Here is a 72,089-nt window from a genome sequence, read left to right on the forward strand (position 1 = left end):
AGCAACTTCTCCCAACCCTCCAGGAGCAGTTTGGTGATGAGCAATGCCTTCTCCAGCATGATGGAGCACCTGCCATAAAGCAAAGGGGAGAACTAAATTGCTCAGGGAACAAAACAGAGAGATTTCGGGTCCATGGCCTGGAAACTCCCCGGATCTTATCCCATTGAGAACTTGTGGTCAATCATCAGGAGACGGGGGACAAACAAAAACCAACACATTGTGACAAAATGCAGCAGTGATTGTGCAGGAATGGACGGCTATCAGTCAGAAGGTGAGTGAGATCTGCCAGGGAGAATTGCAAGGTCCTGAAGAACAAGGGTCAACACTGCAAATATTGGGGCTCATTTACTAAGGGTCCGAATCGCGCATTTTCGTCAGGTTTCCCAAATTTTTTCGATTTGCACTGAATTGCCCCGGGATTTTGGCGTATCGCCGGCTTCCACACGACAAAAATCGGGGGGCGATTTAATTTAACTTAAACGAGGAAGTCATTGCCGAGACAGACGTATTTTGGAGAGTTCGGCAAATCCCATATTTGGGAGGGGTTAAAAAAAATTGGCAGGAACGTTGGGAGAAGTGTATGTTTCCAAAAGTGGACTATGTTGAAAACTAAAAAAAAAAAATATCCTGTTATATTGTCAGGTTTCCCGAATTTTTCGAATTGCCCCGGGATTTTGGCGCTCGTGATCGGATTGTGGCGTATCGCAATGGCTTTCACACGACCTTAATCGGGGGGAGTGGCCATCGGAAAACCCGTCGGATTCGGAAAAAACGCAGAATTTCTAAAAAAAAATTGTGTCGCAAGAATTGCACTCGCATACACCGAGACCGAGAAGGTGAACTCCGGCGGACTTCAGCGTAGCAGCGACACCTGGTGGACATCCTGCGCACGACTTTAGTGAACGTGCCGCTGGATCGCGACTGGACCAGGTAAGTAAATCTGCGCCATTGACTCGCTGCAGTAACTCCTTCTAACTGTCCATAAAAGCTTTTGTTTCTCATTATATGATTGCACTTGTATCTCTGTATGTGATAAAACATCTGACAAACCAGAGGGCAACACATCATGTGATATTTGTGTCATTCTCAAAACTTTTGACCATGACTTTATATATGAGGGCGGTTCAATAAGTACCTGTGTTTGACAACAGAGGGCATTCTTGAGGGAAGTTGGTGTTACCATTGTGTGTTGCCATCTCTCAAATGACGGTAAAACAAGTTGCAGACTGATTGATTGGTTAGTTTGGATTTGGCAGCCATTTGAGTGAGACGTGTTCCGTGATTCTCGCTAAGATGGAAAAAGCGCAGTATCGTTCGGTAATTTGCTTTTTGTTTTTGGATGGGTAAAATGCGAGGAGATACCGTTGATGAAACCTGGATTCATCATTACACACCAGAAACATTCAGAACAATTTATTTCTCCCAGTGAATCTGCTCCAAAGAAGGCGAAGACTTTTTGGGATGCGAACGGCGTCATCCTCACGGATTTTTTAGAAAAAAGAAGAACGATCACTAGACAATACTACAGTGAGTTTGAGACGCGGCCGCATTTGAAAAAGAAGGTGCTGTTTCACCACGATAACGCACCAGCACATGCATCCGAAGTTGTCGCCGCCAAACCGCATTAATTGCGTTATGAATTGCTGCCGCACCCCCTTATTCACCCGATTTGGTTCCCTACGACTTTTTCTTGTTCCCTTACATGAAGAAATGGCTCACGGGAAAAATTTTTACTTATACGAGGAAGTCATTCCCGAGACAGAGATGTATTTTGGAGAGTTCGACAAATCCTATATTTGGCAGGGGTTAAAAAAAATTGGCAGGAATGTTGGGAGAAGTGTATCTTTCCAAAAGGCGACTATGTTGAAAAATAAAAAAAAATTTTGGGAAAAAATGGTGTCTTCATTTCTAACACGGGTACTTATTGAACCGCCCTCGCATGCGCGTGTGTGTATGTATATACACTCACCGGCCACTTTATTAGGTACACCTGTCCAACTGCTCGTTAACACTTAATTTCTAATCAGCCAATCACATGGCGGCAACTCAGTGCATTTAGGCATGTAGACATGGTCAAGACAATCTCCTGCAGTTCAAACCGAGCATCAGTATGGGGAAGAAAGGTGATTTGTGGCCTGTGAACGTGGCATGGTTGTTGGTGCCAGAAGGGCTGGTCTGAGTATTTCAGAAACTGCTGATCTACTGGGATTTTCACGCACAACCATCTCTAGGGTTTACAGAGAATGGTCCGAAAAAGAAAAAACATCCACTGAGCGGCAGTTCTGTGGGCGGAAATGCCTTGTTGATGCCAGAGGTCAGAGGAGAATGGGCAGACTGGTTCGAGCTGATAGAAAGGCAACAGTGACTCAAATCGCCACCCGTTACAACCAAGGTAGGCAGAAGAGCATCTCTGAACGCACAGTACGTCCAACTTTGAGGCAGATGGGCTACAGCAGCAGAAGACCACACCGGGTGCCACTCCTTTCAGCTAAGAACAGGAAACTGAGGCTACAATTTGCACAAGCTCATCGAAATTGGACAGTAGAAGATTGGAAAAACGTTGCCTGGTCTGATGAGTCTCGATTTCTGCTGCGACATTCGGATGGTAGGGTCAGAATTTGGCGTCAACAACATGAAAGCATGGATCCATCCTGCCTTGTATCAGCGGCTCAGGCTGGTGGTGGTGGTGTCATGGTGTGGGGAATATTTTCTTGGCACTCTTTGGGCCCCTTGGTACAACGCCACAGCCTACCTGAGTATTGTTGCTGCCCATGTCCATCCCTTTATGAGCACAATGTACCCTGTAACATCTGATGGCTACTTTCAGCAGGATAATGCGCCATGTCATAAAGCTGGAATCATCTCAGACTGGTTTCTTGAACATGACAATGAGGTCACTGGACACAAATGGCCTCCACAGTCACCAGATCTCAATCCAATAGAGCATCTTTGGGATGTGGTGGAACGGGAGATTCGCATCATGGATGTGCAGCCGACAAATCTGCGGCAACTGTGTGATGCCATCATGTCACTATGGAGCAAAATCTCTGAGGAGCTTCCAGCACCTCGTGTATCTATGCCACGAAGAATTGAGGCAGTTCTGAAGGCAAAAGGGGGTCCAACCCGTTACTAGCATGGTGTACCTAATAAAGTGGCCGGTGAGTGTAATATATTATCCTATTATATTGTCTCTGTTCACACTGTGCAGACTCCAGGTAATATCCTCCTCTATTATCTGATATATACCGTATTTTTCAGACTATAAGGCGCACAAAAAAATCCTTTGATTTTCTTGCCTCACACATAAGCATCTGATACTCATTGCCTATAGTAACCAATCACTGCTCAGAGCTCATATTAATGATCTGTGGCAGAACAGCAACCAATCATAGACAATAGCTCCTATATATGGTGGGTAATAAGTGGAATTTGGAAAGCGTGGGGTGAAAAAACTTATTATATGACATTCCCTGAGTCACATGGAGCGGCTGTGCAAAATTTGGTGATCCTAAACCCAGATTCCTTTAGCGGACGGACACACACTCACATACACACACATACACCTTTATATACTAGAAGATGATCTGTCTGCCCTTCCTTCTACAGTATATGAGTATCTATCCTGTACAGGAATGTCACCTGTGCAGTTCTATCCGGTATTCGGGTATTTTACTTTTCTCGCTTCCTGGTAGATCTTATTTCTCTCCACACTATGCGGGCTGCAGGTAATATCCCCCTCTCTTATCTGCTGTATATATATGTATATATATATATATATGTCCTGTCACATGTTATATGGTCTCTGTCCACACTGTGCAGCCTCCAGGTAATATCCCCCTCTCTTATCTGCTGTATATATATGTATATATATAATATGTCCTGTCACATGTTATATGGTCTCTGTCCACACTGTGCGGCCCCCAGGTAATATCCCCCTCTCTTATCTGCTGTATATGTATGTATGTATATATATATGTCCTGTCACATGTTATATGGTCTCTGTATACACTGTGCTGCCCCCAGGTAATATCCCCCTCTCTTATCTGCTGTATATATATATGTCCTGTCACATGTTATATGGTCTCTGTCTACACTGTGCGGCCTCCAGGTAATATCCCCCTCTCTTATCTGCTGTATATATATATATATATATGTCCTGTCACATGTTATATGGTCTCTGTATACACTGTGCAGCCTCCAGGTAATATCCCCCTCTCTTATCTGCTGTATATATATATATGTCCTGTCACATGTTATATGGTCTCTGTATACACTGTGCAGCCTCCAGGTAATATCCCCCTCTCTTATCTGCTGTATATATATATATATATATATGTCCTGTCACATGTTATATGGTCTCTGTATACACTGTGCAGCCTCCAGGTAATATCCCCCTCTCATCTGCTGTGTATATATATATATATGTCCTGTCACATGTTATATGGTCTCTGTATACACTGTGCAGCCTCCAGGTAATATCCCCCTCTCTTATCTGCTGTATATATATATATATATATATATATATATATATATGTCCTGTCACATGTTATATGGTCTCTGTATACACTGTGCAGCCCCCAGGTAATATCCCCCTCTCTTATCTGCTGTATATATATATATATATATATGTCCTGTCACATGTTATATGGTCTCTGTCTACACTGTGGACATATGTATAAGGATTTGCTAATACTGCTAAGAAATAGTGTGATTAGCCTGTTGCCCCTGCTATATTGCCTCAGAAACCCCAGAGATACAAACAGGGGTTGTTTTGTAAATACAGTCTGCAGTAGTGATGGGAATTACATCTCTTCTTAGTGAGCTGGCTCATTAGGCTCCGCCCACTAAGAAGAGCTGGCTCTTTTGCCTCTTGAACAGGCTCCCCATACAACCCACTTTTAACCTGATATTATCGGGTCAAAGGGGATGTGGCGAGCTGTTTAGGGGAGGGGTTTAGTGAGCCATCAGTTCACAAAGCTGTTCACGTGAACGGCTCGGCTCTTTGTGCTAGTTCGTTTTCGTATGACCTATGACCATAGCTCCAAACATTTTTGGAAGGGAAAGAAGGATAAAATGGCAGCACGCGTAGTGATCCTCCTAAGCCACACCCCCAATCTCGCCCTGGCCATGCCCCAAATTTTTACCATAACATCATAATAATAGTCATCGTCTCAATAATAATAATAAATACATTTTTGCCCAGCCTGGGATTTAAACCCACAACCTCACAGCTCCATCTGCCATAGAGATACAGAGCCTCTACCCACTAGGCCAGTGGTGGCGAACCTATGGCACGGGTGCCAGAGGTGGCACTCAGAGCCCTTTCTGTGGGCACCCAGGCCTTCACCCCAACACAGAGTTTGCCAGATACGACTCAAGGCTTTCTCTTGTGGTCCAATACAGCCCAGGACGTGGCATGCTAGCGTTATTTTAAAGTGACATCCTTCACTGCCAGGACTACAGGAGGAGCAGAAAGGTGTGGATAGAGATGGATTGTCATTGGAGCTCCTGCTCTGGGTCCTCTGGATCTTCCTCTTCAGGGGACCCTGGAGGGAAACTACAAACCAAATTTCTCCATCTTTCTATTGTTTTGGTGAACTCAGGACACCAATACGAGTACAACCTGTGATACAGCAGGGATCAATAAGTTACTGCTTAAATTGGCATGTTGGCACTTTGCAACATACAAGTGAGATTTGGTTTTAGCTTGGGCACTCTGTCTCCAAAAGGTTTGCCATCACTGCACTAGGCTATGGGCTTAGTGGTTGCCTATATGTGGATTTTATGTAACTAAGAGCTGTTATCTGCTACTGTTACGCTGTGACATAGATTGCACTGGTATATAGAGAGGGATCTTCTCAGAGATCATTATTGTAACAGGGGCCCCTGCAACTGGATCATATCTTGTGTTGTCTGAAGGTATTGTGCATAGGACTCTCTCACTATATACCCTGGTATGTGCAAAAAATGGTTTTTAACCCCTTAACACTCGGTGTGTGTGTGAAGAGGGCTCATTGGGTGAGCGCTCTTAATACAGAGGTGGGGTTTGCTGTATATTGCCTCTTACCTCTTCCGATGCGCTGGCGGCAGCGTTTAAAAGACGATGGCACGTGGAATTGCAGTATATGGTAGGAACGATCGGACAATCTAGGGTAAATGTATCCTAGAGGGTCTAAAAAAAATAGTAAAAAAAAAAATTCAAAAAAGTTTCAAACATAATTAAAAAAAGGAAAAAACAAAAGATCAAATCACCCCCTTTCCCTAGAACTGATATAAAACGTAATAAGCAGTAAAAATAACAGACACAATAGGTAATGCCTGATCTCTCCAAATATAAAACTACTTATTCGTACACATTTGTTTAAAGGAAACCTACCATTTCAAATGGTAGGTTTAAGCTGTAAACACTGAGCACCAGCTCAGGGTGAGCTGGTGCCGGTGCTTAGTTTCGTTAGTGTTAAAACCGCGGTATCGCGGTTTTAACACTTTTTAAACTTTATAGCATAAACTGCTTCGGCGCTGCGTGCGCACGATCGTGCGCGCGCCTACATAGGAAATGCCGCAGGCGCGCGCAGCGCCGAAGCGGCTTCTGCCTATAAAGTTTAAAAAGTGTTAAAACCGCGATACCGCGGTTTTAACACTAACAAAACTAAGCACCGGCACCAGCTCACCCTGAGCTGGTGCTCGGTGTTTACAGCTTAAACCTACCATTTGAAATGGTAGGTTTCCTTTAACTTTTGAAAATGTATTAAAATGCAATAAAACCTATATATATAAATTTAGTATCACCGCGATCGTACCGAACTAAAATATAAAGCAGAGGGGTTATTTGGAGTGCACGGTGACAGTCATAAAAACGGAGCCCCCAAGAACGTGATGCAAACGCGTTTTTTCAAAATCAGCTTTGAGGAGGTTTTAGTTGCAGTTTTGTCATTTAAACAGGTGAAAGACATGAACTGAACGGGTGAATTTGATTTTGAAGGGTAAACCTGCTCCACAAATGTCATTCACTCGTTCAGTTCATGTCTTTCACCGGTTTAATTGACAAAACTGCACATAAAGCCTCCTCAAAGCTGATTGTGAGGCCCCTTTCACACTTGCGTTTTTCATGCGCGTTTTCTGCGCGTGCTTTTGACGCGCAGAACTTGCATTGCACTCTGACCCATTGTAACCAATGGGTCTTTTCAGACTTGCATTTTTTTCACGCACACACGCGCGTTTTTTTTGCGTGAAAAACGCATTGAAATTGCATTGAAAATCCAATTGTCACAGAGACCAAAAAAAGTTCTGGCTGGGGGTTACAATGATAAAATATACAGTTCCGACTTACATACAAACTCCGCTTAAGAACAAACCTACAGACCCTATCTGGTATGTAACCCGGGGACTGCCTGTATATATTGGTGGAGCTTTGGAGAATACTAGTTCTCTTCGTCAGACATGATGTTATGCATGAAACTGAAAATTCACAGCATTTTATACACCCGGCAGTGATCATCAAAGGATATTAAAAAAACTAAAACAACAGATTGATAAAAACAGGGAGATCTTATTTACAACAGGATGGCAATAAAAACATTAAAAATCTATGAGTCGAGACACATGAGCCCTGGTATTACTAGCAACTCGAAGGGTGCGGTCACACGGTGCATTTTGTTTGCATTTAACACGTGCGTTTTCAAACAGCTGAAGAAGAGCTGCGCCTTATTAGATTGTTGTCAACATTGCGTTTACAAAAAGCATACATTGATGCCACACGTGGCGCTTTTGGTCCGTTATTTTATCAGGCCTTTTTCGGTGCCATTTACAAAAGCATGCGTTTTTGCTAGTTTTTCCCAATTATCTTAATAGATAAACAGGTTGTACCATGTTTACCATGCGTTTGGCTAGTTTTGAAATAGTTTTTCTAAATTTATGAAAGTGGAAGCAGCTGTGAAAGTGTCGTCACTGGTGCTTACACTTCCACTTTCCATGAAGAAAAATGTTGTAAAACCATCCAAACACACGGTAACACGTAAAAACAGTGCGAAATGTGTCATTTTCTGGGGGAATGAGCTGACATTTTCATGAATATCATTTTGATAACCTTTTGATTAGTCTGGCTATTATCCCACATCATGTCACTAGGTTTCTTGTAAGTCATAGTTGATCTAGAGGGAGCTGCCTGTAAGGAAGCCAAGAGGCAATGTTTTCTTATCTCACCTTGGAAAATGTATTTGCAGATAGTAATGGGAAAATACATGCAACACATAGAAAAGGGAATGTCTCCTCATGTGGATGAAATGTTACAAAATTAAAAAAAATTGGTCAAAATATATAAATATTTAAAGTTTTTTTTTTTTTAAATAAATATAAGATAACTGTCTGCCCTAAGGGAATCACATGTAGTTAATAGGAGGACACAGGTAGAGGAAGGAACTATAGAACTTTTCCCCCTCCTAAAGTGATCTATGGAGGAAACCGCAGCTGATGAATTTCTAAGAAAGACTAAAAATTGGTCACTGCTGACAACAAGCCTCATCCACATCCCTCTGTGTATAGAGAAGGTGTCAGGGTGTGGGGGAGGGGAGATGTTCTGTCATGTAATGGGGTAAATGTTTCTTCCACATGTAATGAAGGTTTTGTGTCTTGCAGGATTTATTATCTATTGAGGATCAGAGATGAATATTATATCTCCCAGTGATGGTAAGATTCTCCCGCTGTCTTCCTCCGGCTCTTCTACTTCTTACACTATTACTGATATGATATCACTGCTGTTCTCACATCCGGCTGCAATTACATGTTCTGAGATTTATGCTTTATGTTACAATGACCATCAAGGTAACTAAGAGGCAATGTTTTCCTTATCTCATCCTGGAAAACATATTCCCATATCTCCCAGAACTTCTTCCTGCAGCATCAATGGCAGCAAGTCTCCTTATGGAGAGCTCTTACCTCCTGACCCTACATGTATCCAGAGTATTACCTCCATACTGTGTCCTTATAGTGGTATCTGTGTATTGTGTATATGATATGTGTGTGTTATGTACATTACATGTATACAGGGGCAGTGATGAGGATAATACCTCCATACTGTGTCCTTATAGTGGTATCTGTGTATTGTGTATATGATATGTGTGTTATGTACATTACATGTATACAGGGGGCAGTGATGGGGGATATTACCTCCATACTGTGTCCTTATAGTGGTATCTGTGTATTGTGTATATGATATGTGTGTGTTATGTACATTACATGTATACAGGGGCAGTGATGAGGATATTACCTCCATACTGTGTCCTTATAGTGGTATCTGTGTATTGTGTATATGATATGTGTGTTATGTACATTACATGTATACAGGGGGCAGTGATGGGGGATATTACCTCCATATTGTGCCCTTATAGTGGTATCTGTGTATTGTGTATATGATATGTGTGTGTTATGTACATTACATGTATACAGGAGGCAGTGATGGGGATATTACCTCCATACTGTGTCCTTATAGTGGTATCTGTGTATTGTGTATATGATATGTGTTATGTACATTACATGTATACAGGGGGCAGTGATGGGGATATTACCTCCATACTGTGTCCTTATAGTGGTATCTGTGTATTGTGTATATGATATGTGTGTGTTATGTACATTACATGTATACAGGGGGCAGTGATGAGGATATTACCTCCATACTGTGTCCTTATAGTGGTATCTGTGTATTGTGTATATGATATGTGTGTTATGTACATTACATGTATACAGGGGCAGTGATGAGGATATTACCTCCATACTGTGTCCTTATAGTGGTATCTGTGTATTGTGTTATGTACATTACATGTATACAGGAGGCAGTGATGGGGATATTACCTCCATACTGTGTCCTTATAGTGGTATCTGTGTATTGTGTATATGATATGTGTGTTATGTACATTACATGTATACAGGAGGCAGTGATGGGATATTACCTCCATACTGTGTCCTTATAGTGGTATCTGTGTATTGTGTATATGATATAACTGTGTGTTATGTACATTACATGTATACAGGAGGCAGTGATGGGGATATTACCTCCATACTGTGTCCTTATAGTGGTATCTGTGTATTGTGTATATGATATGTGTGTTATGTACATTACATGTGTACAGGGGCAGTGATGGGGATATTACCTCCATACTGTGTCCTTATAGTGGTATCTGTGTATTGTGTATATGATATGTGTGTTATGTACATTACATGTATACAGGGGGCAGTGATGGGGATATTACCTCCATACTGTGTCCTTATAGTGGTATCTGTGTATTGTGTATATGATATGTGTGTTATGTACATTACATGTATACAGGAGGCAGTGATGGGGATATTACCTCCATACTGTGTCCTTATAGTGGTATCTGTGTATTGTGTATATGATATGTGTGTGCTATGTACATTACATGTATACAGGGGGCAGTGATGGGGATATTACCTCCATACTGTGTCCTTATAGTGGTATCTGTGTATTGTGTATATGATATGACTGTGTGTTATGTACATTACATGTATACAGGGGGCAGTGATGGGGATATTACCTCCATACTGTGTCCTTATAGTGGTATCTGTGTATTGTGTATATGATATGTGTGTTATGTACATTACATGTATACAGGAGGCAGTGATGAGGATATTACCTCCATACTGTGTCCTTATAGTGGTATCTGTGTATTGTGTATATGATATGTGTGTGTTATGTACATTACATGTATACAGGGGGCAGTGATGGGGATATTACCTCCATACTGTGTCCTTATAGTGGTATCTGTGTATTGTGTATATGATATGTGTGTGTTATGTACATTACATGTATACAGGGGGCAGTGATGGGGATATTACCTCCATACTGTGTCCTTATAGTGGTATCTGTGTATTGTGTATATGATATGACTGTGTGTTATGTACATTACATGTATACAGGAGGCAGTGATGGGGATATTACCTCCATACTGTGTCCTTATAGTGGTATCTGTGTATTGTGTATATGATATGACTGTGTGTTATGTACATTACATGTATACAGGAGGCAGTGATGGGGATATTACCTCCATACTGTGTCCTTATAGTGGTATCTGTGTATTGTGTATATGATATGTGTGTTATGTACATTACATGTATACAGGGGGCAGAGATGGGGATATTACCTCCATACTGTGTCCTTATAGTGGTATCTGTGTATTGTGTATATGATATGTGTGTTATGTACATTACATGTATACAGGAGGCAGTGATGGGGGATATTACCTCCATACTGTGTCCTTATAGTGGTATCTGTGTATTGTGTATATGATATGTGTGTTATGTACATTACATGTATACAGGGGGCAGTGATGGGGATATTACCTCCATACTGTGTCCTTATAGTGATATTTGTGTATTGTGTATATGATATGTGTGTTATGTACATTACATGTATACAGGAGGCAGTGATGGGGGATATTACCTCCATACTGTGTCCTTATAGTGGTATCTGTGTATTGTGTATATGATATGTGTGTTATGTACATTACATGTATACAGGGGGCAGTGATGGGGATATTACCTCCATACTGTGTCCTTATAGTGGTATCTGTGTATTGTGTATATGATATGTGTGTTATGTACATTACATGTATACAGGGGGCAGTGATGGGGATATTACCTCCATACTGTGTCCTTATAGTGGTATCTGTGTATTGTGTATATGATATGTGTGTGTTATGTACATTACATGTATACAGGAGGCAGTGATGGGGATATTACCTCCATACTGTGTCCTTATAGTGGTATCTGTGTATTGTGTATATGATATGTGTGTGTTATGTACATTACATGTATACAGGGGGCAGTGATGGGGATATTACCTCCATACTGTGTCCTTATAGTGGTATCTGTGTATTGTGTATATGATATGTGTGTTATGTACATTACATGTATACAGGGGGCAGTGATGAGGATATTACCTCCATACTGTGTCCTTATAGTGGTATCTGTGTATTGTGTATATGACTGTGTGTTATGTACATTACATGTATACAGGAGGCAGTGATGGGGATATTACCTCCATACTGTGTCCTTATAGTGGTATCTGTGTATTGTGTATATGATATGACTGTGTGTTATGTACATTACATGTATACAGGAGGCAGTGATGGGGATATTACCTCCATACTGTGTCCTTATAGTGGTATCTGTGTATTGTGTATATGATATGTGTGTTATGTACATTACATGTATACAGGGGGCAGAGATGGGGATATTACCTCCATACTGTGTCCTTATAGTGGTATCTGTGTATTGTGTATATGATATGTGTGTTATGTACATTACATGTATACAGGAGGCAGTGATGGGGGATATTACCTCCATACTGTGTCCTTATAGTGGTATCTGTGTATTGTGTATATGATATGTGTGTTATGTACATTACATGTATACAGGGGGCAGTGATGGGGATATTACCTCCATACTGTGTCCTTATAGTGATATTTGTGTATTGTGTATATGATATGTGTGTTATGTACATTACATGTATACAGGAGGCAGTGATGGGGGATATTACCTCCATACTGTGTCCTTATAGTGGTATCTGTGTATTGTGTATATGATATGTGTGTTATGTACATTACATGTATACAGGAGGCAGTGATGGGGATATTACCTCCATACTGTGTCCTTATAGTGGTATCTGTGTATTGTGTATATGATATGTGTGTTATGTACATTACATGTATACAGGGGGCAGTGATGGGGATATTACCTCCATACTGTGTCCTTATAGTGATATCTGTGTATTGTGTATATGATATGTGTGTGTTATGTACATTACATGTATACAGGGGCAGTGATGAGGATATTACCTCCATACTGTGTCCTTATAGTGGTATCTGTGTATTGTGTATATGATATGTGTGTGTTATGTACATTACATGTATACAGGAGGCAGTGATGGGGATATTACCTCCATACTGTGCCCTTATAGTGGTATCTGTGTATTGTGTATATGGTATGTGTGTGTTATGTACATTACATGTATACAGGGGGCAGTGATGGGGATAGTACCTCCATACTGTGTCCTTATAGTGGTATCTGTGTATTGTGTATATGCTATGTGTGTTATGTACATTACATGTATACAGGGGCAGTGATGGGGGATATTACCTCCATACTGTGTCCTTATAGTGGTATCTGTGTATTGTGTATATGATATGTGTGTTATGTACATTACATGTATACAGGGGGCAGTGATGGGGATATTACCTCCATACTGTGTCCTTATAGTGGTATCTGTGTATTGTGTATATGATATGTGTGTGTTATGTACATTACATGTATACAGGGGGCAGTGATGGGTATATTACCTCCATACTGTGTCCTTATAGTGGTATCTGTGTATTGTGTATATGATATGTGTGTTATGTACATTACATGTATACAGGGGGCAGTGATGAGGATATTACCTCCATACTGTGTCCTTATAGTGGTATCTGTGTATTGTGTATATGATATGTGTGTTATGTACATTACATGTATACAGGGGGCAGTGATGGGGATATTACCTCCATACTGTGTCCTTATAGTGGTATCTGTGTATTGTGTATATGATTTGTGTGTGTTATGTACATTACATGTATACAGGGGGCAGTGATGAGGATATTACCTCCATACTGTGTCCTTATAGTGGTATCTGTGTATTGTGTATATGCTATGACTGTGTGTTATGTACATTACATGTATACAGGTGGCAGTGATGGGGATATTACCTCCATACTGTGTCCTTATAGTGGTATCTGTGTATTGTGTATATGCTATGACTGTGTGTTATGTACATTACATGTATACAGGTGGCAGTGATGGGGATATTACCTCCATACTGTGTCCTTATAGTGGTATCTGTGTATTGTGTATATGATATGTGTGTTATGTACATTACATGTATACAGGGGGCAGTGATGGGGATATTACCTCCATACTGTGTCCTTATAGTGGTATCTGTGTATTGTGTATATGATATGTGTGTTATGTACATTACATGTATACAGGGGGCAGTGATGGGGATATTACCTCCATACTGTGTCCTTATAGTGGTATCTGTGTATTGTGTATATGATATGTGTGTGTTATGTACATTACATGTATACAGGAGGCAGTGATGGGGATATTACCTCCATACTGTGCCCTTATAGTGGTATCTGTGTATTGTGTATATGGTATGTGTGTGTTATGTACATTACATGTATACAGGGGGCAGTGATGGGGATATTACCTCCATACTGTGTCCTTATAGTGGTATCTGTGTATTGTGTATATGATATGTGTGTTATGTACATTACATGTATACAGGGGGCAGTGATGGGGATATTACCTCCATACTGTGTCCTTATAGTGGTATCTGTGTATTGTGTATATGATATGTGTGTGTTATGTACATTACATGTATACAGGGGGCAGTGATGGGTATATTACCTCCATACTGTGTCCTTATAGTGGTATCTGTGTATTGTGTATATGATATGTGTGTTATGTACATTACATGTATACAGGGGGCAGTGATGAGGATATTACCTCCATACTGTGTCCTTATAGTGGTATCTGTGTATTGTGTATATGATATGTGTGTTATGTACATTACATGTATACAGGAGGCAGTGATGGGGATATTACCTCCATACTGTGTCCTTATAGTGGTATCTGTGTATTGTGTATATGATATGTGTGTTATGTACATTACATGTATACAGGCGGCAGTGATGGGGATATTACCTCCATACTGTGTCCTTATAGTGGTATCTGTGTATTGTGTATATGCTATGACTGTGTGTTATGTACATTACATGTATACAGGTGGCAGTGATGGGGATATTACCTCCATACTGTGTCCTTATAGTGGTATCTGTGTATTGTGTATATGATATGTGTGTTATGTACATTACATGTATACAGGGGGCAGTGATGAGGATATTACCTCCATACTGTGTCCTTATAGTGATATCTGTGTATTGTGTATATGATATGTGTGTTATGTACATTACATGTATACAGGAGGCAGTGATGGGGATATTACCTCCATACTGTGTCCTTATAGTGGTATCTGTGTATTGTGTATATGATATGTGTGTTATGTACATTACATGTATACAGGAGGCAGTGATGGGGATATTACCTCCATACTGTGTCCTTATAGTGGTATCTGTGTATTGTGTATATGATATGTGTGTTATGTACATTACATGTATACAGGAGGCAGTGATGGGGATATTACCTCCATACTGTGTCCTTATAGTGGTATCTGTGTATTGTGTATATGATATGTGTGTTATGTACATTACATGTATACAGGAGGCAGTGATGGGGATATTACCTCCATACTGTGTCCTTATAGTGGTATCTGTGTATTGTGTATATGATATGTGTGTTATGTACATTACATGTATACAGGGGGCAGTGATGAGGATATTACCTCCATACTGTGTCCTTATAGTGGTATCTGTGTATTGTGTATATGATATGTGTGTTATGTACATTACATGTATACAGGGGGCAGTGATGAGGATATTACCTCCATACTGTGTCCTTATAGTGGTATCTGTGTATTGTGTATATGACTGTGTGTTATGTACATTACATGTATACAGGGGGCAGTGATGAGGATATTACCTCCATACTGTGTCCTTATAGTGGTATCTGTGTATTGTGTATATGATATGTGTGTTATGTACATTACATGTATACAGGAGGCAGTGATGAGGATATTATCTCCATACTGTGTCCTTATAGTGGTATCTGTGTATTGTGTATATGATATGTGTGTTATGTACATTACATGTATACAGGAGGCAGTGATGGGGATATTACCTCCATACTGTGTCCTTATAGTGGTATCTGTGTATTGTGTATATGATATGTGTGTTATGTACATTACATGTATACAGGGGGCAGTGATGGGGGATATTACCTCCATACTGTGTCCTTATAGTGGTATCTGTGTATTGTGTATATGATATGTGTGTTATGTACATTACATGTATACAGGAGGCAGTGATGGGGATATTACCTCCATACTGTGACCTTATAGTGGTATCTGTGTATTGTGTATATGACTGTGTGTTATGTACATTACATGTATACAGGAGGCAGTGATGGGGATATTACCTCCATACTGTGTCCTTATAGTGGTATCTGTGTATTGTGTATATGATATGTGTGTTATGTACATTACATGTATACAGGGGGCAGTGATGGGGATATTACCTCCATACTGTGTCCTTATAGTGGTATCTGTGTATTGTGTATATGATATGTGTGTTATGTACATTACATGTATACAGGAGGCAGTGATGGGGATATTACCTCCATACTGTGTCCTTATAGTGGTATCTGTGTATTGTGTATATGATATGTGTGTTATGTACATTACATGTATACAGGAGGCAGTGATGGGGGATATTACCTCCATACTGTGTCCTTATAGTGATATCTGTGTATTGTGTATATGATATATGTGTGTTATGTACATTACATGTATACAGGGGCAGTGATGGGGATATTACCTCCATACTGTGTCCTTATAGTGGTATCTGTGTATTGTGTATATGATATGTGTGTTATGTACATTACATGTATACAGGGGGCAGTGATGGGGATATTACCTCCATACTGTGTCCTTATAGTGGTATCTGTGTATTGTGTATATGATATGTGTGTGTTATGTACATTACATGTATACAGGAGGCAGTGATGGGGATATTACCTCCATACTGTGTCCTTATAGTGGTATCTGTGTATTGTGTATATGATATGTGTGTTATGTACATTACATGTATACAGGAGGCAGTGATGGGGATATTACCTCCATACTGTGTCCTTATAGTGGTATCTGTGTATTGTGTATATGATATGTGTGTTATGTACATTACATGTATACAGGAGGCAGTGATGGGGGATATTACCTCCATACTGTGTCCTTATAGTGATATCTGTGTATTGTGTATATGATATATGTGTGTTATGTACATTACATGTATACAGGGGCAGTGATGGGGATATTACCTCCATACTGTGTCCTTATAGTGGTATCTGTGTATTGTGTATATGATATGACTGTGTGTTATGTACATTACATGTATACAGGGGGCAGTGATGGGGATATTACCTCCATACTGTGTCCTTATAGTGGTATCTGTGTATTGTGTATATGATATGTGTGTTATGTACATTACATGTATACAGGCGGCAGTGATGGGGATATTACCTCCATACTGTGTCCTTATAGTGGTGTCTGTGTATTGTGTATATGATATGTGTGTTATGTACATTACATGTATACAGGAGGCAGTGATGGGGGATATTACCTCCATACTGTGTCCTTATAGTGGTATCTGTGTATTGTGTATATGATATGTGTGTTATGTACATTACATGTATACAGGGGGCAGTGATGGGGGATATTACCTCCATACTGTGTCCTTATAGTGGTATCTGTGTATTGTGTATATGATATGTGTGTGTTATGTACATTACATGTATACAGGGGGCAGTGATGAGGATATTACCTCCATACTGTGTCCTTATAGTGGTATCTGTGTATTGTGTATATGATATGTGTGTGTTATGTACATTACATGTATACAGGAGGCAGTGATGGGGATATTACCTCCATACTGTGTCCTTATAGTGGTATCTGTGTATTGTGTATATGATATGTGTGTTATGTACATTACATGTATACAGGGGGCAGTGATGGGGATATTACCTCCATACTGTGTCCTTATAGTGGTATCTGTGTATTGTGTATATGATATGTGTGTTATGTACATTACATGTATACAGGGGGCAGTGATGAGGGATATTACCTCCATACTGTGTCCTTATAGTGGTATCTGTGTATTGTGTATATGATATGTGTGTTATGTACATTACATGTATACAGGAGGCAGTGATGAGGATATTACCTCCATACTGTGTCCTTATAGTGGTATCTGTGTATTGTGTATATGATATGACTGTGTGTTATGTACATTACAGGTATACAGGATGCAGTGATGGGGATATTACCTCCATACTGTGTCCTTATAGTGGTATCTGTGTATTGTGTATATGATATGTGTGTTATGTACATTACATGTATACAGGAGGCAGTGATGGGGATATTACCTCCATACTGTGTCCTTATAGTGGTATCTGTGTATTGTGTATATGATATGACTGTGTGTTATGTACATTACATGTATACAGGAGGCAGTGATGGGGGATATTACCTCCATACTGTGTCCTTATAGTGGTATCTGTGTATTGTGTATATGATATGTGTGTTATGTACATTACATGTATACAGGGGGCAGTGATGGGGGATATTACCTCCATACTGTGTCCTTATAGTGGTATCTGTGTATTGTGTATATGACTGTGTGTTATGTACATTACATGTATACAGGAGGCAGTGATGGGGATATTACCTCCATACTGTGTCCTTATAGTGGTATCTGTGTATTGTGTATATGATATGTGTGTTATGTACATTACATGTATACAGGGGGCAGTGATGGGGATATTACCTCCATACTGTGTCCTTGTAGTGGTATCTGTGTATTGTGTATATGATATAACTGTGTGTTATGTACATTACATGTATACAGGGGGCAGTGATGGGGATATTACCTCCATACTGTGTCCTTATAGTGGTATCTGTGTATTGTGTATATGATATGTGTGTTATGTACATTACATGTATACAGGGGGCAGTGATGGGGATATTACCTCCATACTGTGTCCTTATAGTGGTATCTGTGTATTGTGTATATGATATGTGTGTTATGTACATTACATGTATACAGGAGGCAGTGATGGGGATATTAACTCCATACTGTGCCCTTATAGTGGTATCTGTGTATTGTGTATATGATATGTGTGTTATGTACATTACATGTATACAGGGGCAGTGATGAGGATATTACCTCCATACTGTGTCCTTATAGTGGTATCTGTGTATTGTGTATATGATATGTGTGTTATGTACATTACATGTATACAGGGGGCAGTGATGGGGATATTACCTCCATACTGTGTCCTTATAGTGGTATCTGTGTATTGTGTATATGATATGACTGTGTGTTATGTACATTACATGTATACAGGGAGCAGTGATGAGGATATTACCTCCATACTGTGTCCTTATAGTGGTATCTGTGTATTGTGTATATGATATGTGTGTTATGTACATTACATGTATACAGGGGGCCGTGATGGGGATATTACCTCCATACTGTGTCCTTATAGTGGTATCTGTGTATTGTGTATATGATATGTGTGTGTTATGTACATTACATGTATACAGGAGGCAGTGATGAGGATATTACCTCCATACTGTGTCCTTATAGTGGTATCTGTGTATTGTGTATATGATATGTGTGTGTTATGTACATTACATGTATACAGGGGGCAGTGATGGGGATATTACCTCCATACTGTGTCCTTATAGTGGTATCTGTGTATTGTGTATATGATATGTGTGTTATGTACATTACATGTATACAGGAGGCAGTGATGGGGATATTACCTCCATACTGTGTCCTTATAGTGGTATCTGTGTATTGTGTATATGATATGTGTTATGTACATTACATGTATACAGGAGGCAGTGATGAGGATATTACCTCCATACTGTGTCCTTATAGTGGTATCTGTGTATTGTGTATATGATATGTGTGTTATGTACATTACATGTATACAGGAGGCAGTGATGGGGATATTACCTCCATACTGTGTCCTTATAGTGGTATCTGTGTATTGTGTATATGATATGTGTGTTTTGTACATTACATGTATATAGGGGGCAGTGATGGGGATATTACCTCCATACTGTGTCCTTATAGTGGTATCTGTGTATTGTGTATATGATATGTGTGTTATGTACATTACATGTATACAGGAGGCAGTGATGGGGATATTACCTCCATACTGTGTCCTTATAGTGGTATCTGTGTATTGTGTATATGATATGTGTGTTATGTACATTACATGTATACAGGGGGCAGTGATGGGGATATTACCTCCATACTGTGTCCTTATAGTGGTATCTGTGTATTGTGTATATGATATGTGTGTGTTATGTACATTACATGTATACAGGAGGCAGTGATGAGGATATTACCTCCATACTGTGTCCTTATAGTGGTATCTGTGTATTGTGTATATGATATGTGTGTTATGTACATTACATGTATACAGGGGGCAGTGATGGGGATATTACCTCCATACTGTGTCCTTATAGTGGTATCTGTGTATTGTGTATATGATATGTGTGTTATGTACATTACATGTATACAGGGGGCAGTGATGGGGATATTACCTCCATACTGTGTCCTTATAGTGGTATCTGTGTATTGTGTATATGATATGTGTGTTATGTACATTACATGTATACAGGGGGCAGTGATGGGGATATTACCTCCATACTGTGTCCTTATAGTGGTATCTGTGTATTGTGTATATGATATGTGTGTTATGTACATTACATGTATACAGGGGCAGTGATGGGGATATTACCTCCATACTGTGTCCTTATAGTGGTATCTGTGTATTGTGTATATGATATGTGTGTTATGTACATTACATGTATACAGGAGGCAGTGATGGGGGATATTACCTCCATACTGTGTCCTTATAGTGGTATCTGTGTATTGTGTATATGATATGTGTGTTATGTACATTACATGTATACAGGGGGCAGTGATGGGGATATTACCTCCATACTGTGTCCTTATAGTGGTATCTGTGTATTGTGTATATGATATGTGTGTTATGTACATTACATGTATACAGGGGCAGTGATGGGGATATTACCTCCATACTGTGTCCTTATAGTGGTATCTGTGTATTGTGTATATGATATGTGTGTTATGTACATTACATGTATACAGGAGGCAGTGATGGGGGATATTACCTCCATACTGTGTCCTTATAGTGGTATCTGTGTATTGTGTATATGATATGTGTGTTATGTACATTACATGTATACAGGGGGCAGAGATGGGGATATTACCTCCATACTGTGTCCTTATAGTGGTATCTGTGTATTGTGTATATGATATGTGTGTTATGTACATTACATGTATACAGGAGGCAGTGATGGGGATATTACCTCCATACTGTGTCCTTGTAGTGGTATCTGTGTATTGTGTATATGATATGTGTGTTATGTACATTACATGTATACAGGGGCAGTGATGGGGATATTACCTCCATACTGTGTCCTTATAGTGGTATCTGTGTATTGTGTATATGATATGTGTGTTATGTACATTACATGTATACAGGAGGCAGTGATGGGGGATATTACCTCCATACTGTGTCCTTATAGTGGTATCTGTGTATTGTGTATATGATATGTGTGTTATGTACATTACATGTATACAGGGGGCAGAGATGGGGATATTACCTCCATACTGTGTCCTTATAGTGGTATCTGTGTATTGTGTATATGATATGTGTGTTATGTACATTACATGTATACAGGAGGCAGTGATGGGGATATTACCTCCATACTGTGTCCTTGTAGTGGTATCTGTGTATTGTGTATATGATATTACGGCTCATACTATACTATACCAGTGTCTTTCCTGGCCTGTGCCGGGTTCCCCTGGCAGCACAATGACATTTCTGTACTGATATCCACTGCTGACCGTCCTCTGCATGTCCTGGAAGATTTCATCCTTGTGTCTCCCTCATATTCAGATGATGAGACCCAGAAGTTTTACCAGCAGCTTTGTCACTATCCACATCATGTCCTGAGGATGACGTATGAATATTTCCACGAGGATCTGATCTACATTGTGGAGAACTGGAGGAATCAATCACTTCTACATGAGCTGATCTCCCGAAATATCCCAGATCTGGAGGTGAGAGAACATGATGTGCCAGTGTTATATACAGGTGTCCCCTGTGTTATCAGGTGTTATATACAGGTATCCCCTGTGTTATCAGGTGTTATGTACAGGTGTCCCCTGTGTTATGTACAGGTGTCCCCTGTGTTATGTACAGGTGTCCCCTGTGTTATGTACAGGTGTCCCCTGTGTTATGTACAGGTGTCCCCTGTGTTGTGTACAGGTGCCCCCTGTGTTGTGTACAGGTGCCCCCTGTGTTGTGTACAGGTGCCCCCTGTGTTGTGTACAGGTGCCCCCTGTGTTGTGTACAGGTGCCCCCTGTGTTGTGTACAGGTGCCCCCTGTGTTGTGTACAGGTGCCCCCTGTGTTATCAGGGATGAATCTCCGGGTTATCAGAGTAAGGCCACGTGTACAGCGCCTCTCGCCCTTCCCATCCCTGCACAGTCATGGTAGCAGGACACACAATGTTCTCGCCGCACTGTGACCGCACAATAGACCTCAGTGGGGGCCGTGACCTCGCTGCCATTTTTGCGGGAAGCTCACAACCTTCTTTTACAGGCCTATGGCTTATATAGCAGATTATATTGTGTAAGTATTATAAGTGTAGCTATCCCGTCTTGCCCCACACATACATAAGGGGGTCATTACATTCTGGTAAATATTATGATTGTTACTTGTGGATTCAGGATTTTCTCCCCAACTATTCCATATATTCCTCTCCTCTGGACCAGCACATTATAGAGAAGACATTAAAGGGAACCTACCACCACATATCTACTTATAAAGGTAGATCGGGCGGTAGGTGGATCTATAGGACGTGAGGATAGACCTTTTAAGGGCTAATACTCAAGTCCCCACAATCTTTTGATAACTTTTATTTCGCTAATATGTAAATTTTCTAAAGAGGCTACTGTGGTGTGGAGTAGCCGGAGCTGAGGCTACACGGCGCGGCTACTACACGCCCCAGTAGCCTCTTTTATCCACCTACCAGATAACTTCGGCGCGTAGCTCCTCATAGCTGCACGCCCTCGCCTGCGAGCCCTGCCGTCTGCGCATGCAGGCCTGCGGCTGCGCAGTCATTGGAGCCACTGCGCATGCGCAGACGGTAGTCTTCGCAGACGAGGGCGTGCAGCTATGAGGAGCTGCGCGCCGAAGTTATCTGGTAGGTGGATAAACGAGGCTACTGGGGCGTGTAGTAGCCGCGCCGTGTAGCCTCAGCTCCGACTACTCCACACCACAGTAGCTTCTTTAGAAAATTTACATATTAGCGAAATAAAAGTTATCAAAAGATTGTGGGGATGTGACGATTAGCCTTTAAAAGTTCTATCCTCACGTCCTTTCAATGCACCTACCACCCGATCTACCGTTATAGGTAGATATTTGGTGGTAGGTTCCCTTTAAATATCTGTGTATATTAACCCTTAGTATTGTCTCCTTGTATAATGTCCCTTTTGTCTGACCTTTCTTGTGATCTTTCTAGAAATACATGAGTCTAGAACATGATGGAAACACCTTGGCACGGACTTTACTCCAGGATATTTTCCGGAGAGGAAGAGAAGCTGTGATAACGTTGTGGGTCAGTCTTCATGCATTACGGAAGGATCATGGTTCCCCGGTCCTGGACGCTGTACTGGAGGAGCTCGGCCACAGAGGTAACATTGTGTATGACATGTGTCACTCATCATATCCGGGGCTCATCATGTACAATGACCTCAGTAATACAGATCTCTGCACTGGATCAGTCATTCTCCGCAGTGTATAAATGTACAGATGGAGAAACGTGTAATATACAAAGGACTAACACTCTTATCTCACAGAGCAATAACGTTATAGAGACTTTGTGCAGCTGCTTTTTTATCTGTAAATGATTGTCCTGGGACGGGAAGAATATAATCAGATTGTGGATCTTAAATTTCTTTCACCAGATGTGATCACATATTAACCATTTACTCTCTGCAGAGAAAACACATCTTTTAATAATTATAAACTGGTGAATAGTTCTGAGAATGCATCAAATGGTCACACAGCAGTGTCAGCTGTGATCATACCCCAAATAGTGACAAGCGTGTGGAGATAGTTTGTAGCAGTGTCCAGCCCTGATATGAAACAGAGGACCAGGAAATAGATGGATAGATCTAATTGTCTCTCTTACGTTGTCCTGCTTCCTCCTCTTGGCTGGTGTTGTCCTCTCACGTTGTCCTGCTTCCTCCTCTTGGCTGGTGTTGTCCTCTCGCGTTGCCCTGCTTCCTCCTCTTGGCTGTTGTTGTCCTCTCACGTTGCTCTGCTTCCTCCTCTTGGCTGGTGTTGTCCTCTCACGTTGCTCTGCTTCCTCCTCTTGGCTGGTGTTGTCCTCTCACGTTGTCCTGCTTCCTCCTCTTGGCTGGTGTTGTCCTCTCACGTTGCTCTGCTTCCTCCTCTTGGCTGGTGTTGTCCTCTCACGTTGTCCTGCTTCCTCCTCTTGGCTGGTGTTGTCCTCTCACGTTGCTCTGCTTCCTCCTCTTGGCTGGTGTTGTCCTCTCACGTTGCCCTGCTTCCTCCTCTTGGCTGGTGTCGTCCTCTCACGTTGTCCTGCTTCCTCCTCTTGGCTGTTGTTGTCCTCTCGCGTTGCCCTGCTTCCTCCTCTTAGCTGTTGTTGTCCTCTCACGTTGTCCTGCTTCCTCCTCTTGGCTGGTGTTGTCCTCTCACGTTGTCCTGCTTCCTCCTCTTGGCTGGTGTTGTCCTCTCACGTTGCTCTGCTTCCTCCTCTTGGCTGGTGTTGTCCTCTCACGTTGCCCTGCTTCCTCCTCTTGGCTGGTGTCGTCCTCTCACGTTGTCCTGCTTCCTCCTCTTGGCTGGTGTCGTCCTCTCACGTTGTCCTGCTTCCTCCTCTTGGCTGTTGTTGTCCTCTCACGTTGCCCTGCTTCCTCCTCTTAGCTGTTGTTGTCCTCTCACGTGACCTTGCTTCCTCCTCTTGGCTGGTGTTGTCCTCGCACGTTGTTCTGCTTCCTCCTCTTGGCTGTTGTCTCTCTCACGTTGTCCTGCTTCCTCCTCTTGGCTGTTGTTGTCCTCTCACGTTGCCCTGCTTCCTCCTCTTAGCTGTTGTTGTCCTCTCACGTTGCCCTGCTTCCTCCTCTTAGCTGTTGTTGTCTCTCTCACGTTGTCCTGCTTCCTCCTCTTGGCTGGTGTTGTCCTCTCATGTTGCTCTGCTTCCTCCTCTTGGCTGTTGTTGTCCTCTCACGTTGCCCTGCTTCCTCCTCTTGGCTGGTGTTGTCCTCTCACGTTGTCCTGCTTCCTCCTCTTGGCTGTTGTTGTCCTCTCACGTTGTCCTGCTTCCTCCTCTTGGCTGTTGTTGTCCTCTCACGTTGTCCTGCTTCCTCCTCTTGGCTGTTGTTGTCCTCTCATGTTGCCCTGCTTCCTCCTCTTGGCTGGTGTTGTCCTCTCACGTTGTCCTGCTTCCTCCTCTTGGCTGTTGTTGTCCTCTCACGTTGCCCTGCTTCCTCCTCTTGGCTGTTGTTGTCCTCTCACGTTGCCCTGCTTCCTCCTCTTGGCTGTTGTTGTCCTCTCACGTTGCCCTGCTTCCTCCTCTTGGCTGTTGTTGTCCTCTCACGTTGCCCTGCTTCCTCCTCTTGGCTGTTGTCTCTCTCACGTTGCCCTGCTTCCTCCTCTTGGCTGTTGTTGTCTCTCACATTCCCCTGCTTCCTCCTCTTGGCTGTTGTTGTCCTCTCACGTTGCCCTGCTTCCTCCTCTTGGCTGGTGTTGTCCTCTCACGTTGTCCTGCTTCCTCCTCTTGGCTGGTGTTGTCCTCTCACGTTGCCCTGCTTCCTCCTCTTGGCTGGTGTTGTCCTCTCGCGTTGTCTTGCTTCCTCCTCTTGGCTGTTGTTGTCCTCTCACGTTGTCCTGCTTCCTCCTCTTGGCTGGTGTTGTCCTCTCACGTTGCCCTGCTTCCTCCTCTTGGCTGGTGTTGTCCTCTCACGTTGCCCTGCTTCCTCCTCTTGGCTGGTGTTGTCCTCTCACGTTGTCCTGCTTTCTCTTCTTGGCTGGTGTTGTCCTCTCACGTTGTCCTGCTTCCTCCTCTTGGCGGTTGTCGTCCTCTCACGTTGTCCTGCTTCCTCCTCTTGGCTGTTGTTTTCCTCTCACGTTGCCCTGCTTCCTCCTCTTGGCTGTTGTTGTCCTCTCACGTTGCCCTGCTTCCTCCTCTTGGCTGGTGTTGTCCTCTCACGTTGTCCTGCTTTCTCTTCTTGGCTGGTGTTGTCCTCTCACGTTGCCCTGCTTCCTCCTCTTGGCGGTTGTCGTCCTCTCACGTTGTCCTGCTTCCTCCTCTTGGCTGTTGTTTTCCTCTCACGTTGCCCTGCTTCCTCCTCTTGGCGGTTGTCGTCCTCTCACGTTGTCCTGCTTCCTCCTCTTGGCTGTTGTTTTCCTCTCACGTTGCCCTGCTTCCTCCTCTTGGCTGGTGTCGTCCTCTCACGTTGTCCTGCTTCCTCCTCTTGGCTGGTGTTGTCCTCTCACGTTGCCCTGCTTCCTCCTCTTGGCTGGTGTTGTCCTCTCACGTTGCCCTGCTTCCTCCTCTTGGCGGTTGTCGTCCTCTCACGTTGTCCTGCTTCCTCCTCTTGGCTGTTGTTTTCCTCTCACGTTGTCCTGCTTCCTCCTCTTGGCTGTTGTTGTCCTCTCACGTTGTCCTGCTTCCTCCTCTTGGCTGTTGTTGTCCTCTCACGTTGTCCTGCTTCCTCCTCTTGGCGGTTGTCGTCCTCTCACGTTGTCCTGCTTCCTCCTCTTGGCTGTTGTTGTCCTCTAGGTCAGTGATTTTCAACCTTTTTTGAGCCGCGGCACACTTTTTATACTTAGAAAATCCTGGGGCACACCACCAACCAAAATAGCACAAAATGACACTAAAACAGTCATATTATACATATAGTTATTAATATAGATTACTCAGTGTGAAACCTGGGCCTGTTTCGATGTATATATATACATACATATATATACATACATATATTAATAAATAAATAATAGGAAAAAAAACACATGAGTCCCCCCCTATTTTCTGCAAGCAGCTAGATACAATACAGCAGCTACAGCCTGGCATTACTGTGGTGGAATAGATCACATTTTTTGGCCTTTTCCAGCCCAATAATACCAGCCTGTGGCCGCCCCAGTACCCAACCATCCCTTGATGGTTTGGTACTGGATTGTACCCGGCTCTTCCCGGCACCCCTGGTGGCAATGGGTACCGGGGTAATGGATAAGGGGCTTAGCCTTTACGCCTAACACTAAGCCCCGTCCTTAGTAATAAGCTCCGTCTATTAGACAGCGCCATTACTAACATGACATTGCAACTCGTCTAAAAAAAACACACAGTTTTGGGAAAAATATTTTTATTTGAAATAAAAACTCCCCAGACAAACCCTGGTTAACCATTTTATTTCAAAGTGAAAATCCACAAGTCAACGTCGTAGTCCACTGCATGAACGACTCTAGGAGACATAATGGGGAAAAAATCATTCATCTACCAAAAAAATATATGCAAAGAGAGAACGACATAAAGCAAGCAAATGGGAGTTTTATGGACGACTCTCTATTATCTATATTACATCTTTCTAATTTTATCTTATTACAGAGTATCTGAGTTTGTGAAAAAAAAATGGTAAGTTATTTATTTTAATAACATAATTTTAAAAAAGACAGACAACCATTGACATTTTTTTAAATCTATATTTTTCATAGGCAACACAAAATTCTATTTCAACATCCGAAGAAACGGGAGAGTTATACACTAATCAACTATCTTCAAACAATGCTAACAGCCAGGTAATATTACATCTATTTTTATGTAAAATTCTATTTTTAATCTGTAACTCTTTCAACTTGTAATATCTGTCTCTCATTATTTTACAGTCTCTACCGTCAGACCTTATGTTCAGTGTTACTGCTGGTGATAATTCTGACATTATATTTGAGACAAATTATGATATCATTGGTTGTTATATAGAAGATGAGAATTTTAATCTTGAGGTTAGTACAGAAGTTGTATTAGTAAATATGGTTGATTTTTCTATTTTTTATCACTCAATTTTTGTCAAATAAGTAACATATATACTCGAGTATAAGACAACCAGAGTATAAGCCGACACCACTAATTTTACCACAAAAAACTGTGAAAACCTATTGACTCGAGTATAAGCCGAGGGTGGGAAATGCATTGGTCACAACCTCCCCAGTATATATCCAGCAAGCCCCCAGTAGTATACAGCCTGCCCCAGCCCAGCACTTAAAAAGAAAATAATTATATACTCACCCCCCCGGCGGCCCTGATGCGCAGCATGGCTCCCCGATGTCAGCACGGCTCCTCTTCTGTCTACCATGCCTGTCCTATTTTTTCTGTAACAGCCTGCAGGGGTACGGCCATATTCTCTCCCGGCTGGCAAGGAGAAAACATGGCCACGCTGTACAGGCGCGGAAGACAGAGGAGGAGCCGCGCTGCGCATAGGGGCCGCCGGAGGATGAGTAGATAATTATTTTTTTTAAGTGCTGGGCTCAGCACATTTTTGGTGTTGAAAAACTTGTATATACTCCAAGGGTTACCACCAAAACCACCGCTATTATTATCCAATAGCTCTTATCTCTGTGTGAATGAGCTGTAGACGTAATAAGGCATGGATCAAAAACATTCATCATCGTGTGTACTAAGATTTCTTCAATCAATTACAATTTTTTTTTCTTGATTTTAATATTGATTTTATTCAAATCTTTTAGGCTCTGTTTTTAGAGTCTCCTTCTACAATTAATGAAGTGGTTGGGATTCATGAAGTGTACCAACAAAATATGGAGACCGAACAAACGGGTAATAACTCAACAGTTGAATTGGATCAGGAGGTAAGTTATAACAGGGCCTTTAAATTCAATTCAGCAATTAGAATATCAACTAAAAAAATTGTATTTGTTCTAGATGCAAGATTTAATTGCTGAATTAGATCTTCAGTTGTCATCAAGATCATCAACCTTGCAGTGTTTCCCTGATAACCCCCGCATAAGTGAGAATCTTCGATATGTAGTTTTTCATGAAGAAGAAGAAGAAAACAGGATAGGATCTATTTCATGGTGTACTTGTACACACTGGGGCAAATTTACTTACCCGGTCCATTCGCGTTCCAGCGGCGGCTTCTCCGCTCTGGATTCGGGTCCGGCCGGGATTTAATAAGGTAGTTCTTCCGCCGTCCACCAGGTGGCGCTGCTGCGCTGAAAGTAAACTCATCGCGCCGGAATGCACCGAGCTGGACCAGGTGAAGGTAAGCGGTCCTTATGCGACACATTTTCGGTTTTTAAATGCGGCGGTTTTTCCGAATACGTCGGGTTTTCGTTCGGCCACGCCCCCCGATTTCCGTCGCGCGCATGCCAGCGCCGATGCGCCACAATCCGATCGCGTGCGCCAAAATCCCGGGGCAATTTAAGTACAAGCGGCGCAAAACGGAAATATTCGGGTAACACGTCGGGAAAACGCGAATCGGGCCCTTAATAAATGACCCCCACTGTGTTCCTATGCCCACTAACATTGAATCCATATGTTGCTTTGAGATTCAAAATGTCAAGCCGTACCTGCAGTCATCGACTTGCATAATTGAACATGATTTGTTCAATATCTACTGCCGGAGACAAGACACTGGGTCAATTAATGTACGGCTTGCAGGACAATTTCTTCGTCCACCACCACGCAAAATTGTAAACCGGTATTGAAATTAAATATTCTGAAAAATCATAATCACAATAAATGTGATCCATTATCTTAAATGAAATTGTTAAAAAATGTCTACAAAATTTAGAGAAAATCTTACATAAGGTATTACTTGATACCAAAAATTGTGATTGTAAATTTTAAATATGGTTTTTATTTTTTACTACTTCTAAAATTAATTTTCTGTTTATTTAAACATTGTCATATGTATTCGGAAAACAGCCTACCGTGCTTTCACTACATGGATTCATGGATTTCTCGGAGTCGGGAACAGGCGACCAATACCATCCTGTGTCGTGAATTCTGTTAGAAGTACATATCCTGATCCAGACAACGAATACGTTGGTTTCAAACCCTGCGACGATGATGCAGCAGAATTTTTTGCTCTTGAATAATTTTTTAAAAGTTATTTAGTTACTATAAATTATGTTAATTTATAAAATTTTCTTTTTTGTTTGCTATATTACATTGACAAAATTGAGTAAGGCTCCTTTTGCACTACAGATTGAAATTATCAGTTAATAATCCCATTGACATCAATGCAAAGTTTATTTATTCCAAGAAAGCGGTTTTCCCACGAGGGCAAGTTAGGCCCTATCTACAGGATATGGCCTAACTTGCTGCTCACTGTGGGTCTCAGTGCTGAGACCTACACAGATCATGACAATGAGGTGTCCAACTGATCCCTCGCCGGTCCTCTGACTAAAATGGGAGCATATGTAATGACTGTTCCGCTCCATTTATCTCTATGGAAGTGACGGAGATGGCTGAGTAACAAGTTCTCGTGATCTGCAGGGGACCCACACTGATCAACAAGTTAGGCCCTATCCCGAGGATAGAGCATAACGTGTCTTCGTGGGAAAACCCTTTAATTTATTTATAGCCAGGCATCAGTGACGGTTACTTAAATTTTACAATGATGTCAATGTGATTTTTAAATGATTTTTCAATAAAGCCACTTATGGCTATTGATCTTTTTTCCTGTGTCACACATCAACATGGAATATTGATCTGTTTATAAGATGTAAACAAAGTGTTATTGTTTATTATAAAAAAATGGAAAAAATGTTTATATTTTTTATTTATGGTTTTATGTTTCAGATTTACATTGTTTGAAGTAAACTTGGAATATTTAAAAAAAAATTGTTTGTTTTATTAGACTATCAGTTTTACAGGGAACATTCTCCAAAATGGTGAAGAGATATATTATAACACTGAGGTTTAACTTCACTTTAGTTTGAAGTGTGATAAAAACAAGTAAAACAAATCATACAACCAAGCTTTGTGAAAATTTTAATGTTCTTGAACTTATTATAAACAAAAAAATTCTTGCAAAATAACATTTTTTTTTAAATTTCAACAATGTCTACAACTTTTTTTATTTACCTCACTGTTAAACATGTTATGTAGTGTAAAACTGACGTGTTTAACACACTCATAAGGTATGAACTAGTAACCCAAATATTAGCTAAGGTTAGCCAAGAAAGGTTCTGATGAGCATCTGAATCTAATCAGTCTATGTCGTTGGATTTCCTCCTTGTTTGGGCGCTCTTTATTAGCTAAATTCGGCGGCAAAGTGGGAGCCCTGGAGGTCCAATCCGTGTTTAATTCCCCTCGAGCCAGTTGTAATACGTTTATTGATAAGTCCTCAAGGTAATCCACACTGACCTTTTCGTACACATCACGTATAAACCACCGAGATTTCCCCTTAGGTATTACAAGTGTTGTTCTTTTGGTGCCGATTTTTTGAGAAGTTTTTTTCTCAAATTGAACAACAGCTTGAGGCCTACCAACATTGTTGTTGTGTGTTAAAGCTGCTAATTTTGTGCGTGCCTCCATCGAGTCTATTCCAAAATGTATTCTTTTTGATCTGTACTTTAATGCAAGACTGTGAAAGTTTTCAAGTCTTCCTGTGTGGCAGTTATGTACGAGATTTGGAAGTTCTTTGATCAATTGTTCATTTTTTACAATCCTTTCCAAATTTTTGTATGGTGGGAATCCTTGCTTCAACCAAAACAAATCATGGTCCTCAGGATTCAATGGTGCATGACCACACTTTGAATAAAGATTTCCTTCCCATTCATGTATATTCACAACATGGTTTAGGACAGACGACCATTTTTCCTGCAAAAGATTTGGATTTCTTTCACAATTCTGTACACACCACCAAAAATGTAAGATGATCTTATCAACCCAAGGCACGAGTTCTTTACAAAGTCTTAATTTGCTGGCAGAAGTAATTTTTTTTTTCAGCGACTTGGCATAGTGCCAGATATCGAACTGATGATTTATTGTTTCATAATCTTCTTTTAATTTCTTTCTAATTCCGACATGTCTATCAGATGCAAAGATACGTATCTTGAAGCCTTTTTCTATTAGTCGATTAATGCAAATCTCAAAGCCGAATTTCTCCATTGCTACTGAAGAATTGCACTGTGAACGTTGCACTACTTCGAAATCTAAAATTTTACCTGTGATTGTGTCAAGAATTGTGTACACACAGTATTTGGCACTGTGTCCAGGGCTGTCACACTGCCCATCTCCTGCAACACACAGACCTTTTTTACTTATTTTGTCTTGATTTATCTTTTGATTTTCTTTCCATGCATAATCAATAACAGGAAATAAAAACTTAGTTTGGTATCTGTAGTAGGACGTCTGAGATATTCCAACCAATCCAAAAATCTCAAATAGTTCTGCAACCTTTTGAAAGTTCAGTCCACTAAATAGTATCGAGGCTGCGAGTAGAAGGTTCCCAGAGGCATAGTTTTTAATTTTTGGCTGGGATTCTAAAATGTGAAATTTGTGTCCTCCAAAACATTGACCGGTAACTCTGAAAAAGGATCCTTGAAATGTTTTTTTTATAGTTTTTACTCTGTTTTTGCAATTTGGATCAAATTGACAATGTACCTTCATTAGCACATTGTCCAAGCAACTTTCAAAAATAATAAGCTTGCGATCGTTTACTATTTCCCTTTCACTTGAGAATGTAACCGTGGGAGGTGGATTTTCAGGAAAAAGTGTGAGGTAGTCAAATAACTCTGAAGAATCCATACTCGGTTTTTCAGGAACAAAACTTGTTTCTTTATGATTCAATGTTATTGCAGAAAACGAAGACTCTGCTGTCGGGCATTCAGGTTGTTTTTCTGCATCACAATCAATTGGTGAAAGCGGTCCTATACCTTCCATTGAAAAAGCATGGCTTTCTAAGTCTTCTGTCTCAATATGGGCTTTTTTTTTCAATGGTGAGGTGAACTCTGTAATGGAATATAATATTTGTCTCGATTTGCTCGACATGGGGGTGGAGGCCATTGGATTTGCTGAGTACATGTCTGTGGAAGATATAGCACTGCCCATTGCAGTGGGCAATAATTCATCACGTACAAAAACCAATTCTGAATTTAGCAAAGTGTAGTCAGTTTGTGTACCAACACTATGCATCTGTTTGTCTAAGACACATTCTTGAACCCCAGGTTCTTCTAATGAAGTGGATGGAACTGCATTTGCCTTTGTTCTAGTCAACTCTAAAGGTCTTTTTCTATTTCGTTTTCTGTCCTTCTTTAGACTTTCCGCAATCACCGATTCTCCTTCTGGAACTCGCGGAAACAGGGTTGGAAGGGCATCCTTTTTCAGGACTCGACCGGTTGATGTGACTAAATAACAGTCTTTTTCAAAGTGCAATGAGCACAGTGCATATTTATTTTGCTTACTTCCATGACATATTTTGTCAGCCATACTCTCTACATTTTGAAAAATTTGGCCTGTTTGTAGAAGCCACAATTTAACTCTTTCACGATCACTTGGAAATTTATGTATCATGATATTTTCACTTGAAGCCTTTTTCCCAGACTTGTTAAGGCAGTGGTTCACAAGGCAAGACGGCATATTTTCTTAGAAAGACAGTATTGTATTCTAAAAAAGAGATTTGATAAACTAATTATTAGAGATGAGCGAACACTAAAATGCTCGGGTACTCGTTATTCGAGACGAACTTTTCCCGATGCTCGAGTGCTCGTCTCGAATAACGAACCCCATTGAAGTCAATGGGAGACTCGAGCATTTTTCAAGGGGACCAAGGCTCTGCACAGGGAAGCTTGGCCAAACACCTGGGAACCTCAGAAAAGGATGGAAACACCACGGAAATGGACAGGAAACAGCAGGGGCAGCATGCATGGATGCCTCTGAGGCTGCCTAATCGCACCATTATGCCAAAATTATGGGCAACAGCATGGCCATGACAGAGTGACAGAATGAAGCTAGATAGCATCTAAAACATGCAATAATTGACCCTGACACTATAGGGGACGGCATGCAGAGGCAGCGGCAGCAGGCTAGAGAGTGTCATGGCGACATACCCTAAATGGACTCAGGCTTCAAACCAATGGGTGGCAGAGAGGAACCAAAGGAGGTGAGCAAGAAGTGCTCAAATAATATCGGTACATGATAAAAGTTTGCCAGTATATTTTGTGGATTACACAGCAGGGTGGCGACAAAGTTAACATGGAAGCCATGAAAACAACCCAAAATTCTGCCTGACACAGCTCGTTTGATAAGGGGACCATGTATGGAGGCAGTGAACTAGTAGTAGATTAAAGGTGCTGCAGTTAAAACTATGTTAGTTGGATCTTGGCATGGAGCTGGCGCTCCGCTGCCAGGCGAGCTTTCGCCAATCCAAGCCCCTGTCTCTAGGCTACTCCCCAAACAGCACTTCTAAGAACCTTTTGTATAAGATCAAGTGTAGTAGCGTTCTTATAAGTTTAGGATATGCCGGGTGAGGGGAATGTAAACAGATGCGCAAGAAGCGCATGATGCGCATGGAGCTGGCGCTCCGCTGCCAGGCGAGCTTTCGCAAATCCAAGCCCCTGTCTCTAGGCTACTCCCCAAACAGCACTTTTGTATAAGATCAAGTGTAGTAGCGTTCTTATAAGTTTAGGATATGGCGGGTGAGGGGAATGTAAACAGATGCGCAAGAAGCGCTGAAATAATATCCCTAAATGGTAAAAGTTTGCCAGTATATTTTGTGGATAACACAGCAGGGTGGCGACAAAGTTAACAACTTTGATGTGGAATCCATGAAAACAACCCAAATTTCTGCCTGACACACCTCGTTTGATAAAGGGACGATGTATGGAGGCAGCTATATGGACGACTTTTGGAGGTAGGAATGGAGACAACGTGTGGAGGCTGCTATGGAGACAATTTAATTTGGATAGTGCCTGTATGTGGCAGTCCCAAACATTTTTCAAACCAGAGGAGCAGGTAGGTGGCCCTCCAGTAAAATGGGATAGATTGAGTGCCTGTATGTGGCAGTCCCAAAAATTGTTCAAACCAGAGGAGCAGGTAGGTGGCCCTCCAGTAAAATGGGATAGATTGAGTGCCTGTATGTGGCAGTCCCAAAAATGTTTCAAACCAGAGGAGCAGGTAGGTGGCCCTCCAGTAAAATGGGATAGATTGAGTGCCTGTATGTGGCAGTCCCAAAAATGTTTCAAACCAGAGGAGCAGGTAGGTGGCCCTCCAGTAAAATGGAATAGATTGAGTGCCTGTATGTGGCAGTCCCAAAAATTGTTCAAACCAGAGGAGCAGGTAGGTGGCCCTCCAGTAAAATGGGATAGATTGAGTGCCTGTATGTGGCAGTCCCAAAAATGTTTCAAACCAGAGGAGCAGGTAGGTGGCCCTCCAGTAAAATGGAATAGATTGAGTGCCTGTATGTGGCAGTCCCAAAAATTCTTCAAACCAGAGGAGCAGGTAGGTGGCCCTCCAGTAAAATGGAATAGATTGAGTGCCTGTATGTGGCAGTCCCAAAAATTGTTCAAACCAGAGGAGCAGGTAGGTGGCCCTGCAGTAAAATGGAATAGATTGAGTGCCTGTATGTGGCAGTCCCAAAAATGTTTCAAACCAGAGGAGCAGGTAGGTGGCCCTCCAGTAAAATGGGATAGATTGAGTGCCTGTATGTGGCAGTCCCAAAAATGTTTCAAACCAGAGGAGCAGGTAGGTGGCCCTCCAGTAAAATGGGATAGATTGAGTGCCTGTATGTGGCAGTCCCAAAAATGTTTCAAACCAGAGGAGCAGGTAGGTGGCCCTCCAGTAAAATGGAATAGATTGAGTGCCTGTATGTGGCAGTCCCAAAAATTGTTCAAACCAGAGGAGCAGGTAGGTGGCCCTCCAGTAAAATGGGATAGATTGAGTGCCTGTATGTGGCAGTCCCAAAAATGTTTCAAACCAGAGGAGCAGGTAGGTGGCCCTCCAGTAAAATGGAATAGATTGAGTGCCTGTATGTGGCAGTCCCAAAAATTCTTCAAACCAGAGGAGCAGGTAGGTGGCCCTCCAGTAAAATGGAATAGATTGAGTGCCTGTATGTGGCAGTCCCAAAAATTGTTCAAACCAGAGGACCGGGTAGGTGGCCCTCCAGAAAAATGGAATAGATTGAGTGCCTGTATGTGGCACTCACAAAAATTGTTTCAAACAGAGGACCGGGTAGGTGGCCCTCCAGAAAAATTAAATGCATGAAGTATAGCAAGAGCCAGTGGGCCCTGTCAAAAAATAGCCATTTTCCTCTGCTTTACTGTACAAAGAGGAGGAGAAGGAGGAAAATGAGGAGGAGGAGGAGGAGTGGATCAATTATTCAGGTTGAGCTTCCTTCACCTGGTGGAGATTGGAAATTCTGAGAAATCCAGCCTTTATTCATTTTAATAAGCGTCAGCCTGTCAGCGCTGTCAGTCGACAGGCGTGTACGCTTATCGGTGATGATGCCACCAGCTGCACTGAAAACCCGCTCGGACAAGACGCTAGCGGCAGGGCAGGCAAGAACCTCCAAGGCGTACAGCGCCAGTTCGTGCCACATGTCCAGCTTTGAAACCCAGTAGTTGTAGGGAGCTGTGTGATCATTTAGGACGATGGTATGGTCAGCTACGTACTCCCTCACCATCTTTCTGTAAAGATCAGCCCTACTCTGCCGAGACTGGGGACAGGTGACAGTGTCTTGCTGGGGTGACATAAAGCTGGCAAAAGCCTTGTAAAGCGTACCCTTGCCAGTGCTGGACAAGCTGCCTGCTCGCCTACTCTCCCTCGCTACTTGTCCCGCAGAACTACGCACTCTGCCGCTAGCGCTGTCAGAAGGGAAATACTGTTTCAGCTTGTGCACCAGGGCCTGCTGGTATTCATGCATTCTCACACTCCTTTCCTCTGCAGGGATGAGAGTGGCAAGATTTTGCTTGTACCGTGGGTCCAGGAGAGTGAACACCCAGTAATCGGTGCTGGAATAAATTCTTTGAACGCGAGGGTCACGGGATAGGCAGCCTAGCATGAAATCTGCCATATGCGCCAGAGTACCAACGCGTAAGAATTCACTCCCCTCACTGGCCTGACTGTCCATTTCCTCCTCCTCCAACTCCTCCAACTCCTCTTCTTCTGCCCATACACGCTGAACAGTGAAGGACTCAACAATGGTCCCCTCTTGTGTCTCGCCAACATTCTCCTCCTCTTCCTCCTCATCCTCCTCCACCTCCACCTCCTCCGATATGCGCTGAGAAACAGACCTCAGGGTGCTTTGGCTATCAACAAGGGAATATTCTTCCCCCGTCTCTTGTGACGAGCGCAAAGCTTCCGACTTCATGCTGACCAGAGAGTTTTTCAACAGGCCAAGCAGCGGGATGGTGAGGCTGATGATGGCGGCATCGCCACTGACCATCTGTGTTGACTCCTCAAAGTTACTCAGCACCTGACAGATATCAGACATCCACGTCCACTCCTCATTGTAGACTTGAGGAAGCTGACTGACCTGACTACCAGTTCTGGTGGAAGTTGACATCTGGCAGTCTACAATCGCTCTGCGCTGCTGGTAAACTCTGGATAACATGGTCAGTGTTGAATTCCACCTCGTGGGCACGTCGCACAACAGTCGGTGAGCGGGCAGTTGGAGGCGGCGCTGCGCTGCCCTGAGAGTGGCAGCATCTGGGCTGGACTTCCTGAAATGCGCACAGATGCGGCGCACCTTCGTGAGCAAATCAGACAGATTGGGGTATGTCTTGAGGAAACGCTGCACTATCAGATTTAACACATGGGCCAGGCATGGCACATGTGTCAGTCTGCCGAGTTGCAGAGCCGCCACCAGGTTACGGCCGTTGTCACACACAACCATTCCCGGCTTGAGGTTCAGCGGTGCCAGCCACAGATCAGTCTGCGCCGTGATGCCCTGTAATAGCTCTTGGGCGGTGTGCCTTTTGTCGCCTAGGCTCAGCAGTTTGAGCACCGCCTGCTGTCGCTTAGCGACGGCACTGCTGCTGTGCCTAGAGCTACCGACTGATGGCGCCGTGCCCACGGATGGTAGTTCGGAGGAGGAGGTGGAGGAGGGGTGGGAGGAGGAGGAGGCATAGTAGGCCTGAAACACCTGGACCGAGGTAGGCCCCGCAATCCTCGGCGTCGGCAGTATATGAGCAGCCCCAGGGTCAGTCTCGGTCCCAGCCTCCACCAAGTTAACCCAATGTGCCGTCAGCGATATATAGTGGCCCTGCCCGGCAGCACTCGTCCACGTGTCCGTGGTCAGGTGGACCTTGTCAGAAACGGCGTTGGTCAGGGCACGGATGATGTTGTCTGACACGTGCTGGTGCAGGGCTGGGACGGCACATCGGGAAAAGTAGTGGCGGCTGGGGACCGAATACCGAGGGGCGGCCGCCGCCATGAGGTTGCGAAAGGCCTCGGTCTCTACTAGCCTATAGGGCAGCATCTCCAGGCTAAGCAATCTGGAGATGTGCACATTAAGGGCTTGGGCGTGCGGGTGGGTTGCACTATATTTGCGTTTCCGCTCCAGCGTCTGGGGTATGGAGAGCTGAACGCTGGTGGATGCTGTGGAGGATCGTGGAGGCGACGATGGGGTTTTTGGGCCAGGGTCCTGGGCAGGGGGCTGACTAGCAGCTGACACAGGGGAAGGAGCAGTGGTGTGCACGGCCGGAGGTGAACGGGCTTGTTGCCACTGAGTGGGGTGCTTAGCATTCATATGCCTGCGCATACTGGTGGTAGTTAAGCTAGTAGTGGTGGAACCCCTGCTGAGCCTGGTTTGGCAAATGTTGCACACCACAGTCCGTCGGTCATCCGGTGTTTCCTTAAAGAACCTCCACACTTCTGAAGATCTAGCCCTCGCCGCAAGAGCCCTCACCACGGGAGCTTCACTAGTTGACAGTGGCGCTGATGCACCAGCTCTGGCCCTGCCTCTCCGTCTGGCCCCACCACTGCCTCTTCCAACCTGTTCAGGTCGAGGACTCTCCTCCGTCTCAGAAGCACTGTGTTCACCCGGCCTCTCAACCCAGCTTGGGTCTGTCACCTCATCATCCTCCGATCCCTCAGTCTGCTCCCCCCTCGGACTTCCTGCCCTGACAACAACTTCCCCACTGTCTGACAACCGTGTCTCCTCATCGTCGGACACCTCTTTACACACTTCCACTACGTCAAGAAGGTCATCATCACCCACAGACTGTGACTGGTGGAAAACCTGGGCATCGGAAAATTGCTCAGCAGCAACCGGACAAGTGGTTTGTGACTGTGGGAAGGGTCCAGAAAACAGTTCCTCAGAGTATGCCGGTTCAAATGGCAAATTTTCCTGGGAGGGGGCAGACTGGGGGGGAGGAGGCTGAGGTGCAGGAGCTGGAGGAGTGGGGATTTCGGTGACATGGGTGGACTGCGTGGAAGACTGACTGGTGGTGGACAAATTGCTCGAAGCATTGTCAGCAATCCACGACATCACCTGTTCGCACTGTTCTGGCCTCAACAGTGCTCTACCACGAGTCCCAGTAACTTCAGACATGAACCTAGGGAGTGTAGCTCTGCGGCGTTCCCCTGCTCCCTCATCAGCAGGTGGTGTCTCACCCCGCCCAGGACCACGGCCTCTGACCCCTGCAGTAGTTGGACGCCCACGTCCCCGCCCTCGTCCTCTACCCCTAGCCCTGGGGTTAAACATTTTTAAAATGAGAGTTATAACTTTTTTTTTTTTTTTACTTTTTTTTTTTTTTTTGTGTGTTTTTTTTGTGTTTTTTGTTTTTTTTTGTGTTTTTTGTTTTTTTTTGAGTTTTTAGAACCAAACAATCCTATCCTATTGCTATGGCTATTTTCTAGCCAAGTATCAAAGGAAGCACACTACTATGCCAGATGAGATGACACTGAGTTATTGCCTAATAGAAATCCAACCCCTACTGAATTTTGCCACTTCAGCCTTTGCTATGGATATGTGCGCCACTAAGCGCAGAACACAGCGGTCGCAAGTCTCACTACAAATTGCTCAGAATTGGCAAGTACATGCACTGCAGAAACTACAGCCACCAGCAGATCAACCAGAAATCAAATATATAGAATGCTACTGTAGGCTTCAAGAAGCTATTTGTATTCTCCTATGGCTATTTTCTAGCCAAGTATCAAAGGAAGCACACTACTATGCCAGATGAGATGACACTGAGTTATTGCCTAATAGAAATCCAACCCCTACTGAATTTTGCCACTTCAGCCTTTGCTATGGATATGTGCGCCACTAAGCGCAGAACACAGCGGTCGCAAGTCTCACTACAAATTGCTCAGAATTGGCAAGTACATGCACTGCAGAAACTACAGCCACCAGCAGATCAACCAGAAATCAAATATATAGAACGCTACTGTAGGCTTCAAGAAGCTATTTGTATTCTCCTATGGCTATTTTCTAGCCAAGTATCAAAGGAAGCACACTACTATGCCAGATGAGATGACACTGAGTTATTGCCTAATAGAAATCCAACCCCTACTGAATTTTCCCACTTCAGCCTTTGCTATGGATATGTGCGCCACTAAGCGCAGAACACAGCGGTCGCAAGTCTCACTACAAATTGCTCAGAATTGGCAAGTACATGCACTGCAGAAACTACAGCCACCAGCAGATCAACCAGAAATCAAATATATAGAATGCTACTGTAGGCTTCAAGAAGCTATTTGTATTCTCCTATGGCTATTTTCTAGCCAAGTATCAAAGGAAGCACACTACTATGCCAGATGAGATGACACTGAGTTATTGCCTAATAGAAATCCAACCCCTACTGAATTTTGCCACTTCAGCCTTTGCTATGGATATGTGCGCCACTAAGCGCAGAACACAGCGGTCGCAAGTCTCACTACAAATTGCTCAGAATTGGCAAGTACATGCACTGCAGAAACTACAGCCACCAGCAGATCAACCAGAAATCAAATATATAGAACGCTACTGTAGGCTTCAAGAAGCTATTTGTATTCTCCTATGGCTATTTTCTAGCCAAGTATCAAAGGAAGCACACTACTATGCCAGATGAGATGACACTGAGTTATTGCCTAATAGAAATCCAACCCCTACTGAATTTTCCCACTTCAGCCTTTGCTATGGATATGTGCGCCACTAAGCGCAGAACACAGCGGTCGCAAGTCTCACTACAAATTGCTCAGAATTGGCAAGTACATGCACTGCAGAAACTACAGCCACCAGCAGATCAACCAGAAATCAAATATATAGAACGCTACTGTAGGCTTCAAGAAGCTATTTGTATTCTCCTATGGCTATTTTCTAGCCAAGTATCAAAGGAAGCACACTACTATGCCAGATGAGATGACACTGAGTTATTGCCTAATAGAAATCCAACCCCTACTGAATTTTCCCACTTCAGCCTTTGCTATGGATATGTGCGCCACTAAGCGCAGAACACAGCGGTCGCAAGTCTCACTACAAATTGCTCAGAATTGGCAAGTACATGCACTGCAGAAAGTACAGCCACCAGCAGATCAACCAGAAATCAAATATATAGAACGCTACTGTAGGCTTCAAGAAGCTATTTGTATTCTCCTATGGCTATTTTCTAGCCAAGTATCAAAGGAAGCACACTACTATGCCAGATGAGATGACACTGAGTTATTGCCTAATAGAAATCCAACCCCTACTGAATTTTCCCACTTCAGCCTTTGCTATGGATATGTGCGCCACTAAGCGCAGAACACAGCGGTCGCAAGTCTCACTACAAATTGCTCAGAATTGGCAAGTACATGCACTGCAGAAACTACAGCCACCAGCAGATCAACCAGAAATCAAATATATAGAACGCTACTGTAGGCTTCAAGAAGCTATTTGTATTCTCCTATGGCTATTTTCTAGCCAAGTATCAAAGGAAGCACACTACTATGCCAGATGAGATGACACTGAGTTATTGCCTAATAGAAATCCAACCCCTACTGAATTTTCCCACTTCAGCCTTTGCTATGGATATGTGCGCCACTAAGCGCAGAACACAGCGGTCGCAAGTCTCACTACAAATTGCTCAGAATTGGCAAGTACATGCACTGCAGAAACTACAGCCACCAGCAGATCAACCAGAAATCAAATATATAGAACGCTACTGTAGGCTTCAAGAAGCTATTTGTATTCTCCTATGGCTATTTTCTAGCCAAGTATCAAAGGAAGCACAGTACTATGCCAGATGAGATGACACTGAGTTATTGCCTAATAGAAATCCAACCCCTACTGAATTTTCCCACTTCAGCCTTTGCTATGGATATGTGCGCCACTAAGCGCAGAACACAGCGGTCGCAAGTCTCTCCACAAATTGCTCAGAATTGGCAAGTACATGCACTGCAGAAACTACAGCCACCAGCAGATCAACCAGAAATCAAATATATAGAACGCTACTGTAGGCTTCAAGAAGCTATTTGTATTCTCCTATGGCTATTTTCTAGCCAAGTATCAAAGGAAGCACACTACTATGCCAGATGAGATGACACTGAGTTATTGCCTAATAGAAATCCAACCCCTACTGAATTTTCCCACTTCGGTCTTTGCTATGGATATGTGTGCCACTAAGAGCTAAACACAACGGTAGCAAGTCCCCCTGCTAATTCCTCACAAAATGGTAAAAGATGCAAATTAAAATAAAAAAAGTAGAACGTTATTGTAGCCCTAAGAAGGGCTGTTGGGTTCTTTGAGAATCACTCCTGCCTAACAGTAAGCTAATAGAACACCCTAACGCTTTCCCTGACCAGCAGCAGCTCTCTCCCTAGCGGCATCCAGAGACAGAATGATCCGAGCAGCGCGGCCAGCGGCTAGTCTATCCCAGGGTCACCTGATCTGGCCAGCCAACCACTGCTATCGACGTGTAAGGGTACCACGTCATGCTGGGTGGAGTGCAGAGTCTCCTGGCTTGTGATTGGCTCTGTTTCTGGCCGCCAAAAAGCAAAACGGCGGGAGCTGCCATTTTCTCGAGCGGGCAAAGTATTCGTCCGAGCAACGAGCAGTTTCGAGTACCCTAATGCTCGACCGAGCATCAAGCTCGGACGAGCATGTTCGCTCATCTCTACTAATTATATTATATATAGCTATGAAATTTAAAAAAAAAATTAATAAAAATTTAATACACTAATACTCTGAAGCAGATACAGAATGAATAAGTATATATATGATAATGTAAGGGAAACGGTCACCACATTTTGACAAATACAAGAGTATTACCAGTTACCATAGTGTACACTAATAGCCTGCGCTATTCATCGGTAGCCCTCAATGCTGGGATCACCAGGAGTCATCTGACTCTCCAAGCATGGGAGAGAGAGGTGCGAGAGGCATTCATAATTAGCAGCCTGGAGCAAATGACATACTGGGGCAGATTTATCAAGCTGTCTGAAAGTCACAATTTTTCTAGTTCACCATGGCAACCAATCACAGCTCAGCTTTCATTTTACCAGTGCTCATGAATATTTTAAAGTGGAGCTGTGATTGGTTGGCATGGGAAACTCGAAATATTCTGACTTTCAGACAGCTTGATAGATCTGCCCCATTGTGCCTGTACTCTGGCCTGCTAATTATAATTTCCTTTTCTAGGTGATCCAGGCATTGAGGAGTAGCGGTGAACAGCGCAAGCATCAAAATTAAGGAGCCTTAGTTATTATCTATGTGTGCTTTTACTACTGGTGACATCATAATGTGTGATCAGCTATAGGCACGCACAAACTAAGATAACAGGAAGCGGCAGGGACACAGCCAGAGCATCGCGAGAAAGCAGAGGACCTGCGGGCGGTGAGTGTTGGTTTTCAAAACGGTGAGTACAGAGTTTGTTTTTTTACTAGGGTGTGAATAGCCCTGGCCGACTGGCTGTTTATAACTGTATACTGTGGGCTTGTGCTGCTGGCTATGTATTAGGGGGGAGGGGCTGGCTCACTGGCGTAACTAGGAGAAGCAGGGCTCCATAACAGATTTTTGCATGGGGCCCCCCTTCAAAATATTCATACATACACACACATTTATACAATTACTAACATGTACACACTGAAATACACAACATAACATTCTACACTCACTTTTATATACTCGTCCACACATACATACGTATACACTCATAAGCACACATTCATGTACTCCTATATACATTTATACACTAATACATACAGTATATACAAACTCACTGTACATACATACAGTATATATGCATCAAAGTTGCATGCATACTGTTTATATACATACATATAGCATACATACATCATATTCTTTTACATACAGTATACACCCAATGTGTATACACAAACATGCAGTATAACAACACCATATACCCACATACTGAATCTATATACAGTATATTCACACAAAATGCATATACATACAGCTTATAATCATACATTCAGTATATGCAGCATATACACACACAGCATATATATATACATACACACACACAGCATATATACATACAGCATATACACACACACACGCACAGCATATACACACACACAGCATAGACACAAGCACAGCATACACACACACACAGCATATACACAATCACAGCACACACACACAGCATATTCACACGCACAGCATATACACACGCACAGCATATACACACGCACAGCATATACACACACACAGCATATACACAATCACAGCACACACACACAGCATATTCACACGCACAGCATATACACACGCACAGCATATACACACACACAGCATATACACAATCACAGCACACACACACAGCATATTCACACGCACAGCATATACACACGCACAGCATATACACACGCACAGCATATACACACACACAGCATATACACAATCACAGCACACACACACAGCATATTCACACGCACAGCATATACACACGCACAGCATATACACACACACAGCATATACACAATCACAGCACACACACACAGCATATTCACACGCACAGCATATACACACGCACAGCATATACACACACACAGCATATACACAATCACAGCACACACACCACATATACACACGCACAGCATATACACACACACAGCATATTCACACGCACAGCATATACACACGCACAGCATATACACACATTCATTAACTATACATACATATTTAGGGAATTACATTTCTTGCAGACCGGCTGATGTGCAGTGGGGTGGGTCAGTTATCCTGCGAGACTAGGAAGTGTGCCGGCCGGGCAGCCACGGCAGCAACATGGCGGCCGAGGAAGCAGTGTGGAGGAAGGGTGGCCACGGGAGCAGAGTTGAGGGCGGTGAGCCGTGGGAGCAGCATTGAGGGCCGGCGGACAGCTCCCGGACCAGTGTGCCGGCCGGGAGGCTGCGGGACCAGGGTACCGGCCAGGCGGCCATGAGAGCATCATGCTGACCGGGCAGCCGCGGGAGCAGTGTGAAGGGCGGGTGGACAGCTGCGGGAGCAGTGTGCTGGCCGTGGGACCAGGCTACCGGCCAGGTGGCCGCGAGAGCATTGTGGCGGCCGTGCAGCCGCGGAAGCAGTGTGGAGGACCAGCAGGCAGCTCCTGGACCAGTGTGCCGGCCGGGCGACCGCGGGACCGGGGTAACGGCCAGGCAGTCGTGGGAGCAGCGTAGCGGTCGGACGCAGGAGAGGTGGGGCTGGATGGGTCAGAAACTCTGGGGCGGGTGTGATAAAGAGGGGGCGGGTCAAGGGATTGATCGTTTACCTTAATGCGCCGTATAGCAGGGCCCGGGCGGCGGTCGGATCGGGTACGGAAATGCAGCGCAGTCTGCAGACATTGTGATTGTGCCACTGCCCGGGCCCCTGAAGCTCACCGACCCCATAGAAACCGCTACGGCGGTAGTTACGCCACTGGGCTGGCATTAAACTGGGGGGTAGGGTCTGGCTATAAACTGGGGGGGCAGGGGCTGGCTATATGCATTGTGGGGGTATGGGCTGACTAGCAATATTATTGGGGGCATTGGCTGGATAGGTATATACTGGGTGGAGGCTGTAACCAATGCATTTCCCACCCTAGACTTATAATCCAGTCAATAGTGCAATACCCGGGTCTGCATATACTAGAGTATTTACATTATCTGTAATGCATAAGAAAATGTTTAAAGGAAACCCACCACTTCCGATGGTAGTTATAATCAGGGTGATCTTGTGCAGGTGCTTATTTCCGTAATGTTTTTGAACTGATATAAAGCGTTTAAACGCTTTATTAATCTTTATATACAAGTACCTTCACCGCACCCTGGATGGTGCTCGGCGCACCATGCGCGCAACCACTTCCTGTTCATGTGCACAAAGCGGTCGTGCGCGCAGCGCACGTACTACGGTGCGGTGCTGCCACTTCCTATATAAAGATTAATAAAGCGTTTAAACACTTTATATCGGTTTAAAAACATAACGCCAAAAAGCGCCGGCACAAGCTCACCCTGAGCTGGTGCACGCCATTTGCAACTTATAAACACCATTGGAAGTGGTGGGTTTCCTTTAATAGCTATCAGATTCACTTTGAATAAATGACAATATATCAAATATTGACTTTGAATAAATGAAAGTTACTTACGCAATGTGAACAAATCAGATGTAAGTTGATGACCTTGTGATTATTGAAAAAAACAGAGGCCTATAAAATAAAATTGAATTTATATTGGATTATGTTTATAATGAACTAATTAAACTATATATAAATTACTAAATTAAATAAAGTAAATTTACCGTTTTCTGTACAGCACGTTGTATTGAATTGCAGCGCTCGTGTCAATACTTCTAAAGACAATCTGTAAGTACAAAAGCAAAGATCAGTTTACATTTATTCTAAACTTTGGCTCCGGGTTGTCTTTTTGGGGTGATAAAGTAGAACAATAAGCTTTGTCTAAAAACCATTAAAGTCAATAAGTAATCTTACTCACAGCAACAGGAGACTGGAGAAGACAATAAAATCTGCAAATAAACAAATACATTAGTTTAGAGGTGGGTTATTTTAGAGAGAGAAGATGGATGAGGGAGATAGAGATAAAAAGAATACTTGCTTTGTTAGTAATTGGGTGACATAGACAGACTTCAATCAATATAATAATAATTTTTTTGAAAATTGGGAGACAATTCTTTGCTACATAGGTCCACATTTACAGTGCACTGTACTGTATGCATTTACCTGTGTATAGTGCAGAGTGCACCAGATTTAGGATTTATAGAGCACATTATTCTGGCATTTGCTGCATTGCTCAGACAAAGTGCAATTTTTTTTTCGTTGGTGAATCTTTAACATGGGGCATGCAAAAATATTCTGTATGACGTTGAATGTTAAATCTGGTTAACGGTCCAAATGAGCAACCGAACACCCCCTTGAGTGCAGAAATCCATGTAGAAGAAAATTGCAAAATCTTTCAGAAAAATGGCTGCATTGAGACGAACATATGATTTCTCCAGCCCTATATTTCTGTGCCGTATGAGCCCGTATATATGTGACATTTTTCATCCGTATGCAGCACATATGCAACCTGTATTTTATACGTCCCCATAGACTTCTAGGGCATACGGAACTGAAATAGGGGACATGCTCTACTTTTTCATACGGTCATGTGAATGCATTCTTATGAAAAAAAAATTTCCAATTTAGATATTTGGAATTTTTAAAATTGGTTTTAAAAATTTCTCTCCATAAAGAAACATGGGGAACGGCGACGTACTATGGGAAAAGATAGGACATGTCCTATCTTTTCCATGAGAAATGGAGCCACACTTGTGCTGCAGCGTATGCTCCCTTTGCTGTCTGTGGGAGACGTATATTCAATGTATATACGTCCCTAATACAGCAGTGTGAATGCAGCCTTAGATGCACACGTTACTGTTACCATATTCTTAAATTTTGCTACTTGCATGTAAGCAAACATTGTGATGAATAGGTTAAAATCAACACATTTTGAAACAATTTGGGTACAAAACAGAGGAAGAGAAATAGAGAATATTAATCATATAAACAGATATTTAGATAGTTTAGTTTTGGAAAAATAAAATTTGTTATACCAGAAGCATAAAATCGTATGGGAGGTTTCCTACTTACATCTTTCAACCTGGAAGTTCAGCTGCAGACTGATGAAGACAAGTAAATTATCTCTGAGTTCTGCCACTGATAAGAAAACACATCCTTTTAGAGGTTGTTGTTTGGATATTCAAATTAGATTAGACAAAAGGTAAAAGTTGATTATCTCAATCCTATTCTTTGTGCGGCACTATGGTTCAAAAAAAGATAGATAGCATTTGGAATAACAAAAATGTAATGTCGATTGGTATGTAAGGATATATATATATATATATATATACACACATACACAAATCTAACATTGCTTTTAGGTATATATATACACACACACAAAAACATTGGTGCCACGGGTCTTTATATATATGTATTTATATACATATATATATATATATATATATATATATATATATATATATATGATACCTAAAAGCAATGTTAGATTTGTGTATGTGTGTGTGTATATATATATATATATATATATATATATATATATATATATATATGCATGTATATACATGTATGTGTTTTTGAAATATATATGTGTGTGTATATATATATGCATATACATATAAATGTATATATACGTGTGTGTGGATATATAAATATATATGTATATAAATGCATTTCATTGGTTTCAGGGGTTAATGATACATACGTATCATTAGTGTGAGCGGTTCTTATGATATATATATATATATAAATTGGTGTCAGCATTCTTTTGAAAAAATAAATATATATATGTGTGTGTATATATTTAGTTATATAAAGAAATATATTAATGTATACACACACACACACATCTATATTTACTTATATAAATAAATACACATATATATTTATTTATATATACATGCACATATATTTATTTAAATAAATAAATATATACATATATATTTGTGTGTGTGTGTGTAATATATATATATTTTTTTTTAATAGATATGCATTTTAATAAACATTGGTGTCAGGGGGCTTGAAGTGCATTAAAACTTTTATTCATCATTGGTGGCAGTGGAAGGAACCCCCCTCTCGTTGGTGGGAGCGGCGAGCATAGTTTTTTTTTTTAGTGCACTCACCCCCACGGTCTTCTCCCCGAAGCCTCGCGATACTACGAGGCTTCGGGACTTCGCGCATGCGCAGTGAAAAGCCGGCCGAGACGCGAGTCGGCGAGCTGCTGCGCATGCGCTAGTGTGCCCGAGAGCACGGTGACGTCACCGGCTCTCGGGCACGACAACATTTCACACTGGCGCGGCGCCGACGCGATCGACGGTCGCGAGCTTTATGGAGCAGCAGGATCCGTGGTGCGCGCTGTGTGACGCACACAGAAGCGCCGAAGGAAGATTTTAGTAAAGCAAAGAAATAAAATATGTTCGAATACAGCGGTTTCTGGGTTAAATGAAAATATGGTCCAGCATCAGTTCATCATGAGCAAGCTAAAGGTATTTGTGGGTCAGAAGGGTCATTTTGAAGTGGTAGGTTTCCTTTAAAACCTCCTGTACAAAAATTTTTTTTTTGATTTTGCCATCTTCTGGCGCTAATAACTTTTTCATACTTTGGTGTACGGAGCTGTGGGTGGTGTCATTTTTTGCGACTTTTGATGGCGTTTTCATTACTATAATTTTTGGGACTGTGCGACCTTTTGATCACTTTTTATTAATTTTTTTATATTTTCCAAAATGGCAAAAAAATGTCATTTTTGACTTTGGACGCTATTTTCCGTTACGGGGTTAAACGCAGTGAAAAACCGTTATTATATTTTGATAGATCGGACATTTTCGGACGCGTCAATACCTGATGTGTTTATGATTTTTACTGTTTATTAATATTAATATCAGTTCTAGGGAAAGGGGGGTGATTTGAATTTTTAGGTTTTTTTAATATAATTTTTTTTTTTTAAACTTTTTTTTACTTTCACTTTAACTATTTTTCAGACTCCCTAGGGTACTTTAACCCTAGGTTGTCTGATCGATCCTACCATATACTGCCATACTGCAATATGGCAGTATATGGGGATTTTACTCCTCATTCATTACAATGTGCTGATAGCACATTGTAATGAATAGGTTAAAACGAGACAGCTTCGGGCCTTCGTGAGGCCCGATGCTGTCATGGCAACGGATCACCGCTCCCCGTGACGTCATCGGGGAGCGGAGATCCGCGCCAAGATGGCGGCGCCCATGCGGCGCCATCTTTTTGAAGCCTCCGGCAGCATTGCCGGAGGCGATCGCGGTGAAAGCACCCGCGATCGGTGCTAGCACCGATCGCGGGTGTTACCGGTAAGCCTTTGCTGCAATATGCAGTCGGGAAGGGGTTAAAGAACATCCAGGGATTGGAGCAGGAATCGCTACTGCACAGTAGAGTAGCAGCAGCTGCACGCTACAGACCGCTCATCCAGTGTAAAATGTCAGGATTGCAAATGGCCAACAGTTTTATAGGGCTGTGAGCCTGTGTGACATCACATAAGCCTGCCGGTCGCTGATTGGCTTACAGGTCTGCAGATGTCATCGGGGGTATTCCTTTCTCCTTCCCAGAGTTCTCTGCCCCATGTAATACGTTGTGCTCGCGCCCATATAGCTGAAAAAAGAAAGAAAAAAAAAACTTTGTTCCCGCGAATCAACGTAAACTTCGGCTTTGTGACGAATCAAATTTTTTGTGAAATTCATATCAAATTCTACTTTGTTATAATCGATTCGCCCATCTCTAATTGCTATCCATGTGTGAAGACTTTATTTTTTGTTTGCTGTTATGCTATGTGTGATACTGCTGAGCTGTGTATCTAATCCTATCCTATGTGATACTACTGAGCTGTGTATCTAATCCTATCCTGTGTGATACTGCTGAGCTGTGTATCTAATCCTATCCTGTGTGATACTGTCTGCTGAGCTGTGTATCTAATCCTCTCCTGTGTGACACTGCTGAGCTGTGTATCTAATCCTCTCCTGTGTGATAATGCTGAGCTGTGTATCTAATCCTCTCCTGTGTGATACTGTCTGCTGAGCTGTGTATCTAATCCTCTCCTGTGTGATACTGCTGAGCTGTGTATCTAATCCTCTCCTGTGTGATACTGCTGAGCTGTGTATCTAATCCTATCCTGTGTGATACTGCTGAGCTGTGTATCTAATCCTCTCCTGTGTGATACTGTCTGCTGAGCTGTGTATCTAATCCTACCCTGTGTGATACAGTCTGCTGAGCTGTGTATCTAATCCTACCCTGTGTGATACAGTCTGCTGAGCTGTGTATCTAATCCTACCCTGTGTGATACAGTCTGCTGAGCTGTGTATCTAATCCTATCCTGTGTGATACTGCTGAGCTGTGTATCTAATCCTATCCTGTGTGATACTGCTGAGCTGTGTATCTAATCCTCTCCTGTGTGATACTGACTGCTGAGCTGTGTATCTAATCCTCTCCTGTGTGATACTGACTGCTGAGCTGTTTATCTAATCCTATCCTGTGTGATACTGCTGAGCTGTGTATCTAATCCTCTCCTGTGTGATACTGCTGAGCTGCGTATCTAATCCTATCCTGTGTGATACTGCTGAGCTGTGTATCTAATCCTCTCCTGTGTGATACTGACTGCTGAGCTGTGTATCTAATCCTCCCCTGTGTGATACTGCTGAGCTGCGTATCTAATCCTATCCTGTCTGATACTGTCTGCTGAGCTGTGTATCTAATCCTACCCTGTGTGATACTGTCTGCTGAGCTGTGTATCTAATCCTACCCTGTGTGATAGTCTGCTGAGCTGTGTATCTAATCCTATCCTGTGTGATACTGCTGAGCTGTGTATCTAATCCTCTCCTGTGTGATACTGACTGCTGAGCTGTGTATCTAATCCTATCCTGTGTGATACTGCTGAGCTGTGTATCTAATCCTATCCTGTGTGATACTGCTGAGCTGTGTATCTAATCCTCTACTGTGTGATACTGCTGAGCTGCGTATCTAATCCTATCCTGTGTGATACTGCTGAGCTGCGTATCTAATCCTATCCTGTCTGATACTGCTGAGCTGTGTATCTAATCCTATCCTGTGTGATACAGTCTGCGGATACGTCCCTCACATCTCCTCTTATTCTTACAGTTTGCGTTATAATAATCTCCCGGACACGTCCTGCGTCCCTTTGGCTTCTGTAATAAAGAATAATCCGGACCTGAAGAGACTTGTCCTGTCTGGTAACCTCCTGGCTGGTCCTGACCTCAGTGTCCTGCTGGAAGCTCTGTCCGGTCTCTGCAGGTTGGAGGGATTATAGTAAGTATAAGATATAATGAAGATTCTCTGGGTAATAGACACTTTGTATCTCCTGTGTCTGTTATTTCCGGAAGATTCTCCCTAATAATCTATAGATATACAATGTATATAGGAACTAAGTCCAGAAATCCTGTCTCTTATCTCTGTGATCCGGTAATACAGGAGCCGCACATGATGGTGATGGAGGAGGCCGGGGACACCCTGCACCCACATATCATCTCCAGCACCCAAAGTCTTACAGGACAGGAAGGTGCAGAGTTATTCCCCATCACCTCTAGGGGGCGCCGGATATACAACCCCCTGACAGCACTTTGTGATAATATAGGACCATAATGCCATAAATATACAAGCAGCAGGGGGGCCCAGCATCTCCCAGTTAGGGGCCCCCAAATCCTTACTGTCCCTGAGTAGGAAGGTAGGTGGTCCAGGTACCTACCCGATACACATTACATGTAAGGAAGAGGCATAGACCCGGGGGCACTTCTAGTAGAAATCAGCCGCTGGGACATAAAACATTTCAGGGAAGATTTTTCTCACTTTTTCATTATCAAGAGACTTAAAATAATCACAAAAATATCTACAAATAACAGAAGAAGGGAAAAAGCATCAACCGAAGACCCTGGAATAGGAGATAAAAGGGTCCCCAGTTGTGATCATACATATGTCATGTACACCGTATCACACAGGAGAGGATTAGATACACAGCTCAGCAGTATCACACAGGAGAGGATTAGATACACAGCTCAGCAGTATCACACAGGAGAGTGTTAGATACACCGCTCAGCAGTATCACACAGGAGAGGGTTAGATACACAGCTCAGCAGTATCACACAGGAGAGGATTAGATACACCGCCCAGCAGTATCACACAGGAGAGTGTTAGATACACCGCCCAGCAGTATCACACAGAAGAGGATTAGATACACCGCCCAGCAGTATCACACAGAAGAGGATTAGATACACCGCCCAGCAGTATCACACAGAAGAGGATTAGATACACCGCCCAGCAGTATCACACAGAAGAGGATTAGATACACAGCTCAGCAGTATCACACAGGAGAGGATTAGATACACAGCTCAGCAGTATCACACAGGAGAGGATTAGATACACAGCTCAGCAGACAGTATCACACAGGATAGGATTAGATACACAGCTCAGCAGACAATATCACACAGGAGAGGATTAGATACACAGCTCAGCAATCAGTATCACACAGGAGAGGATTAGATACACAGCTCAGCAGTCAGTATCACACAGGAGAGGATTAGATACACAGCTCAGCAGACAGTATCACACAGGAGAGGATGAGATACACAGCTCAGCAGTCAGTATCACACAGGAGAGGATTAGATACACAGCTTAGCAGTCAGTATCATACAGGATAGGATTAGATACACAGCTCAGCAGTCAGTATCATACAGGATAGGATTAGATACACAGCTCAGCAGTATCACACAGGATAGGATTAGATACACAGCTCAGCAGTCAGTATCATACAGGATAGGATTAGATACACAGCTCAGCAGACAGTATCACACAGGAATGGGTTAGATACACAGCTCAGCAATCAGTATCACACAGGAGAGGATTAGATACACAGTTTAGCAGACAGTATCACACAGGATAGGATTAGATACACATCTCAGCAGACAGTATCACACAGGAGAGGATTAGATACACAGCTCAGCAATCAGTATCACTCAGGAGAGGATTAGATACACAGCTCAGCAGTCAGTATCACACAGGAGAGGATTAGATACACAGCTCAGCAGACTGTATCACACAGGATAGGATTAGATACACAGCTCAGCAGACAGTATCACACAGGAGAGGATTAGATACACAGCTCAGTGGAATGTATCACACAGGATAGGATCAGATACACAGCTCAGCAGACAGTATCATACAGGATAGGATTATATACACAGCTCAGCAGACAGTATCACACAGGATAGGATTAGATACACAGCTCAGCAGACAGTATCACACAGGATAGGATTAGATACAAAGCTCAGCAGACAGTTTCACACAGGATAGGATTAGATACACAGCTCAGCAGACAGTATCACACAGGATAAGATTAGATACACAGCTCAGCAGACAGTATCACACAGGATAGGATTAGATACACAACTCAGTGGAATGTATGACACAGCAGGATAGGATTAGATACACAGTTTAACAAACAGAATCATACATTATACGATACGCTTCACTCCTTACTAACACCAAGGGTGCAGCCACCTGTCACTGACCTTGGGGCTGAATATTTGGCGCATACTTTAATGATAAAATTGATTGTATTCGCCATGTAAAATTGCTCAATGCACTCACCCCTCCAATCCCCTTCCCTTCCCTCCCATACCTTACCTTGTTCACTCTCTTCCTTTGAGCCAGTCACAGAGGAAGAAGTGTCCGGGCTCCTTTCCTCTGCTCGCCCCACTACCTGCATCAGTTACCCCATCCCCTCACATCTCTTACCGTCTCTCTCTCTTCTGGTGTCGTCCCCTCTTCTTTCAAGCTGTTGTTACCCCTTTACTAAAGAAACCTTCCCTGGACGCATCCAGTGCTGCTAACTACAGACCATTCTCTAACCTTCCTTTCATCTCCAAACTCCTGGAACGCCCGGTCTATCTCTCTATAACCCGCCCTCTCTCTCTATAACCCGCCCTCTCTCTCTATAACCCGCCCTCTCTCTCTATAACCCGCCCTCTCTCTCTATAACCCGCCCTCTCTCTCTATAACCCGCCATCTCTCTATAACCCGCCCTCTCTATCTATAACCTGCCATCTCTCTATAACCCGCCCTCTCTCTCTCTATAACCCGCCCTCTCTCTCTCTATAACCCGCCCTCTCTCTCTCTATAACCCGCCCTCTCTCTCTATAACCCGCCCTCTCTCTCTATAACCCGCCCTCTCTCTCTATAACCCGCCCTCTCTCTCTATAACCCGCCCTCTCTCTCTATAACCCGCCCTCTCTCTCTATAACCCGCCCTCTCTCTCTATAACCCGCGCTCTCTCTCTCTCTATAACCCGCCCTCTCTCTCTCTCTATAACCCGCCCTCTCTCTCTCTCTATAACCCGCCCTCTCTCTCTCTCTATAACCCGCCCTCTCTCTCTCTCTATAACCCGCCCTCTCTCTCTCTCTATAACCCGCCCTCTCTCTCTATAACCCGCCCTCTCTCTTAGCTAACTCCCTCCTTGACCCCCTACATCTGGTTTCTGGTCTATGTTATCCACTGAAACTGCTCTTTCTAAAGTCTTCAATGATCTCCTCACTGCAAAATCCAAAGGTGACTAATCCTTCCTTATCCTTCTGGATCTCTCGGCAGCGTTCGATACTGTGGACCACCAGCTCCTCCTCAGGGGCTTCGCTCCATTGGCCTGGAGGACACTGCACTCTGAAAGTGCGGTCAGAGAGATAGGAAGAAAACCACCAGAGTCTCCTTTTCTGGATCTTTCTCTTCTCATCTTCCTCTCAGTGTTGGGTTCCTCAGGGCTCAGTCCTAGGTCCTTTTCTCCCTCTATGCTAATGACACCCAGATGACACTTCTGCACATAACATCAGCCCTGGCCAAAACACTAGTGACTGTCTCTCTACTGTCTCCAGCATCATGTCCTCTCACTTCTTGAAACTTAATCTTTCTAAGACTGAACTTCTTGTTTTTCCACCTTACCTAACCCTGACCTCTCCATCTCGATCTGTGGGATCACTGTAGCACCGAGGCAGCAGGCCGCTGTCTTGGGATTGAATTGAATGCTAATTGTTGCGCTTATTCACTCTCGACTAAACTCCTGTAACTCCCTACTAATCATCTTCCACTCTCCAAACTCTCTCCCCTACAATCTATTCTTAATGTAGCAGCCAGATTCGTCTTTCAGACCAAACGCTACACGCAGAGGCGTTGCTAGGATGGCAAAAGATCTGGGGCATGGGCCCCAATGCATTTGTATTAAATTGACAGGAGTGACCATTTTTGTACATGACCCCCTCAAATGAGTTTCCCGCCAAAACCAATTCCATCCATTGCCTGCAGGTGCTGTGTCCTCGGACTGTAGTTGTTCTCTATCTTCTCCATTAGCCCCAGCATCACCAATTCTCCTCACTGTAAAGTTTACCACACAGGCATCTTATTGTTCCTATATCTTGGTCCCCTAACACAGTTATCCTTCTGCTACCCCTACATTGTCCCCATTGTGGCCCCCACAATAACTGACCCTCCACAATACATTGGCCTAACATGTAATAATGCACTTAATACCTCTCACCTTGATAATGCCCCTACCAAGTGACCCTTTCTAATTATCTAATTAGGAGCCGCCGAAAAATCCCCACACTAAATAATGCCCCCACCCACTGAATAATTCTCCCACATATAATAAGTCTCACCAATAAGGGATGTCCCCACAACCCTCCAGTATATAATGTTATATATAATGGGCAATTAACAATCCCCAAAGAAATTCATATTCTCTGCAGCCCCCACAACAATAGATGTCCCTCCTGCCCTTCACACTTATTGATGCCATCCCATCACATCCCAGTAATTGGTGTCCCCCAAAGCCCCCCCACAATTAATGTACCCCTTCAAAAAGGTATATGCCCCAAAACCCCAACAATGAATACACCCCCAGCCCCTCAGAAATGGTTGTCCCCACCCCCAGCAATGCATGTGCCCCATAGACACCCAGCAATTGACGTTTCCCCCCTCCGAGCAATTGATGTCTCCCATAAATCCCCCCAGAAATGAATGTTCCCATTAGCTCCCCATCAATGTATGTCATATATAGCCCCCCCCCCCCAGAAATTAATATTCCACCCCACCCCTGAGGAACAGATGTCCCCCCATCCCCTCTGCAATAGATGACCCTCATCAGCCCCTCTCAGCATTTGATGTTGTCTTCAGCCCCACCCCCAGCAAGCAATGGATGTGCCCCATAGATCCTCAGCAATTGATACGCCCCCCACTCAGCAAATGATGTGTCCCACAAACCCCCCAGAAATTTATGTTACCATTACCTCCCAAGCAATGGATGTCATCCACAGCCTCCCCTGCCTCACAAAATTAATATTCCATGTCAGCCTCCAAGCACGGATGCCCCCCCAGCAATGGAATTTTCCCCAACCAGCCCCTCTCAGCAATTGATGGCCCCCTCCACCAGCTATTGATATCCCCCACAATCTCCCCCCCACAAGAAATTAATTTTTCCATTAGCTCCCCAGTAATGGATTCCCCCTGACAATGGATAATATCCCCCACATAAATTAATATACCCCCCCTTGAGAAATGGTCCATACACCCACATAAATGAAATTAATGTCCCCATAGCATTCCAGAAATTATGACCCCGGTCATTTAATGTCCCCCAGCCCCTGTCCCCCCAGCAAATTGGGCACCCCCTAGCAAATTCCTACACTGAATTAAAAAAAAAAACAACTTCATGCTCACCTGTCTTCTTCTTGCCTCTCTCCTCTTCTCGCTGTGTGGGAATGAGTCGCGGTGACGTCATCACACCGCGTCTCCGGCTCCCAGCGCTTTAGTCAGCTGGTAGAAGCAGGAGACGCGGTTTAATGACGTCACCGTGTCTCCTGCTGTGTGTAGTGAAAGACGGAGCTTATAGCTCCATTCTTCACTGCAGCGCTCGCCTCTATCTGTGCCCGGAAGGGACCCAGATAGAAGTGAGAGAGGGGTGAGGACCCGGACCGTGGGACAAGAGTGCCGCTGATCCGGGGCACGAGCCCCGGATCTTTTAGCCTAGCGACGCCCCTGGCTACACGGATGCATCCAGTTTGTGCCAATCACTGCACTGGCTGCCCGTCTCCTTCCGTATTCACTTTAAAATAATAACCCTCATCCACAAAGCTCTGAATAATGCTGCATCTCCCTATCTCTCCTCTCACATCTCAGTCTATCGCCCTTCCCGTGCTCTTCGATCTGCCAGTGATATTAGATTAATCTCTACCTTAATTCGAACCTCTCATGCACGTCTCCAGGACTTCTCCTGAGCTGCACCAATTCTCTGGAATGCCCTTCCCCGGACTCTCAGACCAATACCCAACCTCCAAAGTTTCAAACGTGTTCTTAAAACCCACATCGTGGACAGATCTATCATACGCACTAACTGCATGTAACGTCACCTCTCCCTTTACTAATCTATCCTATGTCTTCCTGTCTGTTATCTGGTAAACAGCAGATATATACCGAGCTCCAGGCTTTCCTGTGGCCACTTTCACCTTGGACCCTGTAAATAAGATGGCGGCTGATGGCTGGGTCAAGCAGCAGAATTTTTATTTATTAAATTACTTTACCGTATTTTTACCGACTATCAGGCGCACCGAATTATAAGGCGCACCATTAATAAATGCCTGCTAAAATGTCTAGGTTTATGTATAAGGCGCACCTGATTATAAGGATGAATGACCAGCAGGTGGCAGACCTGTGCACAGGTTCAAGGCAGCTGTTGTCTGTAAGTACGGTTCATATATAAGGCTCAATGAACTATAAGGCGCACCTTTGATTTCTGAGAAAATCAAAGGATTTTTTGTGCGCCTTATAGTGCGAAAAATGTGGTATATTGTTCCTTTAAAAAGAATCGCTGGACCATTCTACAACCTCTTGTGTCACCCCCTCATCCTCATAGTCTGTAAGCTCTTGTGTCACCCCCTCATCCTTATAGACTGTAAGCTCTTGTGTCACCCCCTCATCCTTATAGACTGTAAGCTCACTCTTATTGTTCCGTATGACTTTTGTCCTCCGCAATGTAATATTATATTTGTATATGTCCCCTGTGATTCGTAAAGCTACGGAATTTGATGGCGCCATATAAATAAAGATTATTACCATACCATTAGATTCAGCAGGCAGTATCAAACCCATCGTGTGTGATACAGTCACAGGCTTAGCTTGGTATCTAATATGATCATGTGTGATACTGCTGAGCTGTGTATCTAATCCTCTCCTGTGTGATACTGTCTGCTGAGCTGTGTATCTAACCCTATCCTGTGTGATACTGACTGCAGAGCTGTGTATCTAATCCTATCCTGTGTGATACTGACTGCTGAGCTGTGTATCTAATCCTATCCTGTGTGATACAGTCTGCGGACACCTCTCTCACATCTCCTCTTATTCTTACAGGTTGGATAATAATGTTCTCCCAGACACGTCCTGCGTCCCGTTGGCTTCTGTAATGAGGAATAATCCGGACCTGGAGATACTTGTCCTGTCTGGTAACCGCCTGCCTGGTCCTGACCTCAGTGTCCTGCTGGAAGCTCTGTCCGGTCTCTGCAGGTTGGAGGGATTATAGTAAGTATAAGATATTATGAAGTTTCTCTGGGTAATAGACACTTTGTATCCGGCTCCTGTGTCTGTTATTTCCGGAATATTCTCCCTTATAATCTATAGATATACAATGTATATAGGAACTAAGTCCAGAAATCCTATAATAACCCTCTGCCATAAATATAGAGGAGAGGAAGATACAGAATTATCTCATTATTAGGAGCTGACTATAGCGCCCCCCAGAGGTCACATACAATATTCCAGGACTGGAGAGGAGACACTGAGCTGTGGATGACGAGCCCCGGCCTTGTCCTTCTCTTATCTCTGTGATCCGGTAATACAGGAGCCACCATCACCTCCCCACAACCCCCTGACAGCACTGTGTGATAATATAGGACCATAATAACATAAATATAAAGCTCTACAACCAAAAGTAACACAGAAGTGATAGGACAAGTGATGACCAGGAATCACCGGAGCAGGAAGCATAAAACCTGTGAGATGTCAGTAAGAAGTGTATATGCAATCAATTTTTACAAATCAAGACATTAAAAACATAAAATGTTAAATTGATATTAAGACATATCGGCAACGCTTAACAAATTACAATACACAGAATATTGGGCAAAGCCACAGGCAGTGTGTCATGAAAAGAAGGAAAGAAAACCCGGATCATCCCAACATACAGCCAGTCCCCGGGTTACGTATAAGATAGGTTCCATAGGTTTGTTCTTAAGTTGAATATTGTATGCAAGTCGAAACTGCATACTTCATAATTGTAGATCCAGACAATTTTTTTTTCCCTGTGACAATTGGTTTCAAAATTTTTTGCTGTAATTGGACCAAGGATTATAATCGGATAACAAAGAAAAATTTCAGCTCGCTTGCCCTTGTAGCCATATATTAGATGCTGGTGCTGGGATAAGCTGAGCCGAATCAGTACAATGCAGGATAGAAGAAGGTAAATCCAGCACCAGCAGACATGGAAAATAAAGGTGTAGTAAAACCTCAATTTATTACATCTTCATTTAAATTTTTTTTTTTAAAAAAGATACCATGATGGAGGAATCTGACGCGTTTTGAACTTCCAGAGAGTTCTTAAAGTGTAACCGTAATTCTGAGCAAAAAAAAAACCTAAAAAACATGTCCATGGGAATTATTCCTCAAAGTATTTTGCCTCTCGGTCCTCATTTAGTACCTTTTTTGGCCCATAGCAACCAGGGTTTCCAGCTCTCAAAAAAAACTACAAACAGCAAGATAGAGGCCTCCCTCCTGTCACCTCTTCACAAGCTGCTGACCAATGACACCAGAGCTTTCTATCTATCTATCTATCTATCTATCCAACTAAGTAGCTAGTTAGACTTTTCTACTTTTTAACTAACTAGCTATCTATCCCATTTACATCTCATATCTATTTATCTATGTGTATCCTCTCTATTTAGCTATCTTTGTACCTACCTATGTAAAACTCCAGCACAGCACATAAGGGGACAGTGTGAAGACAAGGAGAGTCTCTCCTGCATTTTCCTGCTGTAGAGTGTAAGGTGTTGGGGGATTGTGATCGCTCTGCATCTTGTGTCTGTGTGGATTATTTGTTTATATACAAGTGTAAGGAAAGCTGAGGTGAGAGTTTAGGTGTTTTTGTTATCACATTAGGTAGTGTTCCTGGCAGCACATGACTGAGTGCTGGAGCACTGAGCTGTGAGGAGAATCAGCTGTGAGCAGGGAGAGAGGGGGGGGGGGGTGGCTGCAGAATACAAGAGGAAGGAGCAAGATTTGAATAACTAATCCAATGCAAAAGGGCTTGAAATTACCTGCCCTACAACATATTAAAAGTTTTTTTAACGTTTTTTGACGGTTACTCTTTAATCATAGTAAGGTACAAACTCATTATATGAGGTTTTCAGCGGAAGTAGACGGCAATCGAGTCTTAGATTACGTAACATCAGTGGGGGAGGAAACAGTTTGACGGGTATGGCTAGCTAAATACAAAACAACATTAAAGGAATAAGTAAAGTTAATATATATACATTGAATCATTTCTTTAGACCATGATAGCAAGCATAGAACAGGTAGGCAGCACAGCGAGAAACAAAAGGGGATTCACATGTGGATACAAAGCTACGTTTCGGCTAGCTCAATGTAGCCATTTTCATTGGAGAAAAAAAATTATTAACAAAGGTAAAATAGTTGTTGGTTAGAAGAAAATCCAATCACTATTGCGAAAAAGACTGTCACGAATGCTCCCGCGACCCTCGTCCTGGGTTGCGGGCTCACCCGTGCCCCTCTCCATGCTTCAGCGCGGCCACAGTCTTACTTACCCTGTCCCCATTCATTTTCCGGCTCCGGTGGTCATTCGTGCACGTCTCTGTCTCCTAGTGTGCACGTGCGCCGGCTCCTGAAGGTTTAAAGGGCTAGTGCACCATGCTGGCCTTTCCCAGAATCCTTTATAGCCCAGATTCTTCCTGCACACCCCACCGGATGTTTGTGCCTTTGAGAAAGTTTTGTTCGATTCTGGTGAACATCTCTGTACCTCGCCTTGGCCACCACCAGAACCTGCTTTGCAGCGAGCTCTAGTGAAAACCGGGTACCACTTAGACTCTGGTCCAAGGTGTCGGCTTACGTCAACATCCGTGGTGGTCCAGTGGGTCCACTACCCCTGGTGCCTGATAGTAAGACTACCTGTATTGGCTTAACACCATCGTGGTCCAACAGTTCAAGGAGGTTGCCACGTAAGGTCAACATGTTGCTGCAATTGATGGCTAATCAGCAGCAGAGACAAGTTCCTGTGGCTCCTCCTGCTACTCCGGTTGGCCTACCTTCCACTGAACCTAGGCTGAGACTCTCCATGCCATCCAAGTATGATGGGGACCCCATGTTGTGCAGTGGCTTTATCTTTCTTTCACTTTTTCATGTGCTCCTTGCACATAGACCGTTCCGTAACCAACTGTGTCGGCATAAGTTCAAAGGTGGCTTTCATCATCAGCCTCCTCTCCAGGAAGGCCCTGGCATTGACTACTCCTCTCTCGGACAGAAAAGACCCGGTCACAGCTATCCGGATCCGCAAAAGGTGATGAATGGAAGACTGCCTTCAATACTCGTGATGGGCACTATGAGTACCTGGTCATGCCATTTGGACTCTGCACACCAGCTGTTTTTCAGGAGATCGTCAATGGCATTTTCAGAGACTTGCTATATACCTGTGTCGTGGTCTATCTCGTTGATATCCTGCCGTTTTCTATGGACCTTGAGTCCCACTGGTCCCATTTACGGCAAGTCCTTAGTCGTTTAAGAGCCAATCACCTTTACGACAAATTGGAAAAGTGCCAGTTCCACCAGAAGAGTCTTTCCTTCTTCGGCTATATGATCTCTGACAGGGGTCTACAGATGGATAATGTTAAGTTGTCTGCGGTTCTTCAATGGCCTCGCCCAGTAGGACTGCGTGCAATACAGAGATTCCTGGGTGCTTTGCCCTTTAGAACTGGCAGTTTATTCCGCACTCCTCTCTTGTTTCTCCCCTTGTGGCACTGACTAAGAAGAACGCCAATCCCAGACTCTGGCCCCTGGCGGCTGAAGAAGCCTTCTTTAGACTGAAGTCAGCCTTTGCCCCAGACCCAGTTCCCACACGGCCTGATACGGAGAAGCCTTTCCAGCTGGAGGTTGACGCCTCCTCAGTGGCCTAATGTCGGCCTGGAAAAATTGACACTGGAACACTATCCCTGGTGATATTGTCGCTCTACACCTTGGTCAAGAAAGGGGTCAGAGATTCCCTAAATGTGTTATAAAATGTGAGGATGTACCCATCAGATCCAGGGCTTTTACCGGCTGTGAATTTTTTTTTATAGCTTCCGAGACTTGTATCTCACTGATTTCCTCCTCTAGGCTCTCTATTACTGCCGGGCACAGCTCTGGGAGTCTAGTGTCGTCTGTGTATTTTGCCTCTAGTGCTGAAAAGGAATTTGGGCTCATGTTGGCAAATTAGCCCCTGACCCATGTTCTGGGTCATAGGCGCACCCTTGTGCTTCCCTGTGCCCCCGGGGCTCGGCTGCAGGCTCACTTACCTTTCCTTGCTCCAGCGCCGGTCTCTGCGCTCCGGTGCACGCGTCCCTGTGTCCTAAGGCATGCGCCAGTTCTCTAAGATTTAAAGGGCCAGCCCACCGGTGATTGGCCCTGGCTAGCCACCTTCGCTGTTAAATTTCCTGCCTCTTCCTGTGTCTCCTGTCGGATCTTTGTGCCTTGTGCCTTTGTGAAAGCTTGTCTCCTGTTTCCCAGGGCGTTTATAGTGATTTCCTGACTTCACTCCTTTGCTGCCAGCCCTGACCTTCTGCCTTGTTCCTGACTCCGATCCTCTACCACCTTTTCCTGACCTCCAGCCTGTGCATGACTCCACCTCAGCCTTACGATACTGTACCTCGCCACCACTGCAAGCAAAGCCACGCCTTTGGAGCAACTTGTTGGTATCCCGCCGCAGCAAGTCCAACCAGCTTAGCGGCGGGCTCTGGTGAAAAGCGGTTGCCACTTAGACTCCGCTCCCAGGTGATGGCTTGCGTCATCATCCGCGGTGGTCCAGTGGGCGCACTACCCCTGATCCTTACAACGCCTTTCATATCAAACAGGAGAATCCACATTTTATATGCTATAAGGATTGTGTATGGAAGCTTCATAGAACCACTTGTCACTGTGGCCAATATGTTTGATTTTGGTTTCATCTGATCAGAAGCACCTTCTTCCACATGTTTGGTGTCTCCCAGGCGGCTTGTGGAGAAATGGCTTCTTCTTGCCACTCTTCTATAAAGCGCAGATTTGTGCAGTGTATGACTAATATTTGTCTTATGGGCAGACTCTCCCATCTCAGCTGTAGATCTCTGCAGTTCATCCAGAGGGATCAGGGGCCTCTTGGCTGCATCTCAGTCTTCTCCTTGTTTGAGATGAGGGTTTAGAGGGACAGCCGGGTCTTGGTAGATTTGGAGGGTCGGATCCTCCTTCCATTACAATATGATCGCTTGCACACGGCTCCTTGGGATGTTTTTAAGTTTGTGGAATCCGGCTTTAAGGAGGTATAGGCTAGCAGCGGATGTAAGCGGCCGTGTGTTAGTCGAGCTCCAACACTGGATTCCTGCAATATATAGTGCGGCCGCCGGGTTCGATACAAGACAGGGCTGACACGGAGCAGAGGGGTTTGGAGTATCGACGGGTGTTCCCCAAGCCAAAATTATGGGGCTGAAGCGACAAAAAGCAGCCATGAAACAGGGGGAGAGGCTTGGCCACGATGGTGCCCGCCAGCAGATGGGACCACGCGCGCAGGAGTCTCATCAGGGAGACACCGCTGTGAAGTAAGTGGATACATGCGCAAGGCCCCAGGACCGAGCGAGACATCCCAATTGGCCCCAGGACCGAGGGGTGCATCCCAATTCCAGCCAGCGCAGTCTGGGGGGCGTTCTCCGGGGTCCCGATATGCTGCACTGTCACCTACAATCTGAAGGTGAGGAGGATATGGCAGGGAGATAGCCAAGAATTAGAAGAGTAGCAGGGCCAAACGGTAGATTAGTATCAACCATGACTGGCATGGTACCACCAGTTGCAGCAGTAGAGATAGGGAAAGTGGGAACAATAAGCGGATTGAGATACCCGGGGTTCACCCCATTGGGAGGGCAAAGGAATTTGGTTCCTTCATCAATTAATAGAAGACGAGACTTTTAAATCCTTTGAGCAGCTGCAAGAATCCTTTCATCTACCACATACACAATTTTATAAGTTTCTCCAACTGAGACATGCGTATGAAAAGACGATCAAAGATGAAAGGATTCAAACTTCAAATCAGTGTCCTAAAATAAGCAGTAGGAGGGGGCCCGAGTAAGGCCCCTTTCACACTTGCGTTTTTCACGCGTACTTTTGACGCGCAGAACTTGCATTGCACTCTGACCCATTGTAACCAATGGGTCTTTTCAGACTTGCAATTTTTTTTTAACGCGCGTTTAAATCTCGACATGCTCTACTTTTGCAAGTCACGCGCGTGAAAAACGCACCATACAAGTCAATGGAGACGCATCAAAAACGCATTGCACTCTGAGACACTTGCAAGTGCAATGCAAGTGCGATGCGTTTTTCACGCATCAATTGCCATAGAAAAGACAGAGCTCAGTCCTGAGTCCATTGTTCAACGCATTGAAATTGCATCAAAAACGCGCGTGAAAAACTGAGACACTGAACAAACTTTGACTGAAAACTGATTGCACTCTGATGCAAAATGTGCGTTTTTCACTGACCAAAAACTGATCGCACCCTGATCAGACTCTGACGTGATCTGCAATGCAAGTGTGGAAGGGGCCTTAGGGAATTATATCCTGTATTTACTCTAGATTATTGTAAGAATACTTAAAAGAACACCCTCTTAATATAAAGGATAAATGGGAAGCAGATCTGGGGGAAATTTCTGACACTCAATGGGATGTAGTTTTGGAGAGTATACCATCATTGTCTCCGTCAGAGGCCCAAAGATTATCACAAATTTATATTCTGCATAGGGTGTATAAGACGCCAAGCTTGCTCCATAAAATAGGAATTCGGTCTGACTCTTGTTCTCCTAGATGTTCAACTCCAAATGCTAATCTGCTTCATATGATGTGGGAGTGTAGGGAGTTGGAGGAATTCTGGAAGCAAATTCTTCATTTAATCCGGAAAGTATTGTCGGTGGACTTAGAACCGGATCCGAGGGCTTGTTTATTGGGTCTGATCGAAAGTGACACCATGCAAGCAGCTACCTTGTTATGTGCACAGAAAATGTTATATTTGGCTCGTAAGGCCATAGCGGCTCGGTGGATTCAAACTTTGGCACCTACAGTGCAGGAATTCATAAACAAGGTCAACCATATAATTAGGCTGGAATGGGGAGTGTATCTAAAAAGGAAATGTCCTAAGAAATTTGACAGGATATGGGGCAGGTGGTTGAATACGGCGGGACTACCAAACAAAGCTCTGACAGATCTGCAGAACAGTACTCGATACCAAATGATGTTGTTAGGCACATAATAAATAGATATTTCTCTATCTAGGTCCTCTACACTCTTTAGTAAGACTTATAAGATCCGGATGAGCGGTCCTTTGGTACAATTATAAATCTAGCCTTAAACCGTCTGCTACAGTGTAAAGGGGTGGGGGTGGGGGGGAATGTTATGATGTTGTATTACTTTGGTCTTTTGTGTCATAGACTGTATGTTATAAAAAAAATTGTAAAAAAACACAATAAAAATGTTTTGATAAAAAAAAAAAGAATTAGAAGAGTAGGTTGAGCCCATGCTGACTGATGTTATGAGGGCTATGCAGCATAATACTTATGCACTACTGCATCTAACTGGCCAAGTGGGTAGTCTGAAAGAAAAAATACTACTTGTACGCAATGACATGCATAAAATGGCTGAGAGAACAACGGCTGTGGAGAATGGAGTACAAGAAATAGAGGAAGCGCTTCCGCCTGTGCGAAACGCGATACGTGAACAATCACAAGCTGTGCTAGCTCTGCAAGCAAAAACAGATGACCTTGAAAACAGACTGCGCAGAAATAATATTAGTGCTTATCAAGTTACTGCATTATAAAGATCGTGCTGGGCTGCCCTTTGTGGCGTGCCGGTGGCCATACGGCTCCTGCTGGGGTCCGCAGCGGCCGGCACACGATGCGCCTGTCCGCGCGATGCCCCACTTCCGGTGACCGGAAGTGACGCCGCGGAGACCTCGGCGCAGGAAGTAGGGCAGCCAGGGAGACGGGCTGCCACTGATGACGTCAGACGCCGGAAGGTGAGTATTTTAGACGCTCACAGTGTAGTTTCACTTCTGCTGAGGTCTCCATGGAGCTGGACAACATGGCGGATGTGGCTGAGACACGATCCCTAACCCTGGGTTCCGTGAGTAAACGCTTTTTGGAATGTGTGGGGATTATTTCCCTGTCTATTGCCATTGTTTGGGGTCTCTTATAGGGGTCTTTACTGATGTAGCACTCCCTATCTTCTTAGTTAACAGGAGAAAGATCTCCCAAAAGAAAGAGAAAGAGACAAACCCAAAGAGAAGGAGCCAGATAAGGATAGGCCTAAAAAGGCTCCTTCTAAGCATTGCCAAATTTGTAATGCGAAATTAGATGCCTCATGTAAGAAAAGCCTGTGTAAAGAGAAACCCTCATTTTTGGATGAGTTAAGGACCATTATGAGGGAAGAAATTAAGGCCTCTAAAGGGCCCCCCTTGAAAAAACCCCAAATTAGTCCTGAATATGTAGAGGATGATGAACAACCTTCATGCTCATACGAGATAGTCAGAAGACCAGGATGTTTTTTCACAACCTCAGGTGGTTAATGACCCAAAATTTTTGTTTGCCAATGAAGATTTGGATAGCTTAATAAAGGCCCTAAGGGATACCTTAGAATTGAGGATGGTAGTCGAGTGGAGAGAACCAGAGAGACGGTTAAATGTCCCTAAAGACTTTAAAAATCGCTTACTGTTTGACCCAGAAGAGACCAAATTGTGGGAGAACGTACCCAAAGTAGACATTCCTATTACCAAAGTTGTAAAAAAGACGGATTTACCGTTTGAGGATTCCACGCAACTTAAAGATGCTATGGACAGGAAATTGGATTGTCTACTTAAAAAACTTTGGGAGTCTTCTATGACTACAATCAAAACAAACATTGCTGCAACCTCAGTATCCCGCACTCTCCTATTCTGGTTAGGGGGTTTGGAAGACCATCTCAGGGAAGGCACCCCTGGAGAAGAAATTCTAGATTCATTGCCTTTACTTAAATCTGCTACTGCCTTTTTAGCTGATGCCTCAGCAGAATCTATTCGCTTTGCCTCAAGAGATGCCGCCCTCTCAAATGCCACCAGAAGGGCCCTCTGGCTAAAACAATGGTCGGGGGACATTTGTTCTAAAGCAAAACTTTGCAGCCTTCCTTTTTCAGGTGAATTCTTGTTCGGATCTGAGCTAGATGAGATTCTTGACAAAGCTGCAGATAAGAAGAAAGGTTTTCCTGAACCTAAACCTACACCAAAAAAGCAGTTTTTTTTCGTGGCTTTAGAGCAAACAAGGACCAACCAAAGAATAAGGGGAGATCTTCCTGGAGACAGGGCTTCTGGAATAGCTCCAGGGGAGGAAAGAATAAGCCATTCCTGTTCAGTTCCTCGAACAAACCAGAAAAGAAGCAATGATGCCAAGGGGGTGGGGGGGAAGGTTGAAGAACTTTCTCCCCCAGTGGAAGAACATAACAAACAACAGGTTGGTGACTTCCATTATCCAAGATGGTTACCGTATAGAATTTATGTCTTCTCCTCCTCATCGGTTTTTTCCGTCCAGGCAATCCTCAGGAAGTCTGACACATCATCTTTGGGAGCAAGTGTCTACCCTGCAGAAACTGGAGGTGGTTTGTCCAGTCCCCCCAGAAGAAAAAAGCTCCCTGAGTCTTTACCAAAGTCATGGCGGAAGTGGTCAAATACTTGAGGACCGAAGAAGTCCTAGTGGTCCCATACCTGGACGATTTCTTACTTGTGGGAGACTCGGAGAAAGTAGACAGATTACTTCTGAAAATCAAGGACTTCCAGAAGAGAAAATACATCTCGATACGAGCAGCGATGAGTCTTCTGGGGTCCATGACCTCCTGCATCCAATGTGTAGCCTGGTGCCAGAACCATACAAGACCTCTCCAGTCCTGGATCCTGTCAAAAAGGGACAAAGACTACCATCACCTGAATTTACGATTGAAGATTCCTTCAGCAGTAAAAAAAATCCTTAAACTGGTGGAAGGATCTTGATCACCTTCAAAGAGGTGTGAACTGAGTTCTCTGGCCAATAATCCAGGTCCAGACAGATGCCAGCACCTCAGGTTGGGGAGCTCTTCTTCCAAGGAAGTACGTTCAGGGTCTCTGGTCCCATTCAATTGTGCATCCTGAAACGAAAGGGAGCTGAAAGCCGTCCTAAAAACCGTGGAAGCCTGTACCGAGGATCTAAAAGGGAAGCACCTAAAGATCTTCTCCGACAATACAACTACGGTTGCATATTTCAAGAGACAGGGCGGAACAAGGTCGAAGAAACTTCAGACCATCTCCCAGAAAATATTTTCTTGGGCAGAAGAGAATGCTCTTTCAATTTAAGCAGTCCATCTGAGAGGCTCAGAGAACGAGGTAGCAGACTACCTCAGCAGGACACCTATTCTTACTCACGAATGGAGTCTGAAATCCGAAGTCTTCCGGGAGATTGTCCTCAGATGGGGAAATCCTTCCATCGATCTCTTTGCATCCAGGACAAATTCAAAAGTCGAGAAATTCTATTCCCTAAACCCAAAGGAAGTTCCAGCCTTGGGATCAGGACCTCCTCTACGCATTCCCTCCAGTTCCTCTGATCAACAGAGTTCTCCAGAAGTTAGTATCCAGTCCGGCCAAGCTGATTCTAGTAGTTCCGTTTTGGCCAAAGAAAAGCTGGTTTCCGCTTCTGCAAAAGCTAGCTCTAGATCTTCCTTTCATCCTTCCCAAGATTCCAGACCTCTTGCACCAGGGACCAGTCTTACACCAGAACCCAGGGTTTCTGAATCTATCATCCTGGATCCTGAAAGCGCCTTCCTGAACACAAAAGGACTCTCCTTTAAGGTAATAAAGACTTTGAGGAATAGTAGGAAGCCTGTGACCCATGCTATCTATCTTAAGATATGGAAAAAATGTTGTGCCTGGTCTAAAGACCAACCTAACCAATATTCTCCCAATATCTGCCAGTTTCTTGATTTCCGGCAGGAGGGTTTCGACAAGGTACCCTGGCCTAGTACCCTGAAAGTCCAGGTGTCAGCTTTAAGCGCATATTTTGATACAGCGCTTGCGGAACACAGGTGGGTAAAGAGATTCTTTCAGGCCTGTACCCGCTTAAGACCTACTGTAAAGGAATCTTCCCCTCAGTGGGACCTTTCCTTGGTCTTAGATGCGTTAACCTCAGACCCCTTTGAACCCAATGAGTCAAATAATTTACGTTTTTTAAAGCTTAAAACAGCATTTCTAGTTGCCATCACATCCGCTAGAAGGATAGGGGAACTCCAGGCCTTGTCGATTTGTGAACCTTACTTGTCGGTCTCTGAGGATAGAATTACTCTCAGACTTGATAGAAATTTCCTTCCTAAAGTTGTTCCTAACTTTCACAGGAGTCAGGAGATCATATTGCCATCTTTCTGTCGTCAGCCTAAGAATGCTAAGGAGGAGAAGTGGCATCTCCTAGATGTAAGGCGTTCAGTACTTAGATACTTAGAGGTCTCAAATCCCTGGAGAAAGGACTCAAACCTTTTTGTTCAATTTGCAGGAAAAAATAAGGGAAGAAAGGCCTCTAAGTCAACTATTGGCTGGTGGATCACAAATACGATCAGGGAATGCTACGGTCTTAAAAGGTGTTCCTGTTCCTATGAAGTTAAGGGCTCACTCTACCCGAGCAGTCTCCACATCGTGGGCGGAGAGAGGGGGAGCCTCCATTGATGAAATTTGCAGAGCAGCCACTTGGAGTTCAAATTCCACCTTTGCTAACCATTACCGACTGAATATAGCCATGGCAAAAGATCTGGCCTTCGGCCGTAAAGTCCTACAAGCCGTGGTCCCTCCCTAACTGGGGATAATTTGGTATGTCTCCAGGGTGCCGTCATGGGGGACGAAATGGAAAAAAGGAATTAGTCCTTACCGGTAATTCGGTTTCCATAAGTCCACCATGACGGCCCTATTATTTCTCTCCCTTGTTATTTTTGTTGGTTTCTTCTTGTAAATGCTGTATGTGACTATAACATACTAAATAAAATTGAGTTGAAGCCTATACCGGTGTAGTGATTTGGTATACACTGGTGGGAGGTTGGGGGAGGGCCTTTTAATACTCTCAATTTCCTGTCCCTACAGAGGAAGGGGAAGCAACCTCCAGGGGGCCGTCTTGGTGGACTTATGGAAACCGAATTACCGGTGAGGACTAATTCCTTTTTTTCTTGCTCTCTGATTCAAAGTGCAAATAAACATTTTCTGGTTAAAAAAAGAAAAACCCGGCTTTAAGCTTCTCCACGACAGTAACACGGACCTGCCTGGTGTGTTCCTTCATGATGCAGAACCCTAGGACTATCACAGGGGGATTTATACGGAGACATGATTAGACACAGGAGGATTATATTTCTCATCATCAGTCATGTAGGATGACATTTGGTTCAGAGACTGAACTTCTGGAGTGAGTTAGCTGCACTAAAAGTAAGGGTGATGTCGTCACACATGGCGTTTTTAGGCCGTTTTTAGTTAGTCGTTTTCAGATCGTAAAAACCAAACGCGTTCGAAAACTCGGACAAAAACGCACTAAAAACTCCATGTGTGACATCACCCTAAAGGGGCCAAATAATTTTGCATTCCCCACTTTTCAGTATATTTTTTTACAAAAGTTTAACAGCATGGTGGCTCAGTGGTTAGCACTACAGCCTTGCACCACGGTGGCTCAGTGGTTAGCACTACTGCCTTGCAGCGCTGGGGACCTGGGTTCATGTCCCATCCAGGTCAACATCCACAAAGAGTTTGTATGTTCTCTCTGTGTTTGCGTGGGTTTCCTCCCACACTCCAAAACATACTGGTAGGTTGATTAGCCGCATGGGGACAGGGACTGATGTGACAAGTTCTGTGCAGCGCTGCATAATCTATGTGCACTATATAAATAAAGAATTATTTTTAATATTCAATATTTCCTTCCACTTCACAATTGTGTCC

General features: G+C 43.6%; 2 protein-coding genes across 13 annotated transcripts; one reads left to right on the forward strand and one right to left on the reverse strand.

The window, feature by feature from the left end:
* The first annotated feature begins 8,618 nt into the window (after window positions 1–8,618).
* LOC140069252 (uncharacterized) lies at window positions 8,619–30,677 on the forward strand. 12 transcript variants are annotated; one of them, XR_011848754.1, is made up of 7 exons: window positions 8,619–8,685; window positions 21,721–21,884; window positions 23,350–23,521; window positions 27,463–27,489; window positions 27,570–27,653; window positions 27,741–27,857; window positions 28,599–30,675. XR_011848754.1 is itself a non-coding variant. In XM_072114730.1 (7 exons), exons 3-7 carry the CDS (start codon window positions 27,487–27,489, stop codon window positions 29,038–29,040), a joined length of 573 nt encoding a protein of 190 aa, XP_071970831.1. In that variant the 5' UTR covers window positions 21,745–21,884; window positions 23,350–23,521; window positions 27,463–27,486; the 3' UTR covers window positions 29,041–30,676. The 12 variants fall into 12 exon arrangements, 6 of the variants coding, with proteins under 6 accessions (XP_071970836.1, XP_071970831.1, XP_071970833.1 ...); XM_072114730.1 differs by lacking the exon at window positions 8,619–8,685 and having other exon boundaries at window positions 21,745–21,884; window positions 28,599–28,718; window positions 28,792–30,676; XR_011848753.1 differs by having other exon boundaries at window positions 27,463–27,653.
* Window positions 30,678–31,038: 361 nt separating this feature from the next.
* LOC140069970 (uncharacterized) lies at window positions 31,039–47,948 on the reverse strand. The gene is made up of 5 exons (XM_072116299.1): window positions 47,862–47,948; window positions 46,708–46,738; window positions 46,514–46,575; window positions 46,362–46,421; window positions 31,039–33,486 (listed from the first exon to the last, which is right to left on the reverse strand). The coding sequence occupies exon 5, from the start codon at window positions 33,457–33,459 to the stop codon at window positions 31,039–31,041; it is 2,421 nt and encodes an 806-aa protein (XP_071972400.1). The 5' UTR covers window positions 33,460–33,486; window positions 46,362–46,421; window positions 46,514–46,575; window positions 46,708–46,738; window positions 47,862–47,948.
* Window positions 47,949–72,089: the final 24,141 nt, after the last annotated feature.

This window comes from Engystomops pustulosus, chromosome 7 (genome assembly GCF_040894005.1).
Source record: "Engystomops pustulosus chromosome 7, aEngPut4.maternal, whole genome shotgun sequence".
In the NCBI taxonomy this organism is placed as follows: Eukaryota; Metazoa; Chordata; class Amphibia; order Anura; family Leptodactylidae; genus Engystomops; species Engystomops pustulosus.

Excerpts from the sequence above, each read along its gene's own strand:
- LOC140069252 (XM_072114729.1), top strand. The coding sequence starts at position 23,456 with ATGCATTACGGAAGGATCATGGTTCCCCGGTCCTGGACGCTGTACTGG. Across the intron at positions 27,858-28,598 it reads ATGAGAATTTTAATCTTGAG|GCTCTGTTTTTAGAGTCTCC; the intron begins GTTAGTACAGAA and ends CAAATCTTTTAG. Across the intron at positions 28,719-28,791 it reads CAGTTGAATTGGATCAGGAG|ATGCAAGATTTAATTGCTGA; the intron begins GTAAGTTATAAC and ends TATTTGTTCTAG.
- LOC140069970 (XM_072116299.1), bottom strand. The coding sequence starts at position 33,459 with ATGCCGTCTTGCCTTGTGAACCACTGCCTTAACAAGTCTGGGAAAAAG.